General features: G+C 42.1%; 1 long non-coding RNA gene across 1 annotated transcript; it reads right to left on the bottom strand.

Annotated features, from left to right (window-relative positions):
- Nucleotides 1–5081: 5081 nt before the first annotated feature.
- On the bottom strand, nt 5082–46229 carry LOC110213145 (uncharacterized). The gene is made up of 2 exons (XR_013486838.1): nt 46148–46229; nt 5082–5417 (listed from the first exon to the last, which is right to left on the bottom strand). It is a non-coding gene; the product is annotated as an uncharacterized LOC110213145 (long non-coding RNA).
- Nucleotides 46230–60948: the final 14719 nt, after the last annotated feature.

The raw sequence follows: 60948 nt of genomic DNA, 5'->3' as shown, positions 1-60948 counted from the left end.
GCTAATAATGAAAGCTTGGCTCATAAGGCTTTAAGGCTTGCCCAAGTCCCCTTTCCTTTGTCCTTCTCTTGACTTGGGATGCCCAAAAACCACAGAGCAGCAGGGTGGAAAGAGCCACATGGCTCTTTTGAATGATTATAAGAGGTAGAAGTGAGGAAAAAGTGCACTCCAGGAATGGAGGTGAGCCACTGCTAATGTATGGAGGTGAGAAATAGGACATCAGATTGGAGGAACGGCTAGTAGTACAATTTGGGCAGAATACAACAACAATGTCAACAACAACAATAATAGCATTGTATAAAGGACTTTAATGTTTACGAAGTAATTTACAAACATTATTTCATTTGTAAGACATCTTTGGAAAGTAGATGCTGTCATTATCTTCATTTTTACAGATGAGGAAACTGAGGCAGGCTGGTTAAGTGACTGACCCAGGGTCACACAGCTAGTAAAGGTCTAAGGCTGGATTCCAGGATTTTAGATATTAGACCTGACTCCAGGTCTAATACTGTATCTACTGCTGCACCTTGCTATAGGGTTTGTGAAGACAAGTAATACGAGGTAAGTCTAGAAAGGCAGGTAGGAGCTAGATTATGGCGCCCCTGAAGCCCAGGATGAGGCCTTGGTAGTTTGACCTTAAGGCAATAAAGAGCCAGTGCTTCTCAGTGAGTTCCACTTATTTTCTGGGCTAAAATGTCCAAATTAGTTACCTATTACATTAGTTACACTAATGCAGGGCAGTGAATAGAGTGCTGGATCTGGAGTCAGGAAGATCTGAGTTCAAAACCAGCCTTAGACCTTTATTAGCTATATGACCCTGGGCAAGTCACTTAGCCTCTGTCTAACTCAATTTCCTCACCTGTAAAAAATGGGTATATCTACCTCTCAGGGTTGTATGGATCAAATGAAATAATATTACTTATAAATTGATTTGTAAGCCTAAGCTGTTGTTCTTCAGTGATTTCATTCATGCCTAACTCTTCATAACCCCATATGGGTTTTCTTGGCAAAGATACTGGAGTGATTTTCCATTTCCTTCTCCAGCTCATTTTACAGATATAGGAAACTGAGGCAAACAGAGTGAAGTGACATGGCCAGGGTCACATAGCTGATAAGTGTCTGAGGCCAGATTAGAACTCGGGAAGATGAGTCTTCCTGACTCCAGGACCTATGCACTGCACCACCTAGGTGCCCTTCTAAGCCTTAGAGTCTTCTAGAAATGCTGTCTGTCATCAACATTATTACATGAACTCAGGACTCCATTCTTGCATTCCCTAGATCCATAGTGACTGTCCAGAGAATAGTCTCGTATTTCTATCAGGCATTGTTTTGTAAAGGCATGACCCTACTCCCCATCAATGACAGTCCATAGGAACAAGCAAATATATGACAGATCACTTCCTTATCTCCAAATGACATCACCAAAAAGAACTATTTTCCTGCAATGGTAAAATCTTTCATTCCAATTAGAATCATATCAAAACTCAATTTATATCTAATTATATTTTGAATTTCATCGGTTCCTCATTAAGCAAAATTGAACCTATAAAGAATTCAGATTGATTGAGCCTAGGATGCCGAATAGAGCCCCAGAAAAAAAGTTATAAATTGCAATTAACATGCACTGCTTTGATAGGGATCACAATCACCACTTACTGTTATACCACCCACTATCTTTTCCTGAAATTCATCATAGTGTCATAGCAGCAGGGTAAATTAATGGAATCTTCCCAGACTCCCAAAGGGAGTTAAGGCAAGCCCACTGTGAGACTAATAACTATTGGACATATCAATAGTCTTGTCAATGAAGGTGTTTACTCCACCAGTGCAGATAAATGACCCACCTATACCTTCTCATCCTATGTGAAGGATCCATGATTTCATCAGAGTAGGAATTAATCCTTTACGCCAGGTTCTCTGACTTTAAATCCAATGTTCTTTCTGTTGGATTACATGGTCTCCAAATATTTTATGTGACTGCTTATCTAAGTCACTATTTTTTTTGACTAGGTAAAACAGGCCATTTTTTGCCTCATTTCTTACCTGACCTTAGTCACTGAATGGGTGTTGCCTCAATCAAACTGAGACCTAAGAAAGACCTTAGCTTAAAAAGGCCGAAGCATTCCACTGCACCCAGGGCTATCTCCAGTTGTCCTGACCTATAACTTGCCACCGGACCCAGATGTCTCCAGAGGAGATAGTGAGGCTGGGAGGCACAGCCCTCCCTCACTTAAATCCAATTCACTTGCAGGTCATGACATCACCTTCCTCATGACATGGACCCCTTCAAGAATGAAGGACAGACAACAGCAACATTGATGATAACATACTGCAGCCTACATACTCCTACCACACATCTCTTTATAGTACTTTGGGTCACTTACCAATCTGGGAATTTTTTATTGATCTCCAGACAGATAAGGGAAAATGGAATGTAGAAATTGATACAGAGAACAAAATACGGAGAAAGTCAATGTTGGAGGGGTTGTGGAAAGACAGGCATACTAATTAGTACTCTTAATGGAGCTATAAATTCTATTCATTTTGGAAAGTAATTCGGAATTATACTAAGAAAATGACAAAAAAATGTCTATACCACTTAACAGAAACATCCCACTGCTTGACATATACCCTAAGGAGGTCAATGTCAAAAAGAATGTCTTCATATGGACCAAAATATTCACAGCAACACTTTGTGTGGTTGAAAAGAACAAGAAGTAAAGTCCATGTCCATCACTTGGAGAATGGTTAAACAAACTGTGGTACATAAATACAATGTAATGAAAATATGATAAGCATAGAAAGAGATGAAAAAAGTTATATGAACTAATGCAAAGTCAAGTAAGCAAAACCAGGAAAACAATATATACAATGACTACAATAATGTAAATGGAAATGATGGCAGCAACAAAAACAATTGAAACTGAATGCTTTGAAATTATAATGATGGGGCTTGGCCCCAAAGAGGAGGCATGAGAAGCTCCTTCCTGTCCCCCCTCCACACTTTATTGATTGATTGATTGATTGATTTAGCAGAGGTGGGAGACTATGAATGTAGAAGACTACATATGAATTCAAACCTCTCTGTCTCTGGAAATATTCATTAGTTTTACTGACATGCTTTCCCCCTATTTTATTCTTTGTTATAAAAATAAAAGAAAAATGTATATATTTTACATTTGTTTTATTTATTCATTTTATGTCTATATAAATATATATTTATTTTCATTATACTTGTTCTCTCTGAGAGAGAAGGGAGCAAAAAATATATTGGGAAATGTAGCTCATGTGAAAACAAAAATATCAACACAATTTTTAAAAATGTAATATAAATTTATATTTATATTTAATATAAATATAAATATAAATTTATAAATGCTAGGAAAAATGAAGCACGGGTCATCTCTGGGTTGCAACTGGATGGTCTGACCTTGTGGGGAGAGGAGAGATACTGTCATAAACAATATCCCCAGTCAAAATTAGTAATAATAAAAAAGCTATTGCAAGCAAGTATGGGAGCCATCAGAGGGCAGAAGCAATTCCCCCAAAACCTGCCTGAGATTTTGTCTCAGGTCACAATGTAAGTATGTCCTCTACCAAAATAGCTTCAAGATCTGGTTAAGGAGGGGAAGAAAAAAAAAAAAGCACAACTAGGAAAAGCATTTCACTGTAAAGGCCACAGCCCTTTGAATGGCAAGGAAACTGGCTGCAGAAAACATTCAGCACTGAGTAAAGAATCTTCCTTTTGATTCCTCAGCATCGACCTAGAAAATGCAGCTTTCCATGCATTGACATCACACATCTGTCCGGTGTGCTCTGGACCTTTGACAAGCGTGTTCTGTGAGGGTGAAGTAACACACAAAGAAGGCACACCACCCTGGTGGGCAGAGTCTGGTTGGAAGCTCCAGTGACTCACCCGAGATTATTCGAAGATCAGTGGTGGGAGATGTGGCTTGCATCTATGCCTGAACTTTGTCTGAGATGGCCACAGAGGCAGAAGCAAGAATGTCTTGATCCTGAATCAGGGCTGCCAGCTTTGGCATGTCAGCTATTTTTTAGTGTAGAGAAGAGAGAAAGCTGCTGGCTGCTGCTAAATATTCTTAGACATGACTGGTGCTGACCAGGGTGCAGGGCCAGGCTCCCAGAGGTCATCTTCTGCCCCCTGCCTTCAGGTGGGACTGTACCTAGAACGTTTCAGGATTATTTCTGAAATGAAATCAGGGGAGCGCCCAAATCTCAAATACTACTCTTAGTCAATCAAGCTTTCATGAAGTACTTTCTATGGGCCAGGCACTGCGCTAAACTCTGGGGGCACAAAGACAAAAATGATTATGGAAAAACCAGTAAGTTAATGCTGCAAAGGACATGAAAGACCATCTGGTCATCTACTTATCAATCTAAGGTAAGACCATCTAGGTCAAGGGTGGAGAACCTGAGGCCTCGAGGCCACATGTGGCCCTCTAGGTCCTCAAGTGCCACCCTTGGGCTGAATCCAAACTTCACAGAACAAAACCCTTAATAAAAGGATTTGTTCTGTAACATTTTCTCATATCAAGCCTCAATTTCCCTCTCTGTGACTTCCAGATTTTACTCCTAGTACTGCTCTTTGGGGCCAAAGAGAATAAGTTTGATCCTATATGACATTTCTAGGAATCTAAAGATTTAGAAATGAGACAAAGTAGTACAACTCTCCCATTTTGCAGAAGACAGAATGGAAGTCCATTGAGGATACATGACTTGTCCAAGGTCACAGAAGTAGGGTTACAGGCAATATTTGAACCCAAGTTCCCTGAATCCAAAATCAGTAGTTATTCCCTCCCCCCATTGTATTCTCTTCTACAAAATGAAAATCCTCATTTTATTTAACTAATCCCTACACATTCTCAGGGATCCTCACCCTCTTCTTAACTCTGACAATCTGATTATAGGCTGGGTTTAAGTGATGGAGTGGGAAACTCCAACCCCGACCCATACCCATTGTCTCCCAGACTACTAGCCTGCCAGACTACCTGGAGCAGCTTTCTTCTCCCAGTGCTACTCGATCTGGAAACTGAAGTAGAAGCAATGAAGGATAATATATCTACTGCAACAAAAAGGTCTTTATTGGAATGTCAGAGGGTCATTAGACAGTAGCTGGTTCCATATTCCTCACTTTCAATGAGAACACAGTTCTTTCAGCCAACGATGCTTGGAAGGAATTCTGTTCTACTCCAGATTTGTATTGGTGGAGAAAGCCTTCATGTCTGAACTTACACGCCTGCCTTCTGTTCATGGCGTCGCATCCGGATAGTGGTGGCATCTGTGAGCTGGCAATTAAGATTACCAAGCCACTGATAGCATGTGGACCCATAATATAGTTGAAATGACAACAGATGGTGGAATTGTCAGTCTATGATGCCCCTCAAAATGATCCTTTTCTGCAAACAAAAGAGCAGCAGGGTAAGATGCCAGAAGAGGAAAATTATGGGATACCCACTTGTAGGTGAGTGCCAAGCATGTGGCTCAGTACACAGCTATTCTCATGTCCAAGACAATCTACCACAACCAGTAGTGTGGGACTATAGAGAGGGGGCTTTGGAGTCTAGAGGATCTGGGTTCAAACCAAGCTCTGTCATATAGATGTTGAGTGATCTTGGAAAGCTGGTTTACTACACAGGCCTCAGTTTCTTCCTGTATAAAATGAAGAGGGTGGCTCTAGATTTAAGATTCTGGATAGCATCCCAATGGCACCAGGAGGAAACAAGGAAGGCCTTCAACATGTTGGGAAGACCCTCACCCCAGTTTGGGGAAGATATGGAGGAGAGTTATGCAGGAGGGGTAAGTATGAATAGACCATGATCTTTATCTTTGGAGGGAACTCCCAAGTCCATAAGATGTGAGTGTGTGTATGTGTGTGCATACACCAGGTCTGCACAACATATGACCTGCAGGGGCCCACCAAAGCAGCCCTCGGGCTGTAATTTATACACATGTATGTATATACATGCATGCACATATAACTTATATACATATGTGTATATATATAACTGTGTGTATACACACACACACACACACACACACACATATATATATATATATATATATATATATATACACACACTAAAATAGTTGACCTTCAAGGTCCTCTCCAGTTCTCAATCTATGATCCGATTACCAATGTTTATATGATTATATATATATATATGCATATATATATATGCATATATATGCAGTCATAAATAGTATGAATAATTGAGTATGTTATAATCCACTATTGTGCACCATTATAATATTATATAATATACTATTATATTATATAGTATTATGATGTAGACTACATTGAAATAATATTTTATCTATGATCACATGATATATGAATGATCCAGTATTATACAGGCAGCTAGATAGCATAACGAATAGAAAATGCTGGGCCTGGAGTCATGAAGACTCATTTTCCTGAGTTCAAATCTGACCTCAGACACTTCCTAGCTGTGTGACTCTGGGCAAGTCACTTCACCCTGTTTGCCTCAGTTTCCTCATCTGTAAGCTGGAGAAGGAAATGGCAAACCACTCTAGTATCTTTGCCAAGAAAACTCCAAATGGGATTATGAAGGGCTAGACACAATTGAATAATAACATAGTACGTATATTATGATATATAATACAATATAACAACATATAATACAATACAATATATACAATATAACAATAATAACAATATAACCATTAGGTTAGAACAGAATATAATATACAATATACTAAGTTAATAACAGAATATATATTATATTCAACTATTTATGTATACATATATGTACACTGTTATTTTTATATGTATACATACAAGATGTCCCAAACATTTTAATAATTTAAATCTGCCCTAAGTTTTAGAATACATATACATAACAACATGTGTGTGTGAGTGAGAGAGAGAGAGAGAGAGAGAGAGAGAGAGAGAGAGAGAGAGAGAGATCATAGACTTGGATCATAGAAGAGACCTTAAAGGACATTAATTTCAATTTCTTCATTTTACAAATGAGTAAACTGAGGATAAAGAGGTGTGGTGACTTGCTTAGGGTCACAAAGTTAGTAAGTATCAGAGGTAGGATTTTAACTCAAGTTTTCTTGACCCTATGCCCAATATTTTTTGCTATTTTATCACAAGAATTTACAAATCAAAGACTAAACTGATCACTTTAAATTCATACTGTATTAGGGGCAGCTATGTGGCACAGTGGATGGAGCACCGGCCCTGAAGTCAGGAGGACCTGAGTTCAAATTTGACCTCAGACCAAACACTTGACACTTACTAGCTGTGTGACCCTGGGCAAGTCACTTAACCCCAATTGCCTAAAAGCCAAAAAAAAAAATTCATACTGTATTTCAATTTTGCCAGGTGCAGATTTTTGGTCTGAGAAGTCAGAGAGAGTAAAACAGGAAAATATATAATAGCCAATGGTGGTTGTAGCATCATAAAGGGAATCCAGCCCGTGATCCAAATGGAAAAAAAATGTCCTGTCCCATACATAGTGAGGTCCTCCAAATACTGTATGAATTACTTTATGTTGACTGCATCAAGCCCCAGAGCACTGCATTCATAACTGCTTAGTGAATTGTTCGATTGTCGATATTTAAAATGATAGAATCATAGCATTTTAGAGGTGGAAGTGGCCTAGGGTTCATTCCCAAGTAAGATCCTTAGTCACTCAAAAGAATTCATTGTAAGTATCCACACAGGAAACACCAAGTGGATGAAGAATGTCTTTTGCCCAGGCTAAGATATGTTGTTAAATGAACAACTGATAGAGCTTGTCCAGCAGCACATAGATCTTTACCAGACACTGCAGCTCACCCAGGAGTTGGGTACAAAACTGAACACAAGCTGATTGGGCTCCATTGCCTTCACAAAATTGCAGAGTTCATTTAATGGCCTCAAGTTTTTTTCCTGGAAAGACTCATATTTTAAAAAGAGGGGTTATCATCTCTGAGAGGAGTGTGTAAGACATGGAAGCAATACATGGCACCTGGAGTGAGAGGAACAAGAGAAGGCAATGGTAGCTCCTCGCTCAGGTTAAGGTGGAGTCTTATTTGAATACATAAAAATGGCTTTTTAAGAACTCCCTTCTTTCTTAGATTGAGAGCCAGCATCCACACAGAAAGCAATAAACATAGCAAGAAAAACATACCTTTGAACATGAGGCCAGCTGTCTCATGGATCTCAGAATGGATCTCCAATTCTGTCTCATAGATCACCAAAGACCAATGCTATTTTTCCTAGTAATGTTGCCTATTGTCAGGGTCCTGTGACCTTTGACTGTCAAAATCTCCTGATTTCTGATGCCAGTATATTCTGAAAGAGCAAAGATTCTCTCAAGGTTGCAACTTTCTCTGGCTGACCTTGTGATTGATTCATAACGATCAAATTCTCATTGTTCTCTGGACCCAAGACCTCAAGAAGCTCTGCTCCCCAACTTGGTCCACAAGACCCTTTGAGGAGAACTCACTGGTAAATGAAAACATTCTGATAAACACAAGGGCAAAATCATCCAGAAACACTCACCTCATGGGGCCTTACTGTGTCAAAATCCTGCCTGTCTACTCTCTGTCTCCTCCAAACACTACAGAATTCTGCACAAAAGATATGTGAGCTACTTTCTAAGCACTCACTGTGGATTTCCTTTTTTTTTTTCTATTTACATTTGCTGACTAAACAGAAGACTTATTTAATGGTTAGGCTCCACCCTTATAGTCCGGAAAAACCTTGCCTCCCAAACATACTGTCACCCTGAGCATGTTACCTAATCTCTCATTGCCTCAGACAGCTCGCTAAATTAGGGTCAAGTTGTTGATTTGTATCAATTGAAGGAATCTCTATGACACAAGTTCCCTTTAGAGATAAAATCATAGATCTGGACATAAAAAATAAAAACAAGAAATCCCAGCATGGGAGGGAAACTAATGAACTCTTCAGGGCAGTTGGCCTTGATGGCCAGTGGATATTCCACTGTCATGCCTTCTGAAGCCTGGCTCATTTCCTGTTTAGAAGACAATAAGAGTGAACCAAAAAGCCACACTGGTTCATTGAGACTCAACACACTGGGATGAGTGGAAATCTTCTTACTAGGCAGGAGCTGCAGAGCCTGAAATTCAGGAAGTCAGCACTGAAGGAATATGAGGGAGTCAACCGTCTGATTGAAACAACTTGATTCCATTCAGCGTCAATCTTTATATTTTGTTTACTTTGGTTTTCATGAAGCCCAGATTGTGACCAGCCCATGTTGTCCTAGGTGCGGTCCACCATGCCAGCTAGAGACTCAGCCGCCCCCATCAGACTTTGCTCTCTCTGCCCTTCGGCACCGCCCAGCAGTTCATATGTTCCCAAACATAGTAACCCTATCTCAACCACTACTCCCCACCCCCGGTCACCCCGCCCCCCATGAAGGACGGACTTAACCAGTGAGCTAGTCTCCAAATAATTAAGAAGGAAGTTGGGAAGAAAACAAGCCCTGGGGAATCGAGCCTTGGCTTGGATTAAAATCCAAAATTTTTCCCTGTAGAAACATATCTTGGTCGCATATAAATGGAAGACAATTGGAAAACATCATTTATGACATAGGATTCCTTTCTTTTTGAGGCAGCATTCCCTCTCTGTGTTGCGAGTTGATGTTGCATCGCTGCATTTGTACTGTAATACATTGGATTCTTTCTTAGAGAACACAGATTTTCTGCCACTAACTAGCTGGTTGAACACGGACTCTGCATCTCAGTTTCCCTAAGTATAAAATGAAGGGATACTAGAGGATTCCTAAGATCACTTCTATATTTAATTTAAAATGAGCAGATAGGTGGTACAGTAGCTAGAACACTGGGCCTAGAGCTCGGAAGACCTGAGTTTAAATCTGGCTTCAGACACTTACTAGCTGTGTGACCCTGGGTAAATCACTTAATCCTGTTTGCCTCAGTTCCTCAAATGTGAAATGAGTTGGAGAAGGAAATAGCAAACCACTGTAGTATCTTTGCCAAGAAAACCCCAAACAGGGTCATGAAGAGTTGGACACGACTGAAAAAGGCTGAACACCAACACGTAATTTACAATATACTAATATAAAAAGGAAGCCTTCAAACAAGAAAGCTGTGTCATTAATCTGACTCACGGTTGCTGTTTATCTTCTTGCTCTTGTGTTAAGATAAACTACAGACAGCATTGATGCTAATTCCTTTGGGGAAAGCAATTTACTAAGTGGTTTCCTGGTGCCCCCCGGGGAGTTTGGTTATCTCATGTAAGTGAGCACTTTACTCCAAGACTCATTCTTATTCATCACGGCCATAATAACTCACATTAGAATCATGCTCTGAGGTGACAACCAGTCTGCGAAGTAAGTAGTGCAGGTATTATTACCCTCATTTGACAGTGGAAATACAGCCTCAGAAAGGTCAAGTCACTTGCCCAGGGCCACACAGCCATAAAGTGGCCCACTGATATACATCTCCCTGCATTCTAAGGCTGTTAAAAGAAAGGGTCATTGGTCCCACCAATAATTTTAGTATGGAATCCTTAACTGTTGGCTTTGGGGAACAATTTACTATGTTGGAACAAATATTAGATTTAAGGTCAGACTACCTGAGTTTGCGTCTCGTTGTCGCTATGTATTCCCCCTAGACTTTAGTAGATGGTCTTTGCTTTAGAGTTTAGTAAGTCACTAGTTATAAACAAGAACCGAGACGAAACCCATTTGTGGAATTCTCTGCTGTCGAATTATCCATTGTGGCCAATTCCATGGCTCCAACACTCAGTGAACACAGTATGGTTGTCATCGGCTGTGGGCCAGGAGGTAAAAATACTTCTCTGGAGTGAACTTTTTGTTTCAACAGAATTCATTATAACAGGATGTGACCTGGATCACTTTATCAGAGGGTTGTAATGGATATTGATTCATAGTTGTACTCATTTGAATACCAAACAGAATTCCATGTAGGGTGTATTACAGGGATCCATTCATTTTGTTTTATGGATTTGTTTTGCTATGTAAAGTGTAATTGTATTTTATAGTTGCTGTAATATGCACAAATTAAAGACCTCATTTGACTAAACAAGAATTGGCTTATAAATTATGAAGCATCCTTTTCCACTAAGAACCTGAGTAATTAGAACAAAATCTTAGCAAATGCTCTCCTTATAGGCTCTATTATTTGGGGGAGGATCTTTTCCCCCCTACCACCTTTTAACTTTTTCAGCACTGAAACCATGGTAACAAGTTTAGGGATTTCCAGAAAGCGACTATTTGAATTTTGCCGAGGTCCATTAAGCTGTCCTTTGCCATGATTTTGCATTCCAAATTTCTGAGTGAGTTGCCATGTTTTAAAGCATTTTTGAAAACTGGCTCTATTGTTTCCTGCCCATGCAACCTTAAGCAAGTCACTTTGCCTCAGTTTGCTCACCTGTAAAATGAAAGGTTTGAAATAGATGATTTCAAAAGTCTTTTGCAATGCTAATGATTTATGACTTGCTGTTTACTTCTCTGAGACCAGAAAATTTCTCTTACAGGTAAAAAGGTAGATGTCAGCAGTGTTTAGATAATTTAATTAGGATAACTTATGTTAAAGCAAGTATGAAGGAAAGTAAATGGCTTTTTTAAGGAAAAAAAAATGACCATTGAGTTGTTTGAGGGGGATGACAAGAAATACGGGGGCATAATTTATTTCAACTTCCAAATACCCACAGATACACCAAAAATTAATTTTATACATAGGTTAATACGAAATTGGGATGACAGTTTTGTTACAAATGAAAGACCAGGAGAGAGAGAGAGAGAGAGAGAGAGAGGCTGGACAGCGCAGGAGGTTAGAGAACTGGGCTGGGAGCTGGGACACCTATCTTCAAATCCTGTTGGAATGTAAGCTTCTTAAGAGCAGAGGGCATTAAATTGTTTATCTTTATATCTCTAGCGCCCAACACGGTACTTGACAAGCTGTAGGCACTACCTAAATGCTCGTTAATTCATTGATTAATCTGAAACTCTTACTAGCTGTGGGAACAGGCAAATCACTTTCAATAATACTCTCTTTTCCTGGTTTCCTGAGCTACTCTCATCATCTTGATTTATTTCCTATATAACTCACTGGTGGGTCTGAGGCCTGTTGGGTGTTTGGGGAGGACCAGCACCTTGGGTGTGAGGGCTAAGCAAACTGTTAATGTCACGGATCCTCTTTGAAATGAAAGACAAACAACAACAGATAGCACACTTATCATTATGTGTGTGAGTGATGTTTCTTCCAATAGAATGTAAACTTCTTGAGGGCAGGGACTCTCTCATTTTTGTCTCTGTCTCCCCAGTGCCTGGTACACAGAAGGCACTTAATAAATCTTGTAGATTGATTGATTATTAGTGAGGGTCCTGTCCAGCTAGAAATCTAGGATAGTAAGAACTAGAGAAGTGTGTGTGTGTGTGTGTGTGTGCCCCACCACAAAAGGTACCACAGGCCCTCTTCTGGGCTGAAACAAGAGCCCTTCAGGGGTTGATGATAAGAGACTACTTTCATTTGGTACTTAAATAACTGATCAGGAAGCAGAGGTGAACAGTGAAATCCTCCACTCTGCATGTGACATTCGATTCTTCCAGGAAGTGAGATGACAAACAGGGGCAAACTGCGCAGAAGACCCCATGAGGCTCGGAGTGGGCAGAACAGTGGCAGGAGCAAGTCAATGAGAGTATGCAGAAGATAATATATTTAAGGGAAAACAGTGCCAAACACAGGGGAAAGATCCACAGCCCTAAGCTGCCAGCAGCAATTCAGGAAAGAAACTGAGGCTCCTTCATCATACTCCCGAAACAGGGGCCCACAGTGCTGCAATAGCCCAGAAGACTAATCTATCATTGGCCATCATCTGCAAAGGTCAGGAAACAAAGGAGAAAATATTTTCTTCCCTTAGAGCCAACTGATGGCACACAGACCAGTGCAATGCCTCCTGAAGCTCTGGGCCCCTGACCTGAAAAGAAATACAACCTAGGAAGGAAAAGGTGGGGACTGGGACTGTGGATTTAAGGCCTGAGAGGTACCCTTCCTCCCTGTGTTGCCTCAGGCAGGTCTTCAACTCTGTGCCTCAGTTTCCTTATCTGTAAAATAAAAGACTAGATAACTAAAGTGCCCTCCCAGCTCTTGACCTGGGATCCTCCATCCTCTGAGGGTCCTTCAGGCTCAAATCTACTATTTTGTTTTCCTAGGATCATCTAGGGTGTCTCTCATTTTGTAAACTGGGAAGAGGATACTCAGAAAAGTTAAGAGATTTGCCCAAGGTCACTGAGCTATAGAGCAGCAGAGCAATGCCAGAGCTTTTTACTCTTTACATCAGATGACCAATAAGCATTTATGGAGCACCTACTTATGTAGAAGACATTGTGCTAGGTGCTGGAGATACAAGGACAAAAATGAAATAGTCCCTGCCCTCAAGGAGTTTCCATTCCAGAAGGAAGGAGGCAGGAAAAAATATGTGCGTATCAAAGAATATACAAAACACGTGCAAAGTAATTTGTGAAGGAGAAATACAACCACCTTAGTAGGAAAATTGGATAGAAGAAAAAGAATTGTCATCTGCAGAAATGCCATGCAAGTTAAGGCCAGGGTCCATCTCATCCGGCTTCCGTTTCTGATAGTGACATCAAGGAATATGTGCGTAGAAAGCCAGTATCGTAGTTAGGCCATTCACAAATGACACACCAGATATACAGCCCATTATTGATGATGATAGACTCTAATAGCTCACCAATATTTCAAAACTTCAGGGATCCCCCTTATTCATCTCCTTCAATCCATTCCCACATTGTATTCAAAGTGATTTTCTTAGAGCACAAATATAATCATGTTCCTCCCTTCCTCACCAAAGTCCAGTGGCTGCCTATTGGCTCTCGGATCAATGCTCCACTCTTCTGTTTGTCGTTTGAAAAACTTCACAACCTGGCTCCAGCTCGTCTTTCCACCTTACTATACACTACTCCCTTTCCCATACTCTAGAGTCTGGCCCAGTTAACGGCCTTGCTGGACCTCAAGCAGAACGCTGCATCTCTGCCCTGGTTGTTCCCCATGCTTACCATACGCTCCCTCCTCCTTGCATCTTAGAAAGGCTCAGTTTCCTAAGACTCAGAGTATGTCCCTTCTCCAGCTGCCAGCGCTCCTCCCTCACAAATTACCTCCAATGCATTTTGCATGTTGCATATTCTTTCATATGTAGATGTTGTCTCCTGTTTCATTTTTGTCTTTGTATCTCCAGCATTTAGCAGAGTGCCTTGCACACAGTAGGTGCTTAATGAATGCTTATTGGTTTTCTGTTTTATCCATATTCTTGTCTCTTCAAATCAATCAAGTAAGCTAACGTTTATAAAGCACTTAGCATAGTGCCTGGAACACAGTTGGTGCTTAATAAATGCTTCTTCCTTTCCCTTCCCCTCTTCAATCTCCAGAGTATTTCTTTGTGCATGTCTCCTACCCTTCAGCTCCTCAACCTTTTACAAACACCTATCTACCCATCTATTTATCAAATGTTTACTGTTTATAATGGCTGAGCATGTCATGCTCCTACCGGGAGCATACAAAAATAAGATGGGGCCCCAGCCTTCCAGCAGCCAACAATCTAGCTGGAGTGATGACTTGAGGGCAGATATAAATAAAACATACTGGAATCTGGAACCTGCATCCACATAGAATAAAATGCTTTGAGATCAAAGAGGGAGCAATTAACTTGCAAATGGGTGGGGAATTCACAAAAGAGGCGGCATTTGAACTTGGCCTTGAAGGATGGGTAGCAAGAAATAGATGAAGAGATCCTGAGAGATTAGAGAGTGTTCGGCCAAGCTGCCCCACCCCCAACCTCAGCTCCACCCTTCATGCCTGGAATGCTCTCCCTTCTCACATCAGTCTCTTAGATCTCCCAGCTCACTTCACGGCTCTGCCACTTCCTATAGGAGACCTTCCCTGATCCCCTTCAGTCGGTAACACTCTCCCTCCCTCAAAAAGATTATTCTGTAGTAATTTTGGACAAGTTTTCTGTTTCTTTATGTATGTGCGAGCTGTTTTTCTTCAGTCGATTGTAAGCTTTTTGAGGGCAGGGGATTTTTGTCATGTTTGTTTTTCTGTCTCTAGCACCTAGTGTTGTGCCTGGCACACTGTGGTGCTTAATACATGCTTGTTCAATTGAACTGAATTGGAGGGAATTGAATTGAACTGAATTGAATTGAATCAAAAGGAATGGCACTGAATCATGTTGGGGGTCTCTGAGCAGAATAATTTGAAGAGGACACAAAGGCATGGACTAGGACTGAGATACTTCTGTGTCCATTGGTCATGGAGGACCCATCATGACTCATCTGAGCCTTCTCCTATCAGCCCTTATTGGCCATGTCTTTCCATAAGTCCTCCATGGAGGATGAAATAATCACGGTGGTAGCTAACGTGCATATGGTGCTATAAGTGCTTTACATATCTTACCTAATTTGATTCCTATAGCAACCTCATGAGGAAGGTGCTATTATTATCCCCATTTTTACAGTGAAGAAACAGATTGACACCAGTTAAGTGACTTGCCCAGGATCACACAGCTAGTAAGGGTCTAAAGCAGAATTTAAACTCAGGTCTTCCTGACTCCAAGTCCACCACTGTATCTGCTGCATCCTCCTCTGCCTGAGGGTTACTCTGTGCACTGACTGCTTTTATCTGTCTACTTGTCTGTCTGTCCATCCATCCGTCTATCCATCCATCTATCTATCTATCTATCTATCTATCTATCTATCTATCTATCTATCTGTCTGTCTGTCTGTCTGTCTGTCTGTCTGTCTGTCTGTCTGCCTGCCTGCCTCTCTGCCTGTCTATCCATTTATTTATTTGTTTATTTATCATTGCTGTTTCTTGACTGCCAAGGTACACTTGGACCTCTCATCTTTTCCTTCCAGCTATATGATTAGCTCATACCCTTTTCCCTCATTTCCACTTCCCCATACAAGTAGTAACTTTTGTTGATATGCCGCAGGCAATGTACAGGCAGCACAGGTCTTTCCACTGACCTTTGGGCCGCCTCAATTTTGTTTCTCCTGATATCATGCTATTTCATCATTTGCAACCCTGTAGTATCCCTGGGCTGGTATATGATTGAAATAAAATGACATAGTCCCCACCATTTGAAGGGCTCTCAAGTGGAAGAGGTATTAGCCTTATTCTCTGCACTTTCAAAGGGCAGAATTAGGACTAGCAATGGAAGTTACAGGAAGGGGAGGTTTTCTGTCAGTGTGGAGATGAGGGTTCTTATAAACAAAGTAATCCCTGCATGGTGCCAAGCTCTCCATCTCTAGAGTTGTTCAATCACCATCTGTCAGGAATGTTGTCCAGGGAATTAATGCAGTAGTGAATGAATGGTTGGGATATAAAGTCCCTCCCAACCTGAGCTTCTAGGACATGAGCCCCACATGATCCCCTAAATCTGATGACCATTTGGAGCAACTTTGTCCTATAATTCAATGACATCAAAGACCCCAGGACTTCTCCAATATTCCCTGGTATCAAACCAGATGAGAATACCGTTAATGGATAGCAAAGTTGGCAATTAACGAAACATGAAAGCAGTGGTTCAAAGGTCTGGATGTGGCAGGTAGATCATTTCTAATGAGATGCAATTGGACATGGCCTGCTGAGAGAGGGAGAGAGAGAAGCAAAAATCAGCAATTTATGTAGAAGATTGTTTCTACCTACTGGATCAATGAGTGGAGAGTTACAGGTGACAGATGATAGCTAGAAAGATTTCTTCTCCTGGGGGGAAAAGAAGGGGTGATGGAAGTTTCTATCTTGGCCTCGAAGGAATTCTCCACATTGTAACAGGAACGAATCTAGTTTAGATGGACGAGGTCCCAGAACCCAGAATGTGCCCCCGTGCTCAGCCAGCTTAATTTTTAAAAAGCATCCAAGGCGAGTCAGGAAAGGAGAGCAAACCTTTGCTGCAGCCAGCTGCAAACAATTACTCTTTAAAAACAAATCAGAAAACAGGCTAACTAATTTACAAAGCGCTGGGTTTGCCAACAATGCCATAAAAATCCATCACCCTCAGCAGCCCCTGCCTCGGACGTGGCTTTCCGTAAACAGAACATTTGCAAAATTAAATTGTAAGGAAAGGCGCCGACAGGTGCATAATTCTCAAATACAAAAGAAAAATAGAGATTAGTGACAATTAAAGGAAAACCAAATTTATAATTTCAAATGTTACTTAATATCACATTATGTCAAAGCTAGCAGGGCTCATTTCATCAGGATTGTGTTAAGGGCTGCAGGGGCTCTGCCTTCTTAGCTGATCTCTGTGGTTCACTTGAGATGTGCTTTGAGCAAGTCTCTCTGTGCCTCAGTTTACCTGGAGAAAGGAAAACACTACCTACTTCACAAGATGAAAGGAGGAATGATCTTCAGATAAAAAGCTTGGGTGAATATAAAGAATTCTTCTTAATCCCCCATCTCAATCACCAATTTGTAAGCTTACTACACTTGAAACAAATATTAAATCCCACAGGCTCTCAGAGCAGGTAGGGAACTTCAGCCTGTAACTTAAAGGCATCCCTCCTGCAACAAAGCTAAAAATCGGTTATCCCTCTGCTGGAATGCAGGACAATGGTGGATAGTGCCCTGAACTGGAGTCAGGAAGACCTGGAATCAAATCCTCCTCCTTCTCCTTAGCTACTTCCGATCTGCGTGACTCTGGGCAAATAATTTCACATATCTGGGCTTCCTTTTATTAATTAGTAAAATAAGGGCATTGGACTCAACAGCCTCTAAGGTCCCTTTCAGCTTCCAATCATCCGAGGCAGTCTTTTCTATTTTTGGACAGCTGTAATTGCTAGGAAGTTTTTCCAGACATCGAGCCTCGATTTGCCTTTGTTTATCTTCCATTTATTGCTTCTGGTTCTGTCCTCCAGGGTAAAACAGAACAAATTGAATTTCTCTTTCACATAAAGGGCTCATCGTGCATCCTCCTCCACCCCTGTCTTCACACACATGCGCGTGCGCACACACACACACACACACACACACACACACACACACACACACACACAGAGTCTTCCCTTTTACCAGCTAAATAGTCCTACTTCCTTCAACCAAGACTCCAGGCTCTCCGCTATCCTGGTGTCCCACCTCTGGACTCTGCAGTTTACCAATGTCCCTCCTAAACTGCTGCATCCCATAACTGAACATTATTACAGATGTGATCTGAGCAGAGCAGAGGTCAGAGGTCTCTTTCCTCCGCCTTCCTGGCAGTTAGGTCTCTCTTGATGTAATCTAAAGCTCCATGAACTTTTCTGGCAGTTGCACCACACCACGAACAGGTATTGAGCTAATGGTCCACCCTGGTTTTCTTCAGCCAGACCCCACCCCAACCTTGTTCTTGTTAAGCTGATTTCTGAATCCGAGCATACACCTACCACGTCGTAATGACCTCTTTGACTTCACTACGCGATCCCATCGTACCCTCCCCAGCTTTGCTACACTTTACTCTTCATGAACACCACACTCCAGCCAAAGTAGCCTTCTCACTGCTCTTCACACACGACACCCCATCTCCTCCCTCCATGCTTTTGACCTGTCTGTTCCCGGTGCATTGAACGCCCTCCCTCCCACCCCTTAGAAACCATAGTCGCCTTCAAGATTCAGCCCAAGGGCGACCCTCTATAGGAGGCTCTTCCTTTTCCTCCAGCTGTCAGTGCCTCTCTCCACCAATTGCTGCTCAACAAACATTTATTAAGCTCTTGCTGGGTACTACAGGCCCTGTGTTAGATGTAGAGCTAGAAGTACAATGGAGAGAAAAGTCCTGCTTGTAAAAGCCTCATGTACTAATGGGAGTGACACCACGAACATGTCTTTGCCTACATAATCACCTTGTGCCTATTTTGTACACAGTGTATACACATATGTATTCTGTGTGTCTGTCCATGTGCCTCCCCTTGCTAGATTGTAAGCTTCTCAAGGGCAGGGATGGCTTAATTTTCTTCTTTGTACCCCTGCTGCCTCAGCACAATGACTGACTAATAGTAAGCATTCATTGAAGATTTGTTGATTGACATGCATACCTACTTTGGGAAAGACCATACTTTTGCCAGGTTCTCTTGAATAAGTTTTAGGGAAAAAATCTTTTGCATCCAATTTTTAACTGATTTTTTAAATGCTCTGTTGCCCCAAATCCCTGTGGTTTGGAGAACTAGCTGTTCTCTATGGAAAGGCTGTCTATTCCCTACCCATTCTCCTGCCTTGCCTTGCCCTGGTTCTCCTCACCCATCTCCATGTAGAGAATCTTTTGTGCCTGGAAACTTCCAGGCTAGAAACCCCTAGCGTCATAGCTCTTTGACTTCTCCCTGCCTCATATGTCAGGCGTAGGAAACCAAGGAGACTTCTGTCGAGAAGTGGGGGTGGGGTGAGGAAGGTATGCTGCTTCCCAATGCTTACATCTATATGAGACTTTAATGTTGGCAAAGCCTTTGATACACATTTTGATCCTCACAGCAATCCTGGGAACTAGGTGCTATTTATATCCTTTCTTTACAGATAGGGAAACAGACTCATTGGGATTTGCCCAGAGTCATACAGCTAGTAAATGTCTGAAGCAGGATTTGAACCTAAGTTTCTTGACTCTGAGTCTAGTGTGCTAGCCATTGTCTCTCGATATAAAACAGGAAGCTAGATGGCTCACTAGATAGGGTGATGGGCCCGGACTCAGGAAGACCTGAGTTCAAATCCAGCCTCAGATACTTACTAGTTGTGTGACCCTGGGCAAGTCACTTAACTCTGCCTCTGGAAAATGCCAGTACCCTTGACAAAAAAGGGGAAAAAAACCCATTGATAGTATTGGCATGATATGGTCCACGGAGTCACAAAGAATCAGATGCAGCAGAACAACATAAAACACCAGATCTGTCCTAATTCTTGAATTGCTCTTATTTAAGCATTAATTAAGCATTTAGCAATTAATAAACATTTATTAAGTGCCTACTATGTACTGGGCAGCTCTGGACATCTCTGCCTGTAGCCTTTCCCGACAATCCCATTTTGAATCCAGCCCCAGCATGGGACTGGGACGGGGGGTGGAGGTGGGTAAAGGTTGACGAGGTTCCCTGTTGGGAAGTGCCAGATGCAGACTTCCTTTTGTTGCACCTGCCTTCCCCTCCCCCCCACCTTGGTCTCTCCACATAAGCTACCAAGCCTTCCGATATCTCCCTACCACTACCACCACCACCCTCCTCCAGGAATCTGTTCTTTCTCCATTGACTGGCGCAGTCTGACTTCTCCTATGAAGCCTCTTTCAGTCCCAGCAACGCAGGACCCCAGAAGAGATACAGGATTGGACCTCAGTGGCTACTGATGGCACATCATATGAAATATGCTCCTGCCCAGCTCCCATTGTCTGGGACAGAGATGTTGGATTTTCACCTCTGCTGCATAGAGAAGCCCTTAGAATCCTCTACAGTGGAGCCTTAGCATCTAGATTCAGGAAAGGAAGACACTGGACTATGAAAACAAAATCTAAGAAACAAACCCCAATGGGCATTTGCACAGGCAGAGGCCCTGGGCGTCTTTGGCAGTGATTTGTGGCCAGCTAGGCTTCAGGCTTTGCTAAAGGTCCAATGATACTGGGAATAGTCATACCTGACATGTATACATAATAACACTCCATTTGATAAATACTTCACAGCCATTACCTTTTTTGATCCTCCCAACCACTCGGTGATATAGGTATAATTACACTCACTTTGCTGATGAGGAAACTGAGGCTTAGAAAGGATACAAGAACTGTAGAGGAAAGGTACTCAGAGGTTACCTAGGACAACCTCCCTACTTTCAAAGATGAGGAAACTGGGATCTGGAGGTTAGGTGACTTGCCCAGGGTCATACAGGTAGAAGTCACCAGATCCTCTGACTCCAAAGCCAGTGCTTTTCCTACTCTGCTAGGCTGTGTCCCTGAGAAACTTGCCCTGGTCACGCAGTTGGTGAATGTCTAAAACTGGGGGCTTCAATGCCAAGTCTGTCTGACTCTGGCCAGCTGCAAGGCCTCTGACACAGGCGTGACCCAGGGCAGATTACCTAACCCTTCAGTGCCTCCAAACAATTCAAAGGCTATAAATTGCAAAGTCGTTTGGGGTGTGTATTGTTAGGAGTTTCCTAGCCCGAAATTTGCTACTGAGATGAAAACGACTGATTCTCACATGCATACATAGATTCACAAGAAAGTTCTGTTTTCACATTTGAAAGTAAGTCCACCTGACATAATCAATGCTGACCAATCACCTCCTAGCTAGTCTCAAGAGATTCAGACCTGACTAGTTCTTTGAGGAGGGAGTTGGAGAATTAGCTGACTTGAGTGTAGCTTTCAGGAATGACAGCCACATTGGGAAGGCATTTCTGGTTTTTGTGATCTCTCCTACCTCTGAACCACCCCCCAGTGCTTTGTCAATGTACCTCTCCTAGTCCATTGAACACATTCTGCTGGGGATCCTAGTTATTTGTGTACTTCTAGGGGAAAAAATGACTCAATGGAGAGTCATAGAATGATAGCACTGGAAAGAAATGGAACTCAGGAGGCCTTCTTCCCTTTGAAATCTGCAGCCATGTCAACAGTGGAGCTGGAATTGAAATACCATCTCTAGACAATTTAATTCAATTCACCCTAACAAGCATTTATTAAATTGTGCCTAAGTGCAAAGCATTTGGGATCCTTGGGCATCAAAGGAACAGCTCAGCAGCACTGCAGAATTAAGAGAGTTGCAAGGGACCTTGGAGGCTGCCGGTCCAACCCACACCCAAAGGAATCTCCACTGCAGCCTCTATGACAATGGTCCATGGGGCTCTGCTCAGGGAGGGGAGGCCACTCACTACCCCCTGTGGCAGCCCATTTGGACAGTTCAAAATATTATCAAGGTTCTCCTGATGTCAGATCCAAATGTTCCTCACAGCCACTTCTACCCACGGCTCCCGTTTTATGCCCTCGGGGGCCAAACAAGGCACGTCTAAGCCTCATGTGAGCTCTTCCAGGTCAAGGACCTTGTTTCTTGCCCTTCTTTGTAGGCCCCGTGCTCAGCCCAGGACTTGGAACGCAGTGAGTGCTTACTGATTATTGCATATAATAAGCTTTCAAATATTGAAAGACAACTAATACGTTCCTGCTAAGTCTCTTTTCCTAGGCTAAACATCCCCAGTTCTTTGAACTAATCCTGTCATGACTTCATTCAGCCTCCTGCTCACCCTCTTCTTCCTGCTCTCTGTCTGTCCCTGGAACAGGATCATCGGACGAGGTCGAAAGGAGGCAGAGGACAATAGGACAGTCACCTCCCTAGTCCTGGAAGCGGGGCCTCTCTTCCTGTCATTTCCATTTCCCAAACGTCATCTGCATATTTGATATTTTGATTTGATTGATATTCGATCCTGGAGGCGCTCAGGAACCACTGGAGATGATTGCGTAAGGGGCAGTGAGGACGTGGTCAGATTTGGGCTTTAGGAAAATCACCCGGGTGGCTAACGGGAGGATGGACTAGTGTGAAAAGGGAGACCAGCCAGCAACACTTATGAGTGCCTGCGCCTGGGCGGTGGCAGTGTCAGAAGAAAGATGAAAAACTCTTTGAGTAAAGTAGAAAGGCCTCTGTGATCAATTGGAAATGGGGAGTGAGGGAGGGTGGGGGAGTCAAGGACGACACTTAGGATGTGAGCCTGGTTGATTCAGAGGATGGTGGTGCCCTCAGCAGTAATGCGAAGAAGGGAGGGTTTATGGGCAAAGATAACGAGGTCATTTTTGACGTTTCGAATTTAAAAGGTCTCGTGATTTAGTTAGTGTATGCGCTGCCGAGGCAAGTGTAAGATGTCTATAGGACGTCTAGTTGGAGATGTCAGACAGGAAGTTGATTTGAGATTAGAGGTCAGGAGACAGTTTAGGGCTGGGTAAATAGATCTGGAGGCAGCTAGGTGATACAGTAGAGAGAGCGCCAGGCCTGGAGTCAGAAAGACCCTAGTTCAAATCTGGCCTCAGGCACTCTCTAGTTGTATGACCCTGGGTAAGTCATTTCACCCTGTTTGTCTCAGTTTCCTCATCTACCAAATAAACTGGAGAAGGAAATGGCCAACCACTCCAGTGTCTTTGCCAAGAAAACCCCAAATGGGGTTGGGAAGAGTTGGACATGACTGAAACAACTTAGCAACAACAACAACAGATAGATCGGAGAATCAGCTGCATGAAGAGAGTAACTGCATCCACAGGACTTGATAAGATCACTAAGAGATCAGTGCAGAAGGAGAAGGGAAGCACCCAGAGCAGAGCCCTGGAGGACACTCCCAGGTGTCCAGGTGAGAGCCGGAGGAAGATCCAGCAAAGAAGACCGAGGAGAAGCCAGATAGGAAAGATGACCAGGAGAGAACAGGGTCGCCAAGTTCTGGGCAGAGGAGAGTGACAGGGAAGAGAAGGTGCTCAACAGTGTCAAAGGCTGTGGAGAACTTCAGCCTTTGGCTTGCCCCTCAAGACCGTCAACTTTTCTCTTATTGATGTCAGCTTGTTTTGATGACTTTTTTATTCCCAGATAGGGTTGTCTCGGCGTTGCCTTGTGCCTATGGGTGCAGACGCGGCTGCTGTAGCTCCCTGTTCTTAGATACCACCAAAATCACAGAATCTCAGCTTTGGGAGCTCGGAGGCCACATCTGTTATAAAGGAGAATTTAGTGCATTAGACTCAATGGCCTTTGGGTCACTTCTGAGAGCAAGAATACCTTTTACAATCAATCAAACCATCAATAAGCATGTATTAAACGCCCACTGTGTGCCAGGCATTGGGGATGTAATTACAAGAGGCAAACAGTCTTTACTTGGAGGTTGTATTCAAGGAGATTGCATTCCATCAAGGAAAACAATATGGATAGACAGACAGACAGATAGTTACTTTAACCCCAATATCATGATGTCATTTGTCCTCTTTGAAAATTAAGAATGAGTAGCAGCAGCAGATAGATAGGGGGAGAGAGAAAGAGAGAGACAGAGACAGAAAGAGACAGACAGAGAGAAAGACAGAGAGAGAGAGAGAGAGAGAGAGAGAGAGAGAGAGAGAGAGAGAGAGACAGAGAGACAGAGACAGAGACAGAGACAGAGAGACAGAGAGAGAAATATAAACAAACTAAAAGTGAATCTGTTCAGAGAGGAAGGGATGGAACTATCAGGTGCAGGGGTCAGAAAAAGCTTTGTGTGTGAATTGGTGCTTTATTTGACTCTTGTCAAATCCTCGTGAGGGATTCAGTGAAGAGGAAGTGAGGATGGAATGCACATTCCAGTCATGGAGGATGGCTAACGCCAGCTTGGTTTGATCATAGAATTTGGGGAGGGGGTGTAGTGTCTAATGAGGTTGGGAAGGTAGATTTAGTCTAGTTGTGAAGGACTTTAAAAGCCAAATATCCCTGACAAAAGACTAAGCAGTGATGGGGAGCCCACTACCTTCCACAAAAGCTCATTCTGTTTTTGATTGGCATTAACTCTTAAGAGCTATCAGTCACTTAGGAAGAGGTATGTAGAGAAGGCCTGTGATTTCACTGGTTAGGGAATCCTCAGGTCACAAAACAGCCAGTATGCATCACAAGCAGGTCTGGAAGCCAGTGTTCTTGGTCCTGGGGCCAGATCTCTTATCTTCTACTCTAATAAGCATTTTATCCTTCCCACCCCCTTACATCGAGGTAAACTTTCATCTCTGTCACTACCACCTGCTACCCTTAGTTCCACCCTCTGGGGCCAAGCAGAGCAAGGTTAATCCCTCTTCCCCATAACAATCCTTCCAATGCATGACGACGGTTTCACACTCCATCACCTCCCCACTTCCCCAAGTCCCTATTCCTCGGACTGAACATACATAGGTCCTTTAAACGTATAAACTCATCGTCATCCAGGCTGTCCTCCTCTGGACATTCCCAAGTTTGCCGTCTTTCTTCCCAAATTGTCGTGCCCGTCTCCAGATGAGTCCTGAGCCAAAGGAGAATGTTGCTCTCACCCTCCTTCCTTAGGAGCTCCAGGAAGGGCTGCCTCGGGGAGCCATCCTTGGTCTTGTAATTGGAAGACAGAGGATGTGTACTTTCCAACTGTCCATCACAAGATAGATTTCTCCCCAAAGCAGGCTTAAGTGTCAGAGAGAAAATAGAAAATGTTCTGCATCATCTCTACTTTGCTGAAGATGCTTTCTCTCTGAAGTCTCCTTAAACGTTCCAATTGCTCCCTCTCTCTCCCTCCTCAAAGTACTTTGCATCTGTTTATCTGTATACAAATGAATATGCCCAATAGAATGTAAGCTCCTTGAGGGCAAAGACTATTTTATTCTTGTCTTTGTATCCTAGATACCTGGGACAACTAGGCGGCGCCATAGTATACAGAGCGCCAGGCCTGGAGTCAGGAAGCCTCATCTTCCTGAGTTCAAATCCAGCCTCAGACATTTACTAGCTGTGTGACCCTGGGCAAGTCACTTCATCCTGTTTGCCTCGATTTCCTCATCTGTAAAATAAGCTGGAGAAGGAAATGGCAAACCACTCCAGTATCTAGGGTACAACTGAAATGACATAACAATAATAAATCCTTGACACCTGACTCCATGCTTTGCTCATAGTAGGCAATTAATTAATGTGTGTAAAATTGAAATGGATACTGTAATAGGTTTGGTATAATTACTGTGCATTGTTTTCCATTTTCTGATCTGTGGCACCCCATGGCAAGAGTAATGTATGTGGAAAGTGCTTTGCAAAAGTTCTAAGCATTATGGAAAGGTCATTTCTCATCACCACCATCATCATCATTGGATTTTCTGAAGGTCACACAGTGAGCCAGTATGACCATAAAAAAAGTTGGCAAGTTATGGCTATTACCCGAGTTAACTTTGTATTTGCCACATGCACATACTCCATAAGATTCGTGATTCCATCAGTGCTCCTTTTCCTTCATTAGAGCTGATTGCCACCCCTTTCTGATCTAGTACTCTTTGTGCTCTTCATGAGTTGGCTTGGCTTAAAATGATTCCTCATCAGGTGGCGAACTCCTTGGTGACCAGCCACACTATATTTTGCTGGACTCTTCCTCATGTAATAAGCATCTCTGAGTCCAGACTCAAAATCTTTCTATTTCAGGAGGATTCCCAGAGTCTGTATCCTGTGAACACAGCCCTCGTGAACTCAGGCCTCTTCTAGAACAATAACTAGGGTGAGGTGATCAGAGCTTTGACCAGGGCATTGAAATTTAGAGGGGCACAGATCAACACTGTTTTCCTTAAACTACCTCGCCTTCCTCTGGCCCCATACCTCTGTGGTTCAATACTATTCCCCTATAGGCTGTCATTTCAAGGGTCAAAAGAGATAACCATTTTAGGACCTTCCCCCATTCCTGTGCTTCTGCCTGCCAGCTTCCCTCAAAATGTTTGCCCTTTTTCCTATTATCTGGGGGCAAGTCTGGAAGTGGTGGCTTTCAGCAAGAGAAAGACCCTCTCTAGCTCAAATGTACTTGACTGGGGTAGACTACGTCAGCCAGTAGCTTATACAAAAACTAGCCATGGGGCAGCTAGGTGGTACAGTGAATAGAGCACCGGCTCTGGGGTCAGGAAGACCCGAGTTCAAATCCGCCCTCAGACACTTGACACTTACTAGCTTTGTGACCCTGGGCAAGTCACTTAACCCCATTGCCTCACCAAAAAAAAAAAAACAACTAGCCATGATGTAAACAGGGTGGAGGGCATCATTTGCCAACCCTGGTGGCAAATAAGATCGTAGATTTAGAACTGGAAGAAGGCTATGTTTAACACTCTCATTTTACAGGTGAAGGAACTGAGATCCAGAGAGGCCAAGTAACTTTCTTAGGATCACACAGCCGATCTGAACCCAAGCCTTCTTGACTCCAGTCCAATGCACTATCCACCTTCTGAATCCTAGGCCCTCTAATCCCCAGCCCAGCCAATTCCAAACCCCAGGTCAAAGCCCCTGATGAATTGTCTTAGCCTCTGCCCACTCACACATCCATTCTGTGGTTTCTGCCTCAGTGGATGAGATAGCTAGTTATGACTCTGTCCATCTTTGTACCAATTAAATATCAGAAGAACCCTGTGTAGAACTGGGCCTATTAAAAAGTAAAATAATTTAAATAATTGTTGTAAACAATTAAAAAGTGGAATTCCTCAACAGTAAGTGCTTTCTCCCTACAGAACACCAGACTAAATACCTGGGAGACATAGAAGCCTGCTCACGCCACCCACCTGGTGTCCACAGTCTAGCTGGGAGATCCTTCCTCGATGGAAAGCCTTCCACTCCACTCATTGGCTCTTGACTGTTTTTATCAGCTTTGTTTCATTTCTTTAGAAACTGCTGTCCTCTGGGCCACAGCAAGCAGAATGGTCAGACCCCATCAAATGGTTTAGGAAAATCACCCAGGGTCTCTTGTTCTCAGCAAAGGCTCTCAGTTGGCCTAGATTCTGATTCCAGAGGGAGGAGAGTCACAGGGGCTTGAGCTCAGTAACAGTACCTAGGATTAATGATCTACGCCATGTTGTTTAAACATGCATGGTCAATACATTATGCAAACAACAGCCCGTACAGGACATCCATACTTGCACTGCCCTGACAGCACCAACTCATGGTTAATTCAGGCCTGAGTGGGCAGCCGATGAAGGCAGACAGCAGCCAATGAAGGTGGACAGCAGCCGATGAAGCCTATCTATGGTCCAAAGATGGTGAAGGGATGAGCCAGGGCTGTCCCCAGCAGGGCAGGGGTGGGGGGGATAGTGGCCATTTCCTCCTGATCCTCATTTTAAATGAAGTGCATCTCACTGGTTTAGAGAATTGAGCTTGTCTTTCACTGATAATACGGATTTCTAGCGACAGGGCTGGCCACCTTCACACCTATGAAACTCTAGCCTCTCACTCCCTGCCAATCCATCCTTCCTGTATTGCCAGACTGGTCTTCCATGTTGCTAGGCTCTATTATACTCAGAAATATTCAGTGTCTTTTAATGCTTATCCATTAAAATTCTAGTTGCCTTTGTCTGGGTGACAGTGTAGGGGTGCTATGGCCAGAACACCGGCGTCTACAGCATGCAGACTCTAGGGGATTGGCCTTCAAACAACACTCAGCCTCACCTGGGGAGAGCACTGCCCCACAAGGGTGCTCAGGGGCTAACTCGGGGCTCCCGCTGGCTGTCACTCACCTCTAGGCTCCACCCACTTGTGGGTGTGGTTGAGGTTCCCCTGCACCTGGAATATGGGTTGGCATTTCTGCCAATCAGCACATGACATTCTCCAGGTAAGTGGCCAAGAAGGACCAGGGCAGTCCTCCCTCACAGTTACCCAGGGCCAAACAATCCCCCAGGGCAGGCCTGTTCCTTCGGAATCATTTTCCCTTCATATTCTTCTCACTTCCTCTAGTTCTATCTCTGGGGCAACCCCTCTCCACGTCAGTCCTTCCAAAGTATGCATGGAATTCTCTCTCTCCTCATCTTCCTGATGGAGTAGCCCTAATTTCCCTCAAGGCTGAGAACATGAGTGTTTGCTGATTCCCCTAGAGTCACTCCCCACTCCTCACGCCCACATGCATATAGGGATGGAAGCTGGTGTCATTTCTTCAACATAAGAAATTGAGGAAAATCCCTCTGCCAATGCAGGGCAGCACCTTCTCTGCAGTTTAAAAATCTTAGAGAATTGACCAGAGCACTTGCCCATGGCGAAACATTTGGCGGGTGTCAGACAGATTTGAACCCAGGTTGTCCAGACTATGAAAGTGGCTATTTACCCACTGTCATATGACCTCCCAGCAACATGGCACAGTGAAAAGGGAGCATGGATTTGGCATCACAGGTCCTAGGTTCAAATCAGGCTCTGCGCCTTCCTATCTGTGTGACCTTGGGTAAGTTACATCTTCTCTAGACCCCATTTCCTCATTAGATTGTGAGCTTCTGGAGAACAAGGACTGTCTTTTGCCTCTTTTTGTAGCCACAGAACTTAGCACAATGCCTGGCACATAGCAGGTGCTTAATAAATGTTTATTGATTGATTGATTGATTGATAAGTAAAATCAGGTATTGAACCAGATAACCTCAAAGGTAACTTCTAGTACTGCATCTGTGATGTTATGGTGGAACCATAGCTTTCCACACAGCTGGTGCTTGGTAAATGTTGTATTGGATTAGGCAAATAGAGAAAGTTATTCTCTCATGGGATCTGAGATTTAGCTGAGCTGAAAGGCGTCTTATAGGCCATCAAGCCCTACCCTCTTATTTTATAGATGAGGAAAAGGAGGCGGAGAGAGATTGAGTAATTTACCTAGGGTCACATAGTCTTTTCTCCAAGCTAAACAGCCATTGTGAGGCATGGTTCCAATGCCCTTTGCCAACTTTCTTTTCCTTTTCTCCATATAAATATACATATATTATGTATTTATGCATATAATATTTATATATCATACATATATCATACATATATATTTACATATATGTATGCACACACATGAGACATATATATGTATATATGCACACAAATATACATACACACACACGTTAAGTCATATAAAACATGTTTTCATATTAGCCATGCTGTGGTGGGTAGGGGGAAGGAAGAAAAATAAAGAGAAAAAAATATTCTCCAATCACCACTGAGAGTTCATTAGTTCTCTCTCTGGAGGTGGATGTACTTTTCATCATGGGCCTTTGGAATTGTCACGGATCATTGGACTGATCACTTTCATAGTCATTACAATATCACTATTACTGTGTACGATGTTCTCCAGGTTCTGCTCACTTCACTTTGCATGATTTCATATAAGTCTTCCAAGGTTTCTCCTGAAACCATCTCCTTCATCATTTCTTACAGGGCAAAAGCATTCTATCACATTCATATATGATAACTTGTTCAGTCATTCCCCTACTGATGGGCATCCCCTGAGTTTCTAATTCTTTGCCATTACAAAAAGAGCTTCTATAAATATTTTTGTACTAATGGGTCCTTCTCCTTTTTCTATGATCTCTTTGGGGTATAGACCTAATAGCTGTATCGCTGGGCATGTATGCACAATTTGGTAGCCCGTTGGGCATAGTTCCAAATTGTTCTCCAGAATGGTTGGGCTGATTCATAGCTCCACCAACAATGCATTAGTGTACCTGTTTTTTCCACATCCCCTCCAGCATTCATCATTTTCCTTTTCAGTCATTTTGGCCAATTTGATAGGAGTAAAAGGGTACTCAGGGTTGTTTTAATTTGCAATTCTCTGTTGATTTAGGGCATTTTTATATGACTACTGATAGATTTGGTTTCTTCTTCTGAAAACTGCCATTTGATCACTTACCAATTGGGGAATTATTCTTCTTCCTATAAATTTGGTTCAGTTCCCCATATATTTGAGAAATGAGACCTTTATCAAAAAAATTTCTCTTCCGGTTTCCTGCTTTTCTTCCCATTTTGGCTGAATTGGTTTTGTTTTGCAAAACCTTTTTAAATTAATGTAATAAAAATTATCCATTTTCCCTCCCATGACTCTTTCTCTCTCTTGTTTGATCACAAACTATACATCTATCCACAGTCAGAGTGGGCTGCCCAGGGTCACACAGCTATTCAGTGTCGCTCTGAATCAGTTCATATAAGTCTCTGAATTCATGTTCATCCCTATCTATGCTCTGCCAATTTTCTTACCCTTCTCTGGAAACACATCAGCTTTTCAGGGTCCTTCTTAAAATGCAGCCCCCAGAAATGAACAAGTGACGACATGTGGCAGAATACACAACAGGATCATTAAATCTCTCCTTCGGAATGTTAGTCTTTTACATTTTTCTCAAATCAAAGGAAAATAGTTAAGTGAGGAGTAGCTATGGTTTGAGGGACGATCATTTCTTATTTCCCTCAGGTCACAGTAATTTTCACAGAGGAGAGATCAAGAATATTGTCTTTCTGACCCCTTCATGCTGCAGTGCATTCTGAGCTTTCTAAGGACAGCACCTTGGTAGAATAGTCTGGAGTCACAATCGTAACAGTTTCTAAAAATAAATAGACAGTTCAGAAATTCAGAGAAGAATTAGCTTTTATGTCACTCTAAAAAGAAAAAAACACACACACAAAAAAAAAACTCTAGTAAAAGAAAAATATCCATACCATTTTCTATCTCGGGTAAGATTAATAACTCATAATACCCAGATGTTGGCTACCGTTGAAGCGAATTTCAGGATTTATTAACCAGAGGAGTAAATATTAACGGAGGTGAACCTGAGGTTAATAACAAACCTCAAGGGATAATACATCTTAATATTTGCTGAAATAAAAAGTCAGTCCATGTATTGCTTATACATACTTTCAAAAATCTCTTTAATCCAAACGCTCTGAAAGTCTCTCTACTATGACGGATAGTTTAAATATATGGCTGAGTTTTCATTTATATTCGCATTCCCCTGGGAAGAGGTCCTAGGGAACTCAGAAAAAGCCAAACATTAATCACTTCCTGTGGATTCTGCCAGCATCCAATCAAGAGGCAGCCATCTATTCCCAACTGAGATCCGATTGGTTGACACTGTTTCCAATCTCAATCTCATTTCCTTCCATCTCATTTCTACTGGAGATGTACTGACCGGCTCCATGATTATATCTAGCCACTTAACGATCTTGTAGTTTTCCCTCGTGTAAAATAGCAAAACACTAAAATAAGATAGTAATGCTTGATAATACCCTACTTGATGGTATAACCATGCCCATCATCACCAGCAACAAATTATACATATCAATCACCCAGGGCTTGTTTATGAAACTTCAAGCAATGTGAAATTGATATCTGTCTGAGGAAAAGCAAGAGATTTCTTTCATAAGAAATAGAACCGTAACTGCTAGCACAGTGGGGCTTAATCTCAAAGATATGTTTGTTGAAAGAAAGAATGAATGAATTTTAGAGGTGGTAATGACTTCAGAATCACAACATCACAGAATGTCAGGACTAGAAAGGACTGCAGAAACCATCTAATCCTTTGCTTTGAAGAATGAAGGAATCAAGGCCAAATGATGCTAACACACTTGATCATAGCTAGACAAGGGCAAAGAAGAAACCATAACCTAGGATTTCCAGCACCCACTCAATCAGTAATCTTTATACAACACTGTACTGTTTCTTCTTCCATTTAAATCCAAATACATTACAATGCACCAGCTGACCTATGACTGCTTCCAGACTTGTCACTGACTTGCTGGGTGACTCTGGATATTTGAAAAAATATGAATGAAAATGAAAAAAATAATGAAATGAAAAAATAAAGGTCCCAGAAAAAATGTGCATCCTAGGGATACCTGGGTCAAAATTTGACAGTAATGAAATTTGGGAACTCCATTTGCTGCTTGGCAATCCTTCCACCACCATACATTGATCCTTACTGTTGCAAACAGTTTCCTTTCTGCTCTAGCCCTCTCTAACCATACCTTCCCTGTTTTCAAATTGAAGTGGTAGATTAAAGGTGCAGGATGAAGTAAAAATTGTTAGACATGGCCAACGTATTAGCTTGTTTTACTTAGCTCTAATTCTTTGTTACAAGGGAGGGTTCTATAGGAGTGAGGTTTATTGGGGCATTACAAAAAGTCATTGAAGATAGTGATATCTAACATTCATATTGAGTTTTAAGGTTTCTAAAGTGCTTTATAAATATCATCTAATTTGATCCTCACAACAATCTCGTGAAGTGGTGATTTATTACCCCCATTTTATAGATGAAGAAACTGAGTTGGGAAGGATGAAGAGACTTGTCTGGAGTCACATAGCTGGTAAATGTCTAAAGCAGGATTTGAACTCAGTTCTTCCTGATTCCAAGGCCAGCACTCCAACCCCTATGCCATCTATCTTCAGTAAATGCTTTTTTTAAAGTGATGTCTCCCATGAGTACTACATTCTCCATCTTTCTGGTCTTTCCTTCTTTGTCTCTTGTTGTTGGCTTCTCATCCTCTTCTGTGCCCCTTAACAATTTCTGTGGCGGTCTCTCTAAACTCTCTCTCACGTCAGAATTTCACCCATTGCTACATTTTTAGTTATCATTTATTTCTACACTTATTATTCCCAAATACATAGCTCCAGATCTAGTCTGTCTTTTGAACTTCAAACCCACACATCCAACTGCCTGTCCAACACTTCTGTCTTGAGGTACTTCAGTGCCTCAAGTTCAATATATGACATTCATCCAGTTACATATTTGAAACTTTGATGTCATAGTAAACTCTTCCTACTCCCCCATCTAATCAAATTGTGTCTCTTTTAGTCAATTTCCATATCTATTTCCTCTTTTATACTTTTACTCCAGTAGCTTTTCTTTACATCCAGTTTCAGTCTTTCAATAGCCTCCTACACGGTCTTTCCCCCTTTAGACTTTCCCACCTTCAATTTATCTTTAATCATAGGGCAAATAATGTTACCCTTCTGCTCTAAATCCTCAGATACCTCCCCATTGCCTACTAAATAAAATCCAAGTTATTTAACCTAGCGATCTAGTCCCTATACAATCTAACTTCAACCTACAGAATCAAAGAATTTGAGTAGCAAGGGATTTCAGCAGCAATCTTGTTGTTCAGTCATGTTCAATTCTTCATGACCCCATAGCACACCAAGCCCTTCTGTAATCACTATCTCCTGAAGTCTGTCCATGGTCATGTTCATTGCCTCCATGACACTATCTGTTCATCTCATGCATCCAAAATAACCAACACTATTATCCAGCCTCCTCTAATATGGCTAGACTGATCTCCCAGCTATCTCTAAACATGTCCCACACTCTACTTTGCTCATGCTGTGCTTTTACTCTTCTATGGCTGGAATCCCACCTTCACCCTTTCTCTTGGGGGTGGCAGAACCTGTGTGGCTGACTGCTCCATTGTTGATGTGTTTATGTATATGCATACATACACACATAAATAATTTAGCTATCCATCCATATTTACACACACACACACCCCAGCAGCAGCAGCAGCAGCACCAGATAGAAGACATCAAGGCCTTGTTCTTCCCCTGGGCAGTTTTTCTCTTGCCTGGGTGAGCTCAGTACAATGCCCCTAGTCATAATGATCTTTCGTTCCCTCCTCACACCTTTTATAGGCTTTTGATTTACATGTTTTCTATTACGATTGTGGGCATAGCATATCCCCTTTCATAACTCCATGAGGGCAGGAACAGTATCTTATTTATGCTGGCATATCCCCCAGGCTAAAACAGGGACCTGTTTATAACAGATTCTAAAAAAGAATTTAAATGATTAAATTAAATTGAATATTTTAGCTGCTGTGAATGTTTTTGCAACATTAAAAGTCAGAGAAATTCAAAGCCTAAACATCCTCATAAGTCTTTGCTGCTTTTCAATGAGAAAGTTACATGATAACTTTATTATATATTTAAAAGGAATAGCGAGTAGCCTGTAATAGATTTGCAGTTTCACGTACGATCACCTTTTTCCTCTATTCTACTACGTCACAGAAATGCTTGTTTTATTTCTTAAGTGCAGAATAAAATAACAAAAAATTTAAACAAAGATGATATTTTAAAACTGTTTTTAGATTATATTTTTTAAAAACTTAACATATTTAATGTTCAGACCAGATTGAGTGTGGTTCTTACTGGTTTAAACAACATGTTTCTTTTTAAAAATGTTTCCAACTGTGGTTTATGATTGTTCTTATAACTTTTAAAATTACTCAAATATCAAATCAGTTACGAGTGGTTGAAAATGGTTGAAACCTGTTCAAACTGATGTCAATTTTCACCTTATCAAAGAGCTTGAATGCTTAAGAAAAAACAAAAACAATAAAATAAAAATTAATCACGCTTCTCCCTCCCCACAAATTGTCCAGACCTGTAACAGCAGCCTCATTCCATGGGGCCAACCCAAGGCTTGATGCTTGCCTAGCCACCCATCTTCCATTAGCCATCCTTTTAGGGTAGAAACATCTTGATCTCCTCTGTTTCCTCTATGCTTTGGGGGCAACATCTCCTAACCTTATTATGCTTATTTTTGGATTCATATGTCTCTAGTTTTGTTGTTGTTTTTATTATGTTCCCCCAAATGAAGACTCACAAGGCCATTTGCTTGGAAAAGATCCCATCTGCCTGCTGAGTAAGAATCAGAGCCCAGAAAGGAAGAGACTGGAAGAAAGACTGGTGGAGGCGGGGAGATGGGGGAAGGCTGGAGGGTAGCAAGAAACACAAACAGACCTGCTAATATCAAGAAACTAGATGGGGAATGTTTGCATAAAAACCAATCAACCCAGTCAGCATCTTCCGGGTGACTTGTTATCTATCTGGGAGTTATGTACAAAGTTTGTAGGGCTCTACAGCTGGAGCTGGGAAGGACCCCAGAGGCCAATTAGCACAATCTCCTCCTGTTCACAGATGAGGAAACTGAAGCAAAAGGAGCGGCAGTGACTTGCCCAAAGTCACACAGGTAAATGTCAGATGCAAGACTTGAAACCTGGTGCCTTATCAGGGAGGCAGCACAATACAGCATAAAGTAGGATGGAATTCGAGTCAGATGCCCTGGGTTCATATCCCAGCACCCCATTCACTCTGTGACCTTGGGAGACTCACTTCCCTCCTCCAGCCCTCAATTTCCTCCTCTGTAAAATGAGAGGGTTGGACCAGATGGCTTCTGGGGCCATTTCCTACACCACAGCAATGTTCTGATTCAATCACATCCTCTCTGAGAAATTGTCTGAAAGTTTTTTCCCCAATTTCTGCATTCCTTCTATTCTTGGCTACATTGGTTTTATTTATACCAGAAATCTTTAATAATCAAAAATATCTATTTTACACTTCAATAATACCCTCACCTTATCATATAGTTTAAGGCCTGACACTGCAGAATCTGCATCCTTTGCATCTTTTTTCCCTGGCTTCTCTGATTTTTAAGAATGACACAGACAAGCCAAGGAACATCTAGGAAAGGGCAAAAGGACTTCACAACCCAGCCCTTATGCCTACGTCTTTCATAGACTTGTCACTGTTGATTCGTTTCATTTTTAAAGCCCCAAATCTGAAGCATTTCCACCAACAATCTGGTCTTGTCAATACTGCTCCCTCCTCCTTCATCCTGTGAGAACCGAAATCCCTCTTGTCCTTATTCCCATCCACATTAACTTCCACTAAATTCTACCATCACCCTTTTCCCCATCCCCAGTTCATAAGACAGTTTCCAAAAAAAGTGACTGGGATCTGTGAGGAAAGTATTGGATAACTACATATTAAAACAATTCTATGATGTCCAAATTGTATTTTTAAATACTCACTAAGAAAAAAAAAGATAGTCCTTATGAGAAATCAGACAACTGCTGATCCACTGATAAATATGGGAAACTTAGCTATTTTATGCCAAATAAGTTAAGCCCAGAGGCAGCGTGAATTGTGGATGGAAAGCTAGACTCAAAGTCAGGAGGACCTAGGTTCCAGACCTGCCTCTGACACATATTAACTGGGTGACCACTGGGCAGGCCGCTTCACTCTCCATGCTCTAGATGACTCTCTCAGGCTATAAGTTGTAGAGAAGGTGCTGACCCACATTGATAGCCAGAGTTTCCTCACTTGGGAGTTCCCTATGTCAAAAAAGTCACAAGTCCAAGCCCTGTTCTATTCTATCCCATCCTTTCCCTTCCCACCCCACCTCATGTGGTCCTGTCTTGTCCTGTACTACCCTAACTTTAGCCACATCAGACAGTAGGCTGTAGTGCAGAAGTTCCACCTGTGATATATATTGGCTGGGTGACCCTGGAGCCTTATGGTTCCACACTAGGGGAGCAGCATTTCTGAAAACCAAGTCAAGGTAACAAGCATTTATTAAGTACCTACTATGTACCAGGTCCTGTACTGAATACTGGGAAGACAAAGAAAAGCGAAAACAGCCCCCTGCTCTCAAGGAACTCACAGCATAATAGACTCTACAAAGTCACAGAGGGATAAATGTCTTTGTTGATGAAGGGAACACCCACAACATAGAAATACAGACCACTGAAGTATTAAGAGCTATGACTGGCCACACTACTATAAGACTATGCCATAAAGAGCGCTTACTGGAATCATAGGATCTGGGTTGATACCCTGTCTCTGATGGTCATGATCTGTGTGAGCTCAGGCAATCATTTCCTTTCTCTGACCTCATCATCAGTAGAATGAGGGGTTTTGACTCAATGGCTTGCACGGCCTTTTCCGGCTCTAAATCTAGAATCTTATTAATTCAAGGCACTATTTGTGGAATCTCCCAGAACATCTAAGACCTAAGAAAAGAGAAGCAGATTCCATAAGGCATAGGGTCTGAGAGAGGATAGTTAAGCAGCCTTGATGGGGCATATAGCATCCTCTCTATAGGATACAATTGGCAAATCCAGCCAAATGACAGTGAACATTACAGAGAATTTTTAAAATCAGAAGAAAAGGCTCAATCCCCTGGAGAGGGGATCTGGGTGATCTTGTCAGTTTTAAGCCTTGCTCCTTTAATGAAACAATATTTGTAAACTGTTTTGAGCTCCCTCCACGGAGGGAAAAAGAGATACAATATAAATATACAATGTTCTATTTATTATGTGTCTCGTAAGGCACATAGAAAGGGGTGCGTAGTCATTTCAATAGTCGAACAACCCTCTATTACCCAAATGAATATAAATTTAACCATCCCTTATTCTATAATTGTATTTCACCCGGTGCTGTTTGCTGTAGCAAAGCAATGTTAGACAATGGATACAACCTTGCAAGGGATTATTACAAAAATTATTTAACATTTATTGTGAGCAGTGGCAGGATATTAAGCACTGTGCAGAGTGTAGAGAAGACACAGTGCCTGCTTCAATTCCAGGGCTGAGACAAATAACTACAGGGGGTAAAAATGAAATATTATTATTTAACGTTTACTGAGCACCGACAATGTAGGAGGCATTGTACAAAACATAGAATTAGGCGCCCTAGCTAACCATCTGACTTGAGATCCAAATGGGCAGATAAGAGAGGCCTTGTGAGAGACAAAGGGGAGGTGGCCCCTGGTGGAAGAAAGTGAGGGTATTAATTTTGATATTATATAGGTCATTTATAAAAAGTCAACCCTTCAGTCTTTGTCTTCAGCTCTGAGGTCGATTTTCTTTAGATAACCAAATCAGCATCTCAGGGGCTCTTCTACATATCAGAAACTGACATCCCCTAAATGCAATTGACAATTCCCACTACTCTGATTTAAATCAGCTGGGAACATCCACTGGGGAGGAAAACTTTCCATTTGTTAATTAATATCTGGCTGACAAAATATGGGGAAATCTAGGACCCCAATCTGCTTCTATAAATAACAAAGCAAAACAAAACCCCTATGGCTATAGGGGCTCACTCCATCTGCTAGGAAGCCAACTGCCTATTGGCGATAACAGTTTGGACCTGCGGTGTCATTTGGTGAAGACAGAGGCAGAAGCCAAGGGATCAGACTAGGTTATTTCAGAAACCTGAGAACTCAAGTGGAATTGTACTGCTCATTCTCTCTAAACATTAAAGACAAGGATTGAGAACATAGAACCATTTCCCTAGAAGCCAGAGATATGTGTCCAATGCGAGGGTTTCATTTGTTGTTTTCTGAACATTATTAATAGCATTCAGGAGAGAGACAGAAGAGAAAGACACAGAGACAACACACAGACAGAGATAGAGAGAGACAGAGACAAAGATAGAAAGACACACAGACACAGAAATAGAAACAGAGACAGAAACAGAGATAGAGAGACAGAGACAGAAAGACCACCCAGAGCTCTTTCTTTTCTGGAGGCTTTCCCAGTAGTAGGGTAGACACAGCCCTCTCATCTGGCAGTCTTAGAGTCTGAAAAGTAGACCCAAAAGATGGACAAAAGACAAGTGAAATGCCAAAAGCAAAAGGAGATGTTAGAGACATTGGTCAAGGGCATTTCAAAGGTAAACAAGAACTCATTAGGTTTTAATTTATATATTAATTATCAAGAGACACTTTGTGGTCCAGGGAAAAAAATCTGTGGAAGCTCAGATAATTTATAATTATCCATAGGAAAGAATTGATAGCTTAGGTAAAAGAAATCTGCAGATAAACCCTTTTAGGGATACAAAAATTCAAATATTTCATAGAATAGAATTTCAGGATTGTAGACCTCAGAGACCAGTAAGACTGACATAACTGAGAATACAAGAGGTAAAATGACTCGTCTAAAGTTTTAAACAACAAAAGGTGAAACAATGAATAGACAGAGGTGACTTGTGTGTATGTACAATTCTCACTGGAAAGCCCTTTACTGATCGATATTTCAGCCAGTCAATGGCATTGAAGGGAAGGGAAGATGGACTGTTTTATTCCCTCTCCATTTTCATGTGCCCTGTAGCTATTTCTGGGGCTCCATTATGCGGTTCTTTGGGAATTTGACTCAACCGGCATTATGCCCAAGGCATTGTAAAGAAGTAGACAATTTCCTAAGACATGAAGATGTACAAGGGAATAAACTACTCATCCAAGCTACAATCACATGAATAAAATCCATCGTAAATTCCTACTATCAAAATAACTTGTAATAACTAGGAAAAAAAATACAGAGATGGCTCATTTTTTTTTTTGTTGTTGTTTTTGATAATGCCTTCAAGGTTAATTTCCAACAGTGGAATTGTTGGGTCTAGGATGATTTTTTTTTTTGCAACTTTGACTACGTATTGCCATACTGCTTTCCAGAAAGATGCTACAAGCTCGCAATTTCATAGGAATAAATGAATATTATCTGTTTCTCCACAATGCCTAACAGTAGGGGAGTGGTAGTTAGAAGAACTGTGATACGCTAATGGGAATTCTCTATTGCAATTAAGATGGACAAGTGTGAAGAAGAGCACAAAGAAACCTGAGGAGATGCTTATAAAATAATGCCAAAAAAGCAAAAAAAAAAAAAAAAGAATGAAATTCAAGTAAACTCTAACTTATCTGGAAAACTGAATGAAAGCAAATAGACAAGGAATCCTAATGGGGCTTAGAGTGGTTGAAATACTTTATGCATTGAAATCAATTCATTTAAGTATAAATAGTTAATATTTAGATTTAGGTATTTGTACCGGTATTCAGTATTAAATTTCCATGATGTCATTATAGGGTGCTCCCAATGAAGAAACTCCCCTACCAATACGGACTGGGCAACTGGTTCTCAGAGAGTTTCCCATAACGCTGATATAGGAGATGACTCAACCAGGGTCACACAGTCTGCTTGTGTCAGAGACGTGACTTGAACCTAGGTCTTCCCAGCTTGGATGTCAACTCTCTGCCCATTAGGCATTGCTGCCTAATAATACATTAATAAAACATTAAACAAGCAAAGAAATAGCCAAGAAAAATGAAACTGAGAAAATTTACCACCTGAACATACTCTTCCAGTGAAAAATGACCTAGTCGGATAATTCCTCTGTGTCACCATCCCTGGAGAGAACAGACCAACCTGCTATATCGCTGACCATTTTTATGTACTGAACACAGGTCAGTGTACTCACCTACAAGGCACTCCAGATTCTTGACCTTGACCAACATATGTTAAAAGGGTAGGTGTAATTCCCAAATGTCAGGTCTCCACTCTGATATGAGATGAGACTGCATTTAAACCCAGACAGCACCATCCAATGAAAAGAACTCTGGACTGGGCATCAGGAGACCCGACTCCAAACCCCAGCTCTGATGCTGGTAAGTCGTATGACCTTGGGCAAATCTCTTTCCTTCTCTGAGACTCGGTTTCCTCCTTGCTCAATGAGGGTAATGGATTGGATTTCTCTCATGTCTTCCAGCGCTAGCAATCTATGATTCAGAGCCTTGGGTTGCAAATCCTTTTGTGTTGGCAAAGATGGAACTTTTAGTTCACTAGGAAATATCAATACAGAGTTATTTTCAAAGCTTTTTATAAGATAAATAGCTTCTACTTGGGGTGAGGGGGGATAACGAGTCAACCAAAACCAAATCACGATCCATTGGATGGGTTAAACTTTTCTCGGAAGGATTTTAAAATGAAGGGGAAAGTGCTTAGAAGAATGGGGTTTGGAGAGGCAGCATTAAAATATCTTCACTCTCCTGTGTTTAAGACCTATCAGTCTGTTGTTATGGAAATAAAGCCAAGGCCCCAAATGCAACATTGCAATTTCACTGCAAGATTAATCGGGAAGGCTTTTAAAGCTCAGGAAGCACTTTGCTTGCTGGCAAACATAATAAGAAGGAAGCAAACAGTTTAGAGGCAGAAATTTTGGATCTGAGCATTTTGAGCTGGACGCATCTCATTGTGTCAACTTCCCCCTTTTACAGAAAAGGAAATTGAGTCCCAGAGAAGTGAAGTGATTTATCTAAGGACACAGAGGTAACAAAGTAGCAGAACCAGGTCCTCTGACTCCAAATTTAATGTTCTTTCCACTATAGAATATTGCCTACTTCGACAGCATGAATTTCTCAAGGGTTGGGCTCACTGGAATTTACCGAGCAAACACTTATAGAGCACTTATTATGTGCCAGTAATACAAAGACTAGAGCAAACCAATTGGGGTCCCTATAGCTCCTTTCTCAGTAGGAATTCCACTAAATTATAGTGTATTTATGGACTTAGGGTTAAAAAATGTCCAGTTTGAGTCCACTGCTCTTGGGACTTGGAAGGCAAGTCTATTTCCTTATCTGTAAAATGAAAAGGCTCCCAAGTCTGGTCCAGCCATGAGTGTGCTAGCAAATATTCAACAACCAGCTCTCTAAAACCGCATGACACTTTAAAAAAGTTTAATCAGCCTTATTAACATTTTCTCCATCCCTTTCTTAAGTCTGAACAATAACTCAAGCACCAAGGTGTAATATTCACTAATTTCCGACGTGTAAATACTCCTACCGAAAATTTAGTGATTTGTTTTTGGGAGCAAGTACAGGCTGACACCAGCACACCCTTGGATCTAGCTCTAATGCTCTGTCAGTCGTGAACTTGTCATAGGACATGTGATAGGACTGAACAATGGCATCAAAGTACCCAAGGAAACCATTTGAAGTTGGATTGGATCTTAATTTAATAAATCGTTGGTCTAAGCTCCACACATACGTACAAAGTTAATTGCCAAACTCCTTCACCAAAATTACTGGTAGCCACTTTAAGAATGACAAAAACATGCACCTGAAAATCCTGATAAATCCATTCATGTGAAACTGGGGGGAAGAAGAATCCCCTGACTTAACCCCCCCAGGATGGAATGTCACATCAATAGTTCATGTTCTGAACAACCCTCCACAACGGCCTGCAGACTCTTCAGTCTCCGTTCATTCTCAATCCATGCCTTGCATTCACTCTCCCACCATTGTCTGGAACGTACCCACTCCCTTCCCCTGCCTCTCAGAATCCATAACTTCATCCAGAGCACAATACCGTTACTACAAGACCTTTTCCAAGCTCTGCAGTGGTCAGTGTTTCCTCCCTCCTAAAATTACTTTCTATCATTTTCTATGTTTTATTCGTGAACATCTTCTCTCCATGCAGTAGACTGTAAGTTCATGGAGGGCAAGCACGATTTTGTTCTCCTTAGTCTGAGGTGGCTGGATGAGGCTCTACATTGATCTGACCTTGCCCATGGGCCTTACACACTTAATAGAGGTTGTTAAGTTGAATTAAAATGTTACGTTCTTGGATTATTGGTATTCAATTCTTGTTACCATTAGTTACTTACACTGACATCAGTGGTGGAGAGGGATAAAGGAGAAATGCAATTTTGGGCATTAGAACCGAATGGTCCTGTTAAGACCCAGAAGGCCTTGACAATAGTGCATTAGGTCTCACCTTGTCTGAACACTCATGGACTAGGTTTCAAATCCCGAGGATTTTCAATTATTATGTACTATCTTGGCTCACTTGCTTCTACCCAATTTGAAAATTGGGAATTTCCGAAGTTGACTCTGGCCTCGATAATCAGCAGCTCACCAGCTAATACAATCAAGTCATAAATAGCATTGGAACAGTGAAACACTGAATTGGGACAGATATGAGGAGTTAAGTAACAGCAAACCAGTTTGGCCATGTTTCTAGAAAATACATTTTCCCTTTACTTTTTCCTAGGTTAGTTCTGGTCTCACATAAGACTCCTGACTCCCACAGAGGAAAGTCTCTCTGCAGCTAAAGTCCAGAATATGAGGGAGAAGGGGAACTTGATCTTGGATAACATTAACAATGCTGCTAGGAGACTACTCTACCAAGCTCTATTCATCAGTTTCAAAATCTGTAAAATGGAAATAATAATACACAGGGTTATTGTAAGGTTAAAAAGGGATAATAATTGTAAAATACTTTGCAAATCTTAAAATGCTATATAAATACTAGCTGCTGCTGCTGCTACTACTACTACTACTACTATTACTGCTACCACCACCACCACCACTAACACCACTATGACTACATGCAACATAAGAAAGAACTTCTCCCCTTTCCTCATAAATAAGCACAGAAATGACCCTCCTTCTCTTCCTTCAGTGCTTGCTTTAGGGACCGGTCTTCTCTTTGACACTTTCTCCCATGGGTTTTGTTTGTTTGTTTGTGCTGTTGTTTGTGAAGAAAGGACTTTAAAACACAAAGCTGAAAATGTTCTTTTCACCCTCAGATTTTCCTAGAGAACTCTGTCTGACTCTCTTTTGCCCCCAATATGCTCTATCCTGTATTACACCCAATCTGGGCATGTGTCATACTTTTAGCGGACTACAAGTTCTTTAAAGGCAAAGACCACTTCATTTTGCATCTCTGTATCTCCATTGCCTATCCCACAATGCTTTGCACAAGGTAGGCACTTAAAATATTCTTTTGATTCAACTGAATTGAATTGACTGGAAAAAATCAAGTAAGATGCATGTAAAACACTTCACAAACCTTAATGCACTATACAAATACACTATGATTGCCTATTATTAGGCATCTGCCTATGGGCTGAAATACCTTCAGCGTACTTCCACTGCCTTTAATTCCACAATTAGCTGTTCATTTATTCCTTTGGTCTGAGGTTTGGTCATTTGTTAAAATGCAGCTATTCTTGCTGGATCATCGGTTTAGAGATGGAAGGGAATTTTAAAATCATCTAATTCAATCCTTTTATTTTACAGATGCGAAAGCTGGAACCCAAAGAAATGAAGCGACTTACCCAAGATTACTCAGGTAATAAATGACTGAGTACAGTGTGGGACTTCTGGGTAAGGCAACCCATGAACCGTACCAATCAATCAATGTGCATGTGTTTACCAGGTCATTACCTAATAGCAGATTCGAGAAGACAAATGGCAAATGAGGGTAGAGAGAGCCTACAGGGAGGAAGAAAATGTAGCAGATAAGGTCAGGGACAGAAAGGGAAGATAGAACCACACAAAAAATCAGGTTAGAGTGTACAAGGAAGTAAAAATGTGTTTCCTCTACACCAGCCCCTTATATACAGGTCTTTGGAATCCCTTAATAGAAATTGTCCACAAACTTACTGAACTAATAATAATAATAATAATAATAATAATAATAATAATAATAATAAATATTTGATGCCATGTTAGCATCTACTATGTGCCAGGCACTGTGCTAAGTGTTTTACAAATATTGACTCATTTGATTCTCTTTCCAATGCAGGAAGCTGGGTGCTATTATTATTTTTATTTTATCATTGAGGAAACTGAGGGGAAACAGGTTAAGTGACTTGCCCAGGGTCTCACAGCTAGTAAGTGTCTGAGACTAGATTTGAACTCAGATCTTCCTGACTCCAGGCCTAGTGCTCTATCCACTGCACCTCCTAGCTGCCATTAGCTTAAGGCAAAAAAAGAAGATACAGTCTTTGCCTTCAAGAAACTTATAGTATAGTAGGAGATACAGAGAAGACATATGTACAAATGACAATAACAAGGCAGAATGCAATACATCAATAATGGCCTGGGAGGAGGAAGAGATCACTTCCAGGAGAATGTTGTAGTTGAGGGTTTGAATTTTTCCACCTCTTCCTCTAAACTGTTTATTGTATGTTTAAATAGCATGCTGAATAGTGTCTGCTAGAGGTAATGGTTAGCTCTTTTCACAAAGAATAGAATTGAATGGAAAAGGATGCTCTTGTCTCAGGTAATCAGGCCAATGGGCAGTCTAGCTTTTCAGACTGGAAACCAAAGCGCTGTTATCTATCTGGGGATACTTTACCTTAACTCTAGGCAAAGTACCCGGGAGAAAATAGTCTCCCCAATACTGTTCTGATTTTCCAGGTCTTACTAGGGGCTACGACCAAGAGTCATTTGGTCTTGTGACCCTAACACTAATGGCATCAGCTCAGTAAGTTGGAGGTCCTGTGGTCCTGGTACCAGCAGGGAGGGAATGTCCACAGCAGTAAGTTAATTTTAAGAGGGCTGGAAGTAAATAGTAGATACTCATGGATTGGAGAGTGGCATATCAAATTGTGCTACATACATGTGATAGAATAGGACTGGGCTGTAAGAAGTAATGAATATGGAGAATCCCAAGAAACATGGAAAGCTTTAGATGAGCTGATACCAAGTAAAGTAAGCAGAGCCAGAAAAAGTCTACACAAAGACCACATCAACGTAAATAGAAAGAACTCCAGGGGAAAGAACAGAGGTCTGTACACAATGTTTGCAGATCTGACCAAGGCCTCTGAGACTGTCAGCCACGAGGGCCTATGGAAAATTACGTCAAAATTTGGTTGCCCAGAGAAGTTCATCAGCATTGTACGTCAACTCCATGACAGCATGCTTGCCTGGGTTCTGGATAATGGACAACGCTCTCTTGCTTTCTTAGTCAGCAATGGAGTGAAACAAGGTTGTGTGCTTGCTCTCATGCTTTTTAGCCACGTTGCCAAATGCTTCCAATGAAAATGAACATGGCATCAAGGTCAGATACCACATTGATGGTAAATTCTTCAACCTGAAAAACTGCAAGCCAAGACCAAAGTGGAGGGAGTGTTGGTGCATGATTTTCTGTTTGCAGATGATTGCGTACTCAATGCAGCCTCTGAAGCTGAGATGCAACAAAGTATGGATTGGTTTTCTGCTGCTTATGCCAATTTTGGTCTAACAATTAACACCAAGAAAACACAGGTGCTCCATCAGCCACCACCACACCGTCCATATGTGGAACCATTGGTTACATCGAATTGAGAAGTTTTGAATGCTGTGGATAAGTTCACTTACCTTGGTAATGTACTTTTCAGGGATGTACACATTGATAATGAGGTTGATGCAACCATTGCCAGACCTGGCTCAGTGTTTGGGAGGCTCTAAAGGAAAGTATGAGAAAGAAGAGTTATTCGACTGACTACCAAACTGAAGGTTTATAGAGCTGTTGTCTGACCTCATCGCCGTATGCTCGCGAAACCCGGATAGTCTATGCCAGGAAACTGAATCACTTCCATTGAATTTGTCTTAGGAAGATTCTGAAGATCACTTGGCAGGATAAAATACCAGGCACTGAGCTCCTTTTTCTAACTAAACTGCCAAGCATTCAAACTCCGCTTCAGAGAGCACAACTCCAATGGGCTGGCCACATTGTTCAAAGGCAAAACATACGCTTACCAAAAAGACTATTTCATGGAGAACTCACACAGGGCAATCATTCACATGGTGGTCAGAAGAAGCAATACAAGGACACTCTCAAGGTCTTTCTTAACAACTTTGGAATTGATTGTGTGACATGGGAGACACTGGCACAGGACCTCCCAGCGTGGCGTGCCCACATCACAAAAGGTACTCTGTTCTATGAGCAAAGCAGAATTGAAACAGCTCAAGAGAAATGCCAGATACACAAACTTAGAGAATCCACCCCAATGTTCACATGGACTATTTGTGCTCGACCTGTGCTAGAACATTCTGAGCTTGTATTGATCTGATCAGCCACAGCCTGACACACTGAAATTTGCCTCTAGCATAGTGATACCATTTTGGTCCTCTTCGAGAGCAAAGGATGACAATCTACCTATGAACCAAGCACTGTGCTAAGCTAAGACTCAGGTCTTGCCATAAGAAATGATGAGCAGGCAGACTTCAGAAAACCCTAGAAAGACTTGTATGGACTGATGCTGAGTGAAGTGAGCAGAACCAGGAGAACATCGTACACAGTGACAGCAACATTGTGTGATGACTAACATTTATAGACTTAGCCCTTCTCAGCAATCTAAGACATTGCCAAAAGTCTCATGATGGAAAATGCTATCCACATCCAGAGAAAGGACTCAGGAGTCTGAATGCAGATTGAAGCAGACTATTTGCTCTCCTTTTCCTTTGTTGTTTGTTTTGTTTCTTCTTTCTCGTGGTTCCTCCCATTAGTTCTAATTCTTCTTTACAACATGACTAATGTGGAAAATATGTTTACTATGAATGTACAAGTAGAGCTTATGTCAGATTTCATGCCATCTTTGGGAGGGGAGAGGAGAGGATGGGGGAGACAATGTAAAACTCAAAATCTTTTTTTTTTTTTTTGGCTAGGCAATGGGGTTAAGTGACTTGCCCAGGGTCACACAGCTAATAAGTGTTAAGTGTCTGAGGCCGAATTTAAACTCAGGTCCTCCTGACTCCAGGGCCGGTGCTCTATCTACTGTGCCATGTAGCTGCCCCTAAAACTCAAAATCTTATGGAAGTGAATGTTGAAAACTAAAAATAAATTAATTAATTCTAAAAAAAGACTCAGGTCTTTGCTCAAATTTACACCTGGTTGACCAACCAATTTCTTGAACTTTAGCCAAGCCTGATACTATGTTTCCTACTTTCCCATAGGAGCTCAGCAATAACAAACCCTACATCTCTACAAATGAATCCCTATTTGAGTCTCTATTTGAGTCATATTTTATACCTGGGCATGGGTTTCTGACCCCACTTTCTTTGTTATTTGCAGGCACTTTAGCTGTGGACAGAATAGAATATAGTATGTTTTCCTCCAAACACATCCCTCTTCTGAACCATCACAATACTAATGAGGGCACCAATGAACCAATCAATCAACAAACGTTTATTAAGCACCTACTTTGTGCAATGCACAATCAGCCAGGTTCACTGCCTCAGTCTTGCCCCTAACTCCTTGCTCTCTTTTAGTTCTTGCCAGAAGACAATATAAAGATTCTATAAGAGAATCTGATTACAAGATTCATATCAAGATTACAGCATAGATGTCAGGATCGTGGGATTTGGAACCAGGACATTAGAGACCATTTAATTGGATCCCTACATTTCATCTTTGTATCCCTGGCACTTATCCCACGGTCACATGTTTGGATAATATTTGACCAATGTTTCTTGCATTTCAGGGGAGAGAATGAGCCAACAAATAGAGGTGAAAGAGGACAGGGAGAATTCTGGGCCAGGTTAGCTGGACTTATCAAAAGCATTCTGCCTTCCCCCAACAGGGAACTGGGACTCTATCCTGGACACCCCCAACTCTGACAGGTGAAGTTTTTGGCTTCATCTTCCAAGGACCCGAACCTCCAGGCCACTTCTGTAATCTCTTTCCCATTTGGGCACATGAATAGCCTCAGCCCTCCTTCCATTGCCCCCTTCCACTGAATCCCTCACTCGAATGTAAACTCCTCAAGAGCAGCAAATATCTTGCTTACTTGTATTTATATACAAGTGGCATACTGGTGCTTAGCATAGTGCCTGGCATGTACTAAGTACTTAATAACCCCCTCTGCTTCTCTCTCTCTCTCTCTCTCTCTCTCTCTCTCTCTCTCTCTCTCTCTCTCTTTCTCTCTCTCTGTCTCTTTCTCTCTGTCTCTCTCTGTCTCTCTGTCTCTCAATATATAGAGATATGGATAAATATCTATAGATATCTATATCTATCTATATAACAATTTCTAACTATATACAGTATCTATAGCTATCTATCTGTCTGTCTGTCTATCTATCTAAGTGCCTTTCTGATTCCAAGGGCAGCATGCTATCCACTACAATATACAAGTTACTTGAGAGCAGGATCTCTTCCATTTTTATCTTTGTCCCTCATCCTTTGTTCCCAGAGGCCAGGCAGTTCATCTAGTTCCATCTAAAGATGATAACAGGCACCCAGGTAGATAGAGTGCTGGACTCAGAGTCAGGAAAACTCATCTTCCTGAGTTCAAATCTGGCCTCAGACGCTTGCTAGCTGTGAGATCCTGGGCAAGTCACTTCACCCTGGTTGCCTCTGTTTCTTCATCTGTAAAATGAACTGGAGAAGGAAATGGCAAACTACTCCCATGTCTTTGCCAAGAAAACCCCAAACTGAGTCATGAAAAGTTGGACATGACTGAAAAATGACTCAACTCAAACTATGAGGGGCTGAGGCCTCCAGTCAGATGCCACCCATTATAGCAATGAGAAATGGTAGAGATACAGAGTCAGCAGAAGGCAAAACTTCCTGATGGTTAAATCTGCCCAAAATAATGAGGGTTGATACTGCAGGTAGTGAATTTCTCATCCCTAGAGGTCAGAAAGTGGAGGCTGGGTGACCACGTGTCTGGGATGTGTTCTACCCTTATACTTAACATTCATAACTGGAAGCTTCCCCATCAAGGCTCAGAGGACAGAGCCCTATCTCTGCTGTAATAGTCCCTTGATGGACCACATGGGCCCACTTCCAGCCTCATGAGCCATCATCTCAAGATTTAGGGGGTCACAGAGTCAGTATGACATCTGCATTATATTCAGTCCTGTAAGTTATACATTCAGACCCAGGACCCCAGAAAGTAGCTGAGAGGCTTAGAGCACCCTTTGCCAACTCTTCTCCATGCTGGGGCAGCAGAGATTCTAGACTCCAAAGAGCCAGCCTAGTACAGAGGAAAATGCACTGATTTGTGCCAAAAGACCTTCATTCAAATACTGCCCTGATGCTTAGAGCCCGTGTGACCTTCGGCAACGCACTTTATTTTCCTGGGCCTCAGTTTCTTCCTCTGGAATATGAGGGTGGGGGTTTGGCTCAATGGCCTCTTTCAGGTCTAGACCTATGATCCCATCATTTCATGATTGTATGATTTGTTCCTGGTTTATCCCCTACTCCTGCCACATCTACCCATCCAAAGGCATGATGCAATCTTGATTTTGCTATCTTGGCCTTACTCCTGTGTGACTTCAGGCTAATCACATCCTCTCTCTGGGGCTCATTTTACTTTCTGAAAATTGCAGGGGTTGGATTTGGTCAGGGTTTCTTAATCGAGGATCCACACACCCTTATGAATAGATTTCAAAGGATTCATTAACTTAGATTAGGGGGGAGTACAGTTTTATTTTCCACTAACTAATACCTAACTGAAACTCAGCATTTCTTTCAATCACTTATAATAATTGTACTAAGAAATAATCTATAGGTTCATCAGACTTCAAAGGGGTCCAAGACACAAAAGAAATGACAATGATCATAACAGTCATTTCCAACCCTAACAGTATATGTTCTAACATTTCCTTGTCCTAAGATTCTTCCTAGTTCTAACATTCTAAGCCTTTGCTCTGTGCAGAACAAAGTTTCTTCTAACTCTAAGATTCTATGATTCCTATTCAAGTTCAGCCAGAGAGGACATTTGCTTCCTTGGAGCTAGAAGGGCCTACTTAAAGCAAACGAAATGTATACACTATCACCTTCTATGTGCTCTGCACACTGTGAGGCACCAAACAGGCACCAGACACAGACTCTGCCTTCAGGAAGCTTGCAATCTTACTGTGGAAACATGACATGTTCAAATGAAAGAATCATGAAATTGTATGTGCCAGTTAGTAGTTTTAAATTGCTTCTCTAGCAGCTTAGGAAAATGCCTTCAAGAGATCAAGAACATTAGATGTAGTCAAAAAACTTTGGCTTGAATCTCCTATCTTCTACTTTCTGGTGGTTGGATAAGTCACTAACTTTTTTTTCTTATTTAATATTTTAATTTTTTCCCAATTACATGATTAAATTTTTTTTTTCAAATTTTGAGTTCCAAATTCTCTCCCTTCCTCCCATCCTCATTGAGAAGGCAAACAATTTGATATAGGTTATACATGAGTCACTAACCTTCTTTGGCACTTGTCCTCTTCTGTAAAATGAGGTTGTTAGACTGGATGGCCTCCAAGACCCTTTCAGCTCTAGATTTGATGAAATCTATGAAACAATACTGGCTAACTGCAATAGCAGAATTGTTATCTGGGTTCCCTAGACCTGGGTCAATAAAGCCATGTCTACCAGAAGTGTGAAGAATGAGGAAGGATTTCCCACAGGAGCAGATGGAAGGCAGAAGTGACCTCTGTTTGGAGCTTCTGTTTAGCTGATACACCCCAACTATTTGCTCACTTAGTCCTTTTTTTCTCCCCAGGATATCCCCTGTGGCCCAATCCAAGTCTACCACAGCTGGCTATCTACTTGATGCAAGCATGGCTTTTTGTGCAGTCCTTCCATGTATCCCTTTTGATTTTTAACTTAAAAATGCAAATCCCATTGTATCAGTGCTGAGCATTTGTCAGAAAACAAATGTTTGCCTTTGATTCACTGTACAAAAGGAAGTCCCATTACTTGGGCAACAGGGAGCCTCAGATTTCTGTGTTTGGGCTAGACAGCTGATGTGCCTTTCACCAACTGTCACTGTAAACACTGGGCTATGACCTTCCAACCCACCAGATTCTCCTCTTATTTCATGGGTCAGAGATATAAATCCCCATGTCACTATCATTAATGCCATCTTTTCTGCTTACCTTGCCTCATTAACAGGATTGTAACATTCAGTAACATGTAGGACTTCATTGAGACATGATTTAAGTACAAAGCTTTGCTCAGTTTCTGGGATGTCAATTTCTATCCTCTGACATTTTTGTTTCTCTGAATGCTGCCACTGCTGCTGCTGCTGCTGCTCTAACCATTTTGGTCTCTCCTTCCTTGATTTACAAAATGTCCCTCATAAGCTGTAGCCACTTTTTTTTCTTTATCTGGTTTTCATTGAAATTGTAGGAGCTACGATCTAGAAAAACTCTAGAAACAGTAGTTTTACATCCTCATTTTACATAGAATAGAGACTGTATTGGCAGAGTAAACTGCCAGGAGGGGAAACTTCCTCTACCCATGGAGGTTGGAACCTTCTATGTAACTTATAGTCTAATCGAGTTATCTGGGACGCTAAGTCCGGGATCACACAGCTCCGGATATGAAATTTCACAGTAAATCTATTCTCCATTGTCTTTTTAACTTAGGTTTAAGCCAAGTTAAAACTCCTTTAGCATCAATTATAGTAAGAATCTTAGAAGATAGGCAGTGAGCTAAGTACAGTTGAAAGAACAGAGGACAAGATTCACCACCTTCACCCTTATCTCCAGTGTAACCAAGTTTAACTCGTAAGTAATTTGTGTGGCCCTAGTGCTAGCTGTCAGGGGTATGATGGGAGTTGAGAGGAAGTTACTCAGCCCAACCCTAATATCAAATGGGTTTGTCAGAGTTCCCACTTAAGGGGGAAGCACATTCTATTAAAAAAGACTGCATTGATGAGGGCTTTTGCTCTGCTGGCCAAGTAAAGCTGTGACTATGGCTCACAAAAGAACAGACATAGCCCCAAAACTATCTGTTGGCTTATCCATGACAATCCAAATGAAAACTGGCAGGTGGTAGTTGTAGCTCATTAGAAAAGTGGGTTAGCAGCAGATGAGCAGAGACTCAATGGAGATGGAGTAGCATCTCAGTAGAGAAATAAAAGATGGCAGCTTAGCAGAGAAAACAGCTCAGTGGATACATCAGCAGCTCTAAGGCAAACTACAGGTGGCGTCTATGAAGTCGCAATCATTTTTAGCTTTGATATAACTGTAGAAGAGCCGGGTCTCCAGACCACGTGTCTCCTCTCCCCCTGGCATGAGGCTGTGGGGGGCAGTCCACCGTTGTGGGAATGGAGTATGTGCGGGTGGGGAGGGGAGATAGATTTTCTTTTCTAGTTAGTTAGCATTCTGTATTATTCTTTTGACTGCTGATTCAAGGTTGAACTCCTCTGACTATGCTTAAAAGCCCTCCACAATTTGGCACCATCCTTTCTCTCCCAATGTTGTTTCATATTACTCTCTTGTTGCCATCCACAGCACAATGACCACTAAATTTGAAGTTAGAAGGCCTGGGTTCAAATTCTGACTATCTCCTCTACTTACGAACTGCATGGCCTTGGACAAGTCACTTAGCCCCTATGAGTCTTAGTTTTCTCATCTTCAAAATGAGGAGGACGGGCTATGTGACCTCTACAAACCTGTGACCATTTGATCCCACCCAGCTCTAAATCTGTGACATGATAACGAAATAGTGAGGGATATTGCATTTGTACACAGCTGTTTGCAGATTGTCTACCCCATTAGACTATGCATCCTTTTCCCTTGAAACCCTGCACAATGCCTGGCATATAGTAAGTGCTTAATAAATGATTACTGACTCACTGACTTGAGGAAGGATAAGGTTTTGGGAGGACTTGTGGGGATATACTCCTAGACACTAATTCAGGATGGCAGGGATTAGGAAAGAAGGAAGCTGGGAGGATGGCTGGAGGGGTGTGTTAGTGACAGGGAGGAAGACTGATAAGTTGGCAGAATTGAGCTAATGGACGAACTCACCGAATTCTCCATCCCCAAGACTCCAATTAAAATGTTGGGATGACAGAGGGCCAGGCCTGCCTCCTGTCTCAGCACTCTGGCCTCCCCAGGTGGCCGGCCTGCCCTCCCCGGCTGATTCACAGCTCTCCATCTGCAAAACTCCAAGAACAATGCACTCTGCAACCACAGCTGTTTAACACCTTCCAAGGACACACCGAAAAAAAGGCACTTTTTTTTTCCTCTTCCTGGTAAGAAAAAGACTCGGTCATGACAGCGGGAGTCAGGAAGGAAATGAATCCTCGGCAGCTCTCCAAAAGCCCTGTCCCCTCCTTCCTCGTGGACTCCTGCCTCTGGCACCGGTCACCTTCCTCCATGCCCTCCTCCCTGGAACGTGGGCATCCCAGCATCAACAAGACTCAAGCGCACCGAGTTCTGGATATAATGCCGAGGCCGCACCAGCAGCGCCACTGTTTGATCGGAACTCATTTCATTGGTACGAGAAGCTCCACTCTGCCACTTGGGACCTCAAAGGGTTGCTTTGGGGCTCCTAGAAGTGAAGGGAACCTCAGTGTACTCCTCTGTAAAATGGGGAGGAGGCGGACAAGAAGACCTCTTCTAGAAGGTCCCTTCCAGCGCTGCCCTCCTGGGTCGCATGTTCATTTGCCATTTGCTCTATTCCCTCCTCATCTGGGATGGGCACCCCTGCTGTGCTCCAGCTCCTTTTTCTTTCAGCCCACAGAACCGCGCCTGCCCCTCAAGGCGCCAGGAAATGGGAGAGAGTTAAAGACAGAACCGACACTGCGTTGGTGGAGAGGAGGGGGTTTGGCTGTGACCTAGTTACTTCTCTCGGGGGGAGCAGCGCATCATTGTGGCTTCTGAATTGTTCTTTTTCTTCTTTCCTCCAATCTTATTGTGCCAAACATGAAAACGATCCTGCGGTTAGCTGCATTCCTGTTTTTACCATTGTTATTAAATGATGAATTTATACTGAATTTTCTTGGGGGATAGATGACTCATTAAAGAATGAGCTGCCCGGTAGCGAATAGGAAAGAACAAGGACGACAAAATAATTCAAGCTAAACCACTTTGGAACTTGGCCCCAAAGAAGAGGTATGAGAAGGCAGCTCCCTCACCTTTGCAGAAGTGGGAGGTGATGGGTGTGGAATATTGCATACACTGTCAGACTCTTTCAATGTGTTGGTTGATTTTGCTGGACTAGTCCTCTCCCTCCTTTTTTTTTTTTTAATTTTAGGAGATGGTTCTCTGAGGAGAACAGGAAAATATTGGGAAAAGCAGGTGTTTTAAAAATAGAAGATATCATTAAAAAGATAATCTGCTTTGTGAATTCTAATTTTGTTCTATCTTGGAGTCAACCAAGCCCCCCCCCCCCAAATAAAAAAGAATCCAGCGCTCTGATTTTGTAATAAAGCCAATGCAAAATATTGTATTGTTAGAAACTGGTGCCCCCAGCTTTGAGGCTGACTCATGTTTAGGCAAGCAAGAACTCTCAGGATTGCATTCCCCACAAGATCTGAGAGCATAATCCAGTGATGTTTTCAGGTGGGACCTTTGAAAAAAGGGCCATGGGAATAAGACAGAAGTGATCAGAAGCTGGCAGATGTAGGAGGAGGCTTTCTGGGCGGCTTGTCACCCTGATACTGCTTGCTAACAATGAAGGGATTTGGAACTTCTCTCCTGGCAAGATTTTGATAACCCAGGTAGAAGGCATGAATTTTGTCCCAGTGCCTGGTTAGAAAGTAGACATGAGCCTGAGCCCCTCCAAGACAGCAGTGGCTGCTGGTCACTGATTTTGTTTGGCAATCTGTGATGGAAGCAGAACATCCCACTGACAAGGCTTACATCCTGCCCCTGGCTTTTCCCTAGCTCACAACCTTTGTGTGAAGAGGCTGCCCTTGGAGGTGGAAGGAAGCACGGATGATCAGCCTGGGATCCCCAAAGTGGAGGCTGATGGGCATTGGAAGAACAATGACTTGAGACAATGACAAGGTCTGCATCCAGGACTTTTTGCCTTTTGATATGCATCTTAAAAGCACAGTGCTTGCTATTTTAAGTAAATTTGTCATTTTTGCAAAGCCTGCTGTGATATGGAATTAATAATGAAACAACATGGTCTTTTAAGGGAGAGATCTGGGGAAGTTAGGGATGCGGGAGAGCTTTTGAATATGAAGTCACAGATCAAACCTGGGGCAGCTATCAGAACTCCCCTTCCCCTCCCCATCATGGAAGAGCAGGTGGCTACGTCAATACGCATATATTCACTTTGCAGACAACTTTTTAGAAACAGCCCTATGCTACACAGGAGAAAAAACAACATTAAACTAGAGCTAGGAGGAGCTTCAAAGGATCACTAACTAGTCCAACCTCTTCACTTTACAGAGAGAGAAACTGAGGCCTGGGATGTGAAGAGACTTTTCCCAAAACTACCCAGGCAATAGACCTCCAGGGTAAGATTTTAACCCAGACCCTCTGGCTAGAGGAGTTAGCATGCTTTTCTCATGTTATAACACCACTTCTTTAGTTTTTCCTCAGTTTCACCAGTAGCCTTATGCATTGTAAAACACAATATTTAATAGGAAAGCTTCCAAACATAATCTCTTAAAGTAGCATTTCATTATTTTCAATATACACTTGACTTTTAATGGTGGTTCCCCCCCCACACACACACTTACAGCACATTTTCCATTTAATAAATGTCTCCTGTTCTTTTATTATATTACTACCATTATTATTGTTATTATTATTGACAGGAATTTTTCATTAACTTGATGGTTTCATGGGTCTGGCAGAAATCATTATCTCATTCACGAAATTGTGGAGAAATAGGTTATTACTTTGGAAGGGAAAGGAAGATGGGAAATACAAGACAAGATAAGCATCAAAAGAAAGGGAGAAGGGGGGGATTAAAAGGCAATCTTCAACAGTGGTTCTCCAGTTACTCAGTCTCCCTTCTTATTGGCAGACAACTGCTCAAAGGTTCAAGGAGGTTCAAATGAGTTGGAAGCATGGAGGCTCCAAAGAGACCACAGACTTCCAATCCCGAGCCACCGAGACATATGTTTATGGAAGAAGGGAGGGAGAAGAGCCAAGTATCACAGTAGCCAGGCTTCGAAGAGAGACAACGGCTCAGAGGTACAGGAGCGTGACTCTCCTGCTTCCCCACGTTCCACCCCTCCTGCTCCTCCCAAACAGCACAGCCTGTCTGCAATCTAGGATGAGAAAGAGAAAAGAGCACAGACAGACTGCCTTGAAAAAGCCAAGAAGCGGTAGAAAGCTTTCCTGGGACAGGCTCTGTTAGTCCTGGGATGGGCAGGAGTCTTCTTTACAGGATTGTAGCCAAATCCAGCTTTTTATCTCCTGACTCCCACACACCCCAACTACGGCCCTCCTCCCTCCTCTTCCCTGTTCTTCCATTGTGCTCTCTGCAATGCCTGCTCTGTTATTAACAAACTGCCCTTCACATCAGACCTGCGCCCTCCTCCTCTTAATTACTTGTTATGTGTTATATATTTACTTCTATGTGTACGTGGTGTTTTTCCAAAATATAATGTATGTTTCTTAAAGATAGATTGTTTTGTTTTTGTAATCCCAACAACTATGATAAACATGGCTTATAGTAGTCATTTCAAGGCTTTTTTAATGGAAGTAATTTACTATCCCTCAATTGATCTCAATAGTATTTGTAATCACCACCAGCATCTTCCCCATAAAGTCAAGTCAACAAACATTCAATAAGTATCTATTATGAGCTAAGTTCTTCAAATACAAAGAAAAGAGGGGATATGATTCCTTGCCCTTAGAGACTTCACAGTCTAACGGGGGAGATAGCATGCAAACAACTTATGTACAAACCATCTGTATATGTGGTAAATCAGAGATAATCAATAAAGGAAAGGCATTAATATTAAGGGAAATCAGAAAAAGCTTTGTGAAAAAAGTAAGATTTTAGCAAAGATGGGAAGAAACACTTCCCCTTCCTCAACCTTGTATAAATCCAGAGAGAAAAGGAGAGAATTTGGGAAGAGGGGAGGAGGGAATTAGTGAAAGAATATTCATTCTTACCATCCACACATATACCGGGGCTATTAAAAAGCGTAGTGGTAGGATGAAGATAGACCTTCAAAATAAAGGGCAGTAAGGCCTTCTACGCATGCCCTGACCTACCAGTCTATGCAACTCAAGACTCCCAGTCTCAGTGCCTATATTTCCGTGTACTGCTTATGAATTACCAACATCCAACAGGAGTTTCATCGTCTTCTCCGTCGTCAGTGAAATTGTAATGAAACTCTTCTTTTACTTGGTATTTTTGGAGCCAGACATATATTTTGAGGGCCTCTTAGCCATTCTGAAGATTTTTTGCTTGATTTCTCCAAACACTTCTCTGAGTATCCACCTGATTGGACTTCCTAGCCCAATTTCAACAAAATGTGAAAGGAGGGCAGAGGACAGAGAAAGAAGCCAGCTTCTATGCCACCTGAATCAGTTGCATACGAAGGGGAGATGAAATTCTTTTCGTCCCTAGAAACATTTCCCACTTATCACTGTCCCACGGCCCTATCAGTCATTTCATCCCTTGTTCTCTGAGCAGTGACGTCTACAACTGTTGAATATGGCACAGACCAGACACCAAATTGCGCTGTTATCTGATGGAGGAGAAAACTCTCTGTTAAATTCAAGTGACACATAGGTCAGCCACAAGGTAGGAGCCCCAGGTAAGCTAGTTACCTTGTCACCTCCCTGAAAGCAGGGAAGCCATTAAGAACTGCGGGCTTCCCACCCTCCATGTACTGCAGCATCTGCCACATATTTCAGATGGGATGTGGAAAGAGAAGGACAGAGATAATAGCATCTTGTTCGGTGTTTTAAAATTTGCAGTCATTTGTATGCATGCTTTCACTTGATTCTCCCAGATGTGGGTGCTACAAATATGATTATTATACCCAAATTATAGACGAGGAAACTGAGGCTGATAGAGGTTAAGTAAATTGCCCAGGGTCAGAGAGCTAATAATCATAAGAGGCAGAATTTGAACCCAGGTCTTTCTGACTCCAAGTTCCACCACACTGCAAAGACTAGTCTTGGAAGCAAGACTTGGGTTCAAATCCCATTTTCTGCCTTGGACATTTAAACATTGCCCAAGCCTTGGGAAAATCACTTAACCTCCACACGCCTCAAGCAGCTCTCTAGGAAGTCACTAAGTAGCATGGTGGAGGGAGCTCTCAACCCTGGGAGTCCCCCACACTGAGTAAATCACAGATCCCAAAATAGGAGGCAGAGAAGGGGAAAAAAATATCAAACAGTTCAGGAGAGAAAGAAAAACTAAAAGAAGAAATCGCTTTTCTTGTTCCCTTCCCCTATGACCAGTGTTGAGCTAGTCTGCTCAAATTTCTTTTGAAATAATGAGCAAAGAACTGCTTCCTACCTCTCATAGATTTACTTTCATAAATGTGCACATCTGAAGGGTCTCTGTCTTTGTCTCTCTTTCAATTCCTGCCACCTCTGTCTTTCTCTCTTTCTTACACAGACACTCTTTTCCTCCCTCTGTCTCTGTCTCCCTCTCTCTCTGTCACTGTCTCTGTCTCTCTGACACTCTGTCTTTGTCTCTCCTTCTCTGTCTCTGTCTCTTTCTCTGGCTATGTCTCTCCATCTGTCACTAACTCTGTCTCTCCCCCTCTCTCTGTCTCTCTCTTCTCTCCCTCTCTGTCTCTCTCATACCCATACACACACACCCCACTCTCACACAAACGCACACTGCATTTCCACCCAATGCCTCAGTCCTACTGCATATTCAGGGAGATATAGCTCTGTCCCACAAGAGCAGAACTCAGCCATAGCAGGCAGTCATTTCTTTTCCTCTGGAGAGAGTCCACGTTACCTCTCATTGCTCCTCCTGGCCATCTGTTTGGATTATGAATGTTTGGGAACAATCATACCATCTTACTCCTTCCAGTGTATCCATTTAACCATAACATCATGGGAAGAAGGCAAGCATATACAATTTCCCATTTCCTTCTTTTTAAACCATTTGCAATATTTCATCAGGATAAAGTGAAAAGATTTTACTGGGACACTGCAGCACTGAAGAATAAAAAGTTTCTGAAAATTCAAACTCATGTGTGTGTGTGTGTGTGTGTGTGTGGCTTAAGGAGGAAGAATGGCTAATGAGCACAGCAAGAAGAACAATTAGTAACTTCAAGAAACAGAAGTCGGCTCAAGCAGATCTCTGGTGTTAATGGTAATTGTTAGCTGGCCCCTAGGTGGCGCCATAGTGCACAGAGCACCAGGCCTAGAATCAGGAAGACTCATCTTCACAAGTTCAGATCTGGCCTCAGATACTTACTATCTGCATGACCCTGAGCAAGTCACTTAACCCTGTTTGCCTCAGTTTTTCATCTGGAAAATGAATTGGAGAAGTAAATGACAAAGCATTCCAGTATCTTTGCCAAGAAAGCCTCAAATGGGGTCACAAAGTCGGACGTGACTGAGAAACGACTGAAAAGACTGTATCTTATCATAAGCATAGCAATATAAAAGGGGAAGTCTCAAAAAGCCATTTAGTTAGTCAGCCAGTCAATAAAAATGTATTAATGCCTCCTAGATAAGTGTCAGATCCAAGCATCTTCTTCCACAGTCCACAGGTTGGTGGAGCCTGAATCCCTACTATGGAGCATGCTTCATTCCTAATTGTGATTTTATCAGTGAGAGAAATCCCAGTGTGGAAACTCCCTCCAAGATATAGATCAGCAACTTCTCTGTAGTCTGTGGTCTCAGAGGGCAGCCTGAGGCCACGAGAGACTCACCAGTTTGCCTAACACCACAAAGCTAGAATGCTTCAGAGGCAGGTCTTAAACCCCACCCCTCTGACTCTCTATCCACTGGGCCTTGCTGCCCCTCACTATGGATTGTGATACATGACAAATTCAAGCACATCCTCATTTACTGATGCACATCCGGGGAGGGGGACCCCATGCTGCCTCCAAAGTACCCCACCCCAGCTCCTGGTCTCTCTTCTCTTTCACACCAACCCATCCCAATGATGCTGATGCCACAACTACATCCCCTCATTCTCCTAACACCCAGATTTCCTGCAGAGGAAGAACATTTGTCTCTTTGACTGTTCTTTCCCCTTCTTCCCAAAAGGACACCATCTTCCTGTGTTTTTACAAAGGATTTTGCCACAACCATTACCCTAAAATCCAGCCACACTGGCCTCTTTGCAGTGTCTCTATATATCCTGCCTTCTTTGCTCTTTGACCATCCATGCCTGGAATACCTTCCCTCCTCACCTCACCCTTAGCCTCCTTAGCCTTCTTCAAGACTCAGTTCAAAACCCCACTTCTGCAGGAGGATTTTCATGGTTCCTCCAAGTGCTAGACAACCTTCCATCCACTCCATGCTTGGGTCTCCTTATTTACATGTTTCTCTTCCATTAG

This window comes from Phascolarctos cinereus, unplaced genomic scaffold (genome assembly GCF_003287225.1).
Source record: "Phascolarctos cinereus isolate Bilbo 61053 unplaced genomic scaffold, phaCin_HiC Scaffold_1;HRSCAF=81, whole genome shotgun sequence".
Taxonomy (NCBI): domain Eukaryota; kingdom Metazoa; phylum Chordata; class Mammalia; order Diprotodontia; family Phascolarctidae; genus Phascolarctos; species Phascolarctos cinereus.
Note: the sequence above shows the minus strand (reverse complement) of the source record. Positions and strands in the feature narration are given on the sequence as shown.